General features: G+C 31.5%; 4 protein-coding genes, 1 long non-coding RNA gene and 1 other non-coding gene across 8 annotated transcripts; 4 read left to right on the forward strand and 2 right to left on the reverse strand.

The window, feature by feature from the left end:
- The first annotated feature begins 11,418 nt into the window (after nt 1–11,418).
- On the forward strand, nt 11,419–21,025 carry ALDH22A1 (aldehyde dehydrogenase 22A1). Its single transcript, XM_020346611.3, has 14 exons — nt 11,419–11,741; nt 11,832–11,875; nt 12,187–12,291; nt 14,537–14,664; nt 14,892–15,014; nt 15,409–15,562; nt 15,790–15,893; nt 15,982–16,060; nt 16,938–17,033; nt 17,137–17,274; nt 19,284–19,499; nt 19,794–19,985; nt 20,417–20,560; nt 20,659–21,025. Exons 1-14 carry the CDS (start codon nt 11,630–11,632, stop codon nt 20,812–20,814), a joined length of 1,791 nt encoding a protein of 596 aa, XP_020202200.2. The 5' UTR covers nt 11,419–11,629; the 3' UTR covers nt 20,815–21,025.
- A 5,526-nt stretch (nt 21,026–26,551) lies between these two features.
- Nucleotides 26,552–29,866, reverse strand: LOC145952298 (uncharacterized). Its single transcript, XR_014429959.1, has 3 exons — nt 28,731–29,866; nt 27,648–28,545; nt 26,552–27,481 (listed from the first exon to the last, which is right to left on the reverse strand). It is a non-coding gene; the product is annotated as an uncharacterized LOC145952298 (long non-coding RNA).
- A 6,359-nt stretch (nt 29,867–36,225) lies between these two features.
- LOC109787999 (putative N-acetyltransferase HLS1-like) lies at nt 36,226–38,603 on the forward strand. Its single transcript, XM_020346610.3, has 3 exons — nt 36,226–36,751; nt 37,090–37,220; nt 37,600–38,603. The coding sequence occupies exons 1-3, from the start codon at nt 36,521–36,523 to the stop codon at nt 38,471–38,473; spliced, it is 1,236 nt and encodes a 411-aa protein (XP_020202199.2). The 5' UTR covers nt 36,226–36,520; the 3' UTR covers nt 38,474–38,603.
- A 2,792-nt stretch (nt 38,604–41,395) lies between these two features.
- On the forward strand, nt 41,396–41,467 carry TRNAT-UGU (transfer RNA threonine (anticodon UGU)). Its single transcript has one exon. It is a non-coding gene; the product is annotated as a tRNA-Thr (tRNA).
- A 2,354-nt stretch (nt 41,468–43,821) lies between these two features.
- LOC109788007 (uncharacterized) lies at nt 43,822–50,993 on the reverse strand. Of its 3 annotated transcripts, none has more exons than XM_083063304.1 (10): nt 50,485–50,993; nt 49,962–50,194; nt 49,604–49,730; nt 49,279–49,344; nt 49,103–49,174; nt 48,648–48,746; nt 48,371–48,564; nt 46,198–47,824; nt 45,920–46,003; nt 43,822–44,587 (listed from the first exon to the last, which is right to left on the reverse strand). In XM_083063304.1, the coding sequence occupies exons 1-10, from the start codon at nt 50,812–50,814 to the stop codon at nt 44,054–44,056; spliced, it is 3,366 nt and encodes a 1,121-aa protein (XP_082919430.1). In that variant the 5' UTR covers nt 50,815–50,993; the 3' UTR covers nt 43,822–44,053. The 3 variants fall into 3 exon arrangements, with proteins under 3 accessions (XP_082919430.1, XP_082919434.1, XP_020202210.2); XM_083063308.1 differs by having other exon boundaries at nt 50,494–50,992; XM_020346621.3 differs by lacking the exon at nt 45,920–46,003 and having other exon boundaries at nt 50,485–50,991.
- Nucleotides 50,994–61,723: 10,730 nt separating this feature from the next.
- On the forward strand, nt 61,724–64,109 carry LOC109788006 (TPD1 protein homolog 1). The gene is made up of 3 exons (XM_020346620.3): nt 61,724–61,949; nt 62,037–62,147; nt 62,404–64,109. Exons 1-3 carry the CDS (start codon nt 61,862–61,864, stop codon nt 62,703–62,705), a joined length of 501 nt encoding a protein of 166 aa, XP_020202209.1. The 5' UTR covers nt 61,724–61,861; the 3' UTR covers nt 62,706–64,109.
- The last annotated feature ends 7,980 nt before the right edge of the window (nt 64,110–72,089 follow it).

The raw sequence follows: 72,089 nt of genomic DNA on the forward strand, positions 1-72,089 counted from the left end.
CTATCCAAGCACCACTCTCAAGAGACTCTATGTGAGCTCTTCCAGTTCGAAATATTTTTCCTCTCCTCAAGTCCTAGGCTAGACTCATGCCATAGGCATCACATGCAATCATGCATCATACATCATAATGGTCTGCCCACCATCATGATCAACAACCATACACATGTCATAAGACATCACATGCAATAATGCATCATACATCATAAATGGTCTACCTACCATTATGATCAATACATACCATATGAACGTATCATATTCAAACATTCATATATATCATCACAAAGCATACATATGAATCACACCTCACCATACATCATATATCATACATACATGATCTAAAACTTCAACTTTAAACATGCATAAGCATCAATTCATTCATAAATATATTCAAGCACAGTGCCGTCAACTCGCGCCTGGCCTAACACCAACCCAAGAGCTCTAAGCTCTTCCACGCCTGATACGCTCAACCTGCGCCTGGCCTAAAACTATTCAGAGAGTTCAAAATTCTCATCCAAACTAACAAATTCAGCCACATGCAAACAATCTAGCTTCCCTTACCTGAAGATTGGCTCAGATAGCCAAAGACTGAATCAAAAGTATAATTTCCCCTCGAGGCTCAACTCGAAACTTCAGTCCTCCCAAAACAAGCTTTCTAATCTGAAATTCAAGAAAAGACAGAAGGAGTTATTGATCTAGAGGAGAAAAGGAGTTAAACAGAGAAATTTGGGAGAGAAAGGAGCTCACTGACCCAGAGACCTTCTCTCTAAAACTTCTCTCTAGAACCATAACTCCTCACGGCCCCCCCCTTCACCCCTATTTATAGGCAATCCGGAGTGGCCAGAACGGCCCGTACCGATACCGGAACGGCCCGTTCTGAACTCCCAGATCACGCACAAAATCCACGCCCAGAACGGCCCGTTCTGAAAACAGAACGGCCCGTTCCGGGACTCATCCAGAACGGCCCGTTCTCCCTCAGGAACAGCCCGTTCTCCCTCCGGAACGGCCCATTCTCTCTCCGGAATGGCCCGTTCTCCTTCCTAGAACGGCCCGTTCTCCTTGCCGGAACGGCCCGTTCTCAACTACAATATGTAGTTCAATTCAGTAGTGTGGAACGGCTCGTTCCAGTTTGGGAACGGCCCGTTCTGGGCTACTGAATCAGCCTTTTTTTTTTTTTTTTTTTTTTTTTACAATGTTACAATACTCCCCAACAAATAAGAATTTTCGTCCCCGAAAATAGGCTTACCTGAAAAGAGGAATGGATACTGTTCCTTGAACCGACTCTCTTCTTCCCAGGTTGCCTCACTAGTAGCTGCATCCCAAAGAATCTTCACTAAGCTAATAGACTTGCCTCGAAGCTCTTTCAACTTGTGATCAATTACAGCTACCGGTCTCTTCTCGTAAGTCAACTTTTCTCTAACTTGCACCTCATCCATCTCTATCACGTGACTCGGGTCTCTGATGTACTTCCTCAACTGTGAAACGTGAAACACATCATGCAGGTTGGACAGAATCGGAGGTAACGCCAACTGATAAGCTACTGGACCTACACGACGAAGGATCTGATAAGGACCAATGAACTTCGGTGTGAGTTTCTTGGCCCTTACAGCCCTTCCCACTCCAGTAGTGGGTGTCACCCTGAGAAACACATGCTCTCCCTCCTCAAACTCTAGAGGTCTCCTCCTCTTATCAGCATAAGACTTTTGTCGATTCTGAGTAGCTCTCAACCTCTCCTGAATCTGTCTCACCATCTCAGTAGTCTGAAGAACTAACTCTGGACCAACCACTACTGACTCACCCTCCTGATACCAACATAATGGAGTCCTACACCTCCTGCCATATAGAGCCTCAAAAGGTGCCATGCCAATACTCGCATGATAACTATTATTATAGGTAAACTCTACCAATGGCAACACCTCCTCCCAGCTACCCAGATGGTCCAACACACAAGCTCTCAGAAGATCCTCTAGTGACTGAATTGTCCTTTCCGACTGACCATCTGTCTGTGGATGATAGGCGGAACTCAACCTCAATCTCGTTCCCAACGCCTGATGTAGAGTCTGCCAAAACCTTGAAGTAAACCTTGGATCTCTGTCAGAAATAATACTGGAAGGCACTCCATGCAGCCGTACTATCTCTCGGATATATAACTGTGCAAGCCTCTCCAAGGACCACCTCTTGTTGACAGGAAGAAAATGAGCACACTTTGTCAACCTATCAACAATCACCCAGATAGAGTCACTGTTCCTAGTTGTCCAAGGCAATCCAACCACAAAGTCCATAGTGACACTATCCCACTTCCACTCAGGAATCTCCATCAACTGTAAAACCCCTCCGGGCCTCTGATGCTCAATCTTCGCCTTCTGACAAGTCAAACAAGCGGCTACAAACTCTGCTATCTCCTTCTTCATACCAGGCCACCAAAAACTTTTCTTAATGTCTTGATACATCTTAGTCATACCAGGATGTATGCTAAGACGACTCATGTGTCCCTCCTCTAGAACAACTCTCCTCAACTCTGAATCACAAGGCAGACAAATTCGACCTCTGAATCTTAGAATCCCATCAGTACCAAGCTCAAAACCAGCTGCCCTCTCAGTACCAAGTAATCCCAAAGTCCTTAACAACTCTGGATCCTGTAACTGTTTAGTTCCCACCTGCTTCAAGAACTCATTAGTTATGGTGATCATACCACAGCTAATGTGATCCTGAACAACCTCCACCTCTAGTCTCAAATCTCGGAACTGTTCAATCAACTCCAACTCCCTAATCATCATAGCCGACATGTGAATGGATTTCCTACTCAATGCATCAGCTACCACATTCGCCTTTCCAGGATGATACATCAACTGGAAATCGAAGTCCTTTAGAAATTCCATCCACCTCCTCTGCCTCATATTCAACTCTTTCTGATCAAACAGATATTTCAAACTCTTGTGATCACTGTATACACTGAATCTCGCACCATACAGATAGTGCCTCCACGACTTCAAGGCAAATACCACAGCTGCAAGCTCCAAATCATGAGTAGGATAATTTCTCTCATGGGTCTTCAGTTGCCTCGAAGCATATGCCACTACTCTCCCTCCCTGCATCAACACACAACCTAACCCCTGGTGAGAAGCATCACAGAACACATCAAAATGCTCACCAGTGTTAGGTAACACCAAAACTGGAGAAGTGGTTAACCGTCTCTTTAGTTCCTGAAAACTCTGCTCACAAGCGTCTGTCCAAACAAAAGGTTGATCTTTTCGAGTCAGTTGAGTCAAAGGCATTACTATTCGAGAAAAACCCTCAATGAACCTCCGATAGTAACCCGCCAACCCAAGAAAACTCCTAATCTCTGTAGCAGTCATCGGACGCTCCCACTGAATCACAGCCTCCACCTTGGCTGGATCTACTGCAATCCCCTCTGCCGATATCACATGCCCCAAAAATCTCACCTCGGACAACCAAAACTCACACTTGGACAGTTTGGCATACAACTGTCTCTCTCTTAACACCTCCAAAACCGACCTCAAATGCTCACGGTGATCCTCCAATGATCTAGAATACACCAAAATATCATCAATGAAGACCACCACAAATCTGTCCAAGAACGGTCTAAAGATCCTGTTCATGTAATCCATGAACACTGCTGGAGCATTAGTGACACCAAAAGGCATCACCACATACTCATAGTGACCATACCTAGTCCTAAAGGCAGTCTTCGGTATGTCACTCTCCTTCACCCTAATCTGGTGATATCCGGATCTCAAATCAATCTTTGAAAACACTGAAGCTCCCCTCAGCTGATCCATCAAATCATCAATCCTTGGAAGGGGATATTTATTCTTTATCGTTAATTTATTCAGCTGCCGATAATCAACACACAAACGGGCCCCACCATCTTTCTTCTTCACTAACAGTACCGGAGCACCCCAAGGAGAAACACTGGGCCTCACCATCTGTTTCTCCAACAAATCCTCAATTTGTGTCTTCAGCTCTACCAACTCAGCTGGGGCCATCCTATAAGGAGCCACTGATACCGGTCCTGCACCTGGTACCAGATCAATGCTAAACTCAACATCACGCCTGGGTGGCAATCCTGGCACATCATCTGGAAACACCTCAGGAAATTCACTGACAATCTCGATCCCAGCGATAGCTCTCTCTGTCTCAATACTCAAAGTTGCAATCAACATGAAGCACTCAGCTCCATCCCTCATCAACTGCTCAGCCTGACCCGCTGATACCAACACCTCATCCTCCAACTGAGGAAACATCAACTCTCTCCGAGCACAATCTATAAGGATGTGATGGGCAGATAACCAATCCATCCCTAAGATTATGTCGATATCCACCATGGGCAACACAATCAGGTTCACTCGGAACCTCCTACCAGACACCTCTATCGGGCATCTCACACACATCTCCGACGTCACCACAGAAACTGAAGCCGGAGTAGACACAAACAAATCAACATGCAAGGAAGATACTGACAAACCCAATCTCTTCACACAATCAACAGAAATAAAAGAATGCGTGGCTCCAGATTCGAATAAAAATAAAACATCCTCACCTGCTGCCTTCCCATTTCCCTTCACTAAGTCTGATGAAGTAGAAGCCTCTGCACCTGACAATGCAAACACTCTCCCCGCAGCTGTAGGTCTGGGTGGCCTCGGGGCACTCCCAGATGAAGTCGCCGGTGTCTGACAATCTCTAGAGATGTGGCCTGGCCTACCACATCTGAAGCAAACATTCCCCGGAAGGGAACAATCTCTCACCATATGTGCTCCTCCACATCGATAACACCGCATCGACTGTGCTCCGCCCTGAGGAGTAACAGGTCGAGGTCCCCTACTAACAGCTCCTCTCTGAGACTGTACAGGTCTGTCATAAGGTCCCCTCTGCTGGCCTCCCCTCCTGGACCCAGATGATCCCTCCTGAACTCTAGCAGCCTTACCGTTGCTACCACCACTCTCCAAACTCTCAACAGTCTTTGCCTTCTCAACCAAGGCAGGAAACTCTACTATGGACATGGGGACTATAACCCTCTTCAGCTCGTGCCTCAATCCCTCCGCAAACTTTCTACATCTCCAAGCCTCAGATATGGCCTGAGAGTAGAAACGAGCTAGATGCTCAAACCTCATAGCATACTCAGAAACAGACAAGCTTCCCTGATGTAATCTCATGAACTCTGCCTCCTTAGCGTATCTAACGCTATCCGGGAAATATTTCTCCAAAAAGACCCTCCTGAAGCAATCCCAGTCAACAGGCACACCCCTGCTCTCTAACATCTGCCTGGTGCCTCTCCACCAGTACTCAGCCTCGCCCCCCAGCATGTAAACTGCATAAGCCAACTTTCTCTCATCAGAAGATCCTAAAACACTAAAAATCTTCTCCATATCCCTCAACCACTGATCCGCCACATCAGGATCTGAATCCCCTCTGAACTGAGGAGGCTGACATCCCCTGAACTCTGCTAAATCTCTTCCCTCTTGAGAGACCACCGGTCTAGCTGCATCAGCCGCAGCTCTAGCTGCCTCAGCCGCAGCTCTACCTGCCTCCATATGAGCAAAGTGAGCACTCTGCTGCTGCATCGCCATGGCTATCATCTCCATGGCCCTAACAATCTGGTCATACTGGGGTCTCACAATACTACAAGAATTCAAACATCCTATTAGTAACATAATACCCCCACAATTCACCAAAGGCTAACACATATCAGAGATATGACACAACAGAAACCTAGAAGGATCACTCCCCACATAGTATCCTAAAAGACTCGACCGGCTCTGATACCATAAAAGTGTAACGACCCGCCACGGTCTCTACACTTAGTGGAATCGCACTACAACTAGTTAACTAAGAGAATATTAAACTGAATAACACATACATACAGGCATAAATATAAAGATCGAAATAATTAAGTTTCTGTATATAAAATATAGCACCATATATGTACAGTCATCCCAAAATATTCCTTAGTGCCGGTCAAGCACTGACAAAAAAAATGTTACCCAGAATGGTAACTCAAAACACGAGACTCAGCTCCTCGTCTCACAACGATCATCTCTACTCCCAAGCTATCCCTGACCTGCTCCCATACCAAGTATGATCACCGCAGTTCCACCACATGGAAAACAGAAGGGTAAGCTAGAATTCAAAGATCAATAATACAAGTACAGAATAAAAATTCTATACTACACATGCATCCCAAATCCTGTCCCTAAGGAACCTTTCATCTCAATCAATCATTCATTCACCAAACATGAAGTCAAACACCACACTTCATCATATTAATAATCATGCAATGAATGCAACTCATGACAGATAGGCATACATATCAATCATCTAATGCGTCGTCACGCATACACCTAGGAGATCTCCATAACAATAGAGTTGTATAAGTGACATTCCATCCTACCGAAACCACCCCAACCGTTTTCACGCCCAATGCGCCCGCTCGGTCACAGCTAAACAGGATATATAATCCTCACTCGGGTTTACTCGGATGATGTCACTTACACACTTGGAAGTCCAGATCCACCGTCAGGTATAGCACAGCTGGGTACGGGCTTACCACGACCTTGGCATGCATTAACCAAGTCAATTGTGGAGTTCGCCCACCGACTATCCGCAAGGATCCACGCACCTTCCCGAGTACTTGGTTAAGGGAATAACCCTCGACCTCATACCCCGCTCCAACACTAGCTAAGGACTTAGAGGAGACTCACCCAACCCAGTGGCCTATCTGAGCACCACTCTCCCAAATCCAGTGGCCTCCCAGAGCACCACTCTCATATATTAGTGGCCTATCCAAGCACCACTCTCAAGAGACTCTATGTGAGCTCTTCCAGTTCGAAATATTTTTCCTCTCCTCAAGTCCTAGGCTAGACTCATGCCATAGGCATCACATGCAATCATGCATCATACATCATAATGGTCTGCCCACCATCATGATCAACAACCATACACATGTCATAAGACATCACATGCAATAATGCATCATACATCATAAATGGTCTACCTACCATTATGATCAATACATACCATATGAACGTATCATATTCAAACATTCATATATATCATCACAAAGCATACATATGAATCACACCTCACCATACATCATATATCATACATACATGATCTAAAACTTCAACTTTAAACATGCATAAGCATCAATTCATTCATAAATATATTCAAGCACAGTGCCGTCAACTCGCGCCTGGCCTAACACCAACCCAAGAGCTCTAAGCTCTTCCACGCCTGATACGCTCAACCTGCGCCCGGCCTAAAACTATTCAGAGAGTTCAAAATTCTCATCCAAACTAACAAATTCAGCCACATGCAAACAATCTAGCTTCCCTTACCTGAAGATTGGCTCAGATAGCCAAAGACTGAATCAAAAGTATAATTTCCCCTCGAGGCTCAACTCGAAACTTCAGTCCTCCCAAAACAAGCTTTCTAATCTGAAATTCAAGAAAAGACAGAAGGAGTTATTGATCTAGAGGAGAAAAGGAGTTAAACAGAGAAATTTGGGAGAGAAAGGAGCTCACTGACCCAGAGACCTTCTCTCTAAAACTTCTCTCTAGAACCATAACTCCTCACGGCCCCCCCTTCACCCCTATTTATAGGCAATCCGGAGTGGCCAGAACGGCCCGTACCGATACCGGAACGGCCCGTTCTGAACTCCCAGATCACGCACAAAATCCACGCCCAGAACGGCCCGTTCTGAAAACAGAACGGCCCGTTCCGGGACTCATCCAGAACGGCCCGTTCTCCCTCAGGAACAGCCCGTTCTCCCTCCGGAACGGCCCATTCTCCCTCCGGAACGGCCCGTTCTCCTTCCTAGAACGGCCCGTTCTCCTTGCCGGAACGGCCCGTTCTCAACTACAATATGTAGTTCAATTCAGTAGTGTGGAACGGCCCGTTCCAGTTTGGGAACGGCCCGTTCTGGGCTACTGAATCAGCCTTTTTTTTTTTTTTTTTTTTTTTTTTTTTACAATGTTACAAAATGTTCCATGTGAAAGAAGGATAGAAAAATGGAAACTTCTCATTCATCGGAAAAACAACATAAGTATTACTTAGAATGCAACAAACATTTAGGAGATAATGGAGTTCAATGCAATGTAGAAAAAAACTACCAACAAGGAGATGCCATGTTCGACAAGATGTAACTTTGTATTTTAGCAAACATAAATTAAATGAATTCAATTTACTAGTTAAACTCGAAAAATGTCTTTAATAAAAGTTTTTTTTAAAGAAAAAGTAATGCATGAGATAATTCAATTTGAAAATTTGGGTCTTACAATAAGGACTAAAAATAGTATCTTAATCCAAAAATAAAATATTTAATTTTTTAAAAAAATACTTATTATAAACTAATTATTGATAATTTTGTAATAAAAATATTAAAAGAATAAAATATTCAAATAATTTTGAGGACATCATTTTTTTTGGCTTCTTTTGAAACATCAAAAAATCTCATATTCAAGCTTAGACTTCTGCCTAAAGGTAAGTTAATAAGTCAAGGTGTAGCAAGACAAACACTAATTATTGTTAGTTGCTGTGTTATGAAAATGTGTTTCCTCATCACTACTAGAAAAATGTCATTTTTCTGTGAATTTTCTTGCAAAAAAATATTCGCAGAATTTTTTTGTGAATTTTCCTACAAAAAAAATATTCCAGAAATTTTTTACAAATTTATTTGCAAAAAATAATTTACAGATATTTCTTACAAATTTTGCTACAATTTTAATGATCATAGAAATTTTTTCCATGATAAAAATTTGCAGAAAATATTGTAAGAATTTTATTTTGTTTCTTGCAGATTTTCTTGCAAAAATAAATTCGCAAGTAAATGGTAGAAAAAATTTGCAAGTAACTTTTTTTTGCAAATTTTCCTGCAAATTTTAATCCGCAGGAAAAATAAAAAAAAATTTAAAATTTATAAGTTTAATATTTTAAAAAAAATTCAAGTCCCACATCGATTGAAAATAAAATAATTAAAAAGTATATAAGTTGGGGCAACACTTACCTTACAAGTTGATTTGTATGATTGAGTATTAAACTTATAATCTATAATCTTAGAATTTAAAAGATTATGTGTCACATGTTAAAGACATGGAAACAAATGCTTCGGATGAATTCATTATGTGAGCATTTGAAAGTTGAAGAATTATTGATAGAATTTATAGTAATTTTTTTAATTTTTTTGGTAAAAAATATTCTTGCAGAAATTTTTTTGCGAAAAATTCGCATTTCCTATTATTTTTTTTTTGCAAGAAACTTTTCTATGAATTTTTTTCGCAAGAAATTTAAAATTCGCAAAAATATATTATCCATGAAGGTATTACCTGCAAATAAAATTTCATAGAAAAATTTGTAGCAACAACATTTTCTGCGATTTTTTCTTAAAAATTCGTAAGAAAAGTCGCATGTAATAAAAGAAATTCTAGTAATGCGTAAACCAGGCAAAATCTAAAATCACAACTTACTTTCATAGAAAGTTTCCCAGTCAACAATCATCATGTATACACTTGATAATGTCGGTATATTTTCAAATGATTACTTTATACAATGATTCAGTTATAAAAGAATTAATCATATCCAAGCCATATATTAAGAATCTCAATATTTTAATTCTTCATACCATAACATATTATGCATTTATATAATGACAAAACATATTGTGTATTTGGTTTCTTTTATATATAAAGAGGATGAATATACTTACTTTAACAGTAAATTTATGTAAAATGATTTTTCTCAATAATTTATGTTTTATATTAAATTTAACGATTTAACTATTAAATTAAAAGTTCTTAATACATAAATAAAGTCTGCAAAATATTAAAGAATCTAAAAATTATTAAATATTTTATTTTATTAATTTAAATTAATAAATAATTATAAAAATATTTTAATGTTGATTTGAATTGATGAAATCGAGTATCAAATAATTTTTAGATTCTTTAAAATTATACAAACTTGATCCATGTATTAAGAACTTTTAATTCAATAATTGAATCGTTAAAATTTAATGTAAAACATAAATTATTAAGACAAGTAACTCTAAGTAGACTTACTTTTGGAGTAAATGAATCCTCTCATAGATCCACTTACTTCAAGAGTAAGTCTACCTAAACTTACTCCTAAAATAATAAGTTTAAGTAGACTTACTTTACTTAATAACTTATGTTCTATATCAAATTTTAACGATCCAACCATTGAATTGAGAGTTTTTAATGCATAGATCAAGTCTACAAATTTGCAAAAAAAAAATGAAAGTTATTTGATACTCTATCTCATTAATTTAAATCATTGTATAAAATATTTTTATAATTATTTACCAATTTAAATTAATAAACAAAATATCAAAATTTTCAAATTTTTTAAATTAATGCCAATGGTGGTGGTGTACTATGAATGATGTCGATGTTGGTAGCTAGTAGAGGAAGTGACAACAAAAATACAATATGGAAGATGCATTGTAATAAGATGGATCTTGATTAATCTAAAGAACAAAGTTAATGGTTCATGATAGACTACCTATAATGGTGGTTCATCTTATAATGCGTTAAATATATAGTAATTTTATTTAATTGAAGAAAAGTTGAAGGTTCAAATATATAATAATTTCTTAACCCACTAGTTTTAATTTTAATAAATAATAATAAATTTATCAGGTTCCTTTTTATTTGGCTCATCTATAATTACTTATAAAAGGAATTTTTTTTATGCCAAGAAAATTTTCCTTTTATAATCACTTTTGTCTCCATTTTTTTTCTAACCTTTTCACCCACTCAATTATACAAGAATTATCTTCTAATTAACAATATATTTAAGTAGATAATATATATATATATATATAACTGTTACACATGTTGTGCATGGTTGTCATTAGCTTGTGTTGTAAGGTGTTAAGTTAAATTGTGCCTTGATTCCACTATTTCTAATAAATAACAATGAATTAATCAGTTTTTTTTATTCAGAGTATCAATTATAATTTGATGAAAGGAGTTTATTTATGATTTATTTAAAATTATCTTATGATATACATTATTTTTGTTTTATTGAAGGTTTGCATTTAAGTAAGTACATAAGAAAATTTATAAAAATATCTTATAATATATTCATAATTTATTTCTAACTTAGTTCAATAAAACTTGTAAAATAACTTATAAAACAATTACAATTCGTGTAAAAACGAGTTTCTCCGTTCATTATATATAAAAAAAAACTTAGAAATGAATGTTAACGTAACGATATTTATTCAATGTATGAATCCTTAATTAGACTCTCAATAAATATTAATATACTTATATATTCTTACCATGCGAAATTTATTAAAAGTTACATAATTCTGCAAGTTATTTTGATTCATATTTATTCGTAATTTATAAGTTAATAAATTTTAATTATGGGTAGAAGTGTTAAAAGAGGAGCACTCCCTGAGTCTCACTCCCACTCACTCCTCTTAAACTCTTCAAACAGCCGAAGTAATCATCACCCGGAAGCTTCTGCAGATTCTTCCACCGTCTTCCACCACTGCTCCTGAGAAGAAGAATCGAAACTCCGCGGAAACTTCTCGAAACCCTAGCGAGGTGGTTTTCTTCGAAGGGCGAAACTCTCTCTGAATCCGCTAATGGCGTTTTGGTGGCCCTTGCTCGTCCTAGCGCTCGCTTTCGCCATCGGCAAGTTCCTTCTCATTCTCATTCCTCCCAAGGTTCCTTCCATCGACGTCGACGCTTCCGACGGTACTCTCCCTCCCTCACTCTCTAATCTCTATCGCACACGTTAATTTGTTGTGACGCAGAAAATGCAACGTCGATTTTTGATAATCACAGTGTTGGACGATGGGAGCCTGGCGCAGGAGAACAGCTACATATACGTGAGTGCTATGCATCGGCAATTTATATTTCGCAAATCTTTGTTGTGTAGTGACGTGTTTCTATCGGTTTTCTAATTTGAGGCTTTTGCGTGATCGGCGAGATTTGCTTTTATGTTTGGAATTTAAGATTCGAAGTCTGATTAATTAATTGCAAATGTATGTGGTGCCGAATCGATGTTGTTTCGCGATTGACTTCTTCATGGCATGGCACTTTGAATGCTATGATTTGGAGGCTTCTGATTTTGTTCTTCCTTTTTTGGAGAATATGGCTGATTCGGTCTCATTGATGATGATTATTTATTGCCAATCAGGTGCCTCCGAGGGGAACGGCGCAGCAATCGAGAAGGGAAGTTAAGTGCTATGAACCTGCTACTATGAAATATTTGGGATATGTTCCTGCATTGACGCCGGATGAGGTCTGTGAGCCTACACTTCTAAGGAAACAGATTGTTGTGATGCATGCTTTTAGTATCTAGTTTGAGCAACAATTGTTTTAAGATGCACGTTGTTTTTCATTTTATTTTTTCTTGGGTAATTAGTGTTTAGAAACTTTGATATTTAAGAATAAGATAAGAAACTTAGAAATTTCTTTGGCTAAAGAAAAACACCAGACAAAAAAAAGACTGAGTAGTTTGTAAGGGTAGCATTGGTGATAAACTAATTGTTGGGTACCAAGGGTTCCCATACACACGTTTCCATATTGATATGATATTATTCACTTTAGGTTTAAGGCCTCATAAAATTGCTTTTGGTCTTCTTCCAAAAGGATTCATAACAATAGAGATTATGTGTGTTTTATAAATCCTTGTTTCTCCTCATGGTCTAGCAGGGTGAGACTTTGTTTGTGCCCTAACAATCCTCCCTTCAAATAAAAGACCATGGTTTAACCTCTCCTTCAATGGAAATATTTTTTCCATCCACGAGTATTTAATGGTGCCCCTTAGAGTTTAGCCACATCTGCTAGCTCTAGATACTTGTACCACCATTAGCTCACACATCAACGGGACACGTCGCTCGACCATTGTTAGGAAAACTTTCGTCACAAGAGATCCCACACTTGGATCTACCACCTTTCATTGCCAAATACTCATCTAAGCCAGTCACTTGGTCGATCATTGACTCTGATACCATTGTTAGTCACTGGGGATTTACACACGTCTCTATATTAGTATGATATTGTTTACTTTAAATTTAAACTCTTATGGTTTTGCTTTTGGTCATCTTCCAAAAAGTCTCATATCAATGGGAACCATGTGTGTTTTATAAATCCTTGTTTCTCCTCATGGTTCAACAATGTGGGACTTGTTTGTATCCCAATATTATTCACGTTACGCTATGCTAGTTGTGTTGATGAAAAGTTGACTGTCAGTTGTCATTAGCTTCTAGCTAAACTTGTATGTTATAAGTTTCCTTTTTGGCATTTTGGATGCTTAGTCATGTTGAAATGCAAATTCGGTAGAATTCCATTTAAGCTGATATTTTTTTAACTTAATTCTTAAATATGAAAATTCCTTTTCCCCAACGTTGACAACCTTTTGGTTTTCATCCGTGTATTATTTTTCTTGTATACGAATGCATATTATGCCAGTGCCTAGTTTTAAGGATTCACTGAAGTCCTGGTGGTGGCACTCTAAATGATATAATGTGAGGATAGGAATGACGGTTACAGTTAGAAGTAAGCCAAGCCGAGCTAAACCTAGAACAAGGTCAGTGCAATGACAAAGGGCTTGACTCATGCTCTGCTCGGGCTTAACTTGTTAAGAAGCTGAAGTTCTTTTCTTGGGTCAATCCTAGTGCTTAAGCTGCATCGGCTTGATCCTATACTCAATAAGCTTTTTCTTTCATTTTTATATATTTTAATTGAAAAAAGTGTTTAACAATATAAAGAGTGAAATTGCTAGGTGTTCTCTCTGTCTCCCTCTCTCTCTCTCTCTCACACACACACACACACATGCACAAGTTAGTCAGAGTTGCACCAGACAATCCCATGATTTATGAATTTAAAGCTACCTTCTGATCCCTTGATCCCTTGCACATTGAAGATTGTTTTTCTGGAGGGATTGTGTGGGATCTCTGGGAAAACTAGTAAAAGTACTGGAATTGGCAATGTTCCATGAGTTACGAACCTGCAGTGCTGACAGGTTAGCAATCTGTGACGTAAGTTAGTTATTTTACCTATTCCATGTTCATTGTCCTCTTGCACTCAATTGAATTCTCTCAATCTCAATCCTCTCTCTGTCTATCAATTTCTGTTCTTCATTGTCTCCTAACAGCTGCAGTCTAAGCCTTTGTTCTTCATCGTTCTTTGTTTTGCTCTTCACTTTTACTTCTCTGTTCCTGTTTTTCTTTTTCTGTTTTAGTTTCCTATGTGTTCTCTAGAACCTACATATTTTATATTGTAGTTATTAGCTTGTAACTTTAGCTTAAGTTCTGACTTGTTGGTTGCGTGTGACTGTTGAATGAATAATAAGATGAAATATCTTGAGTGAAAAAGCCACTCAGTGGATCTCATCACTAATGGCACTTACAAAGCTACAAAGGGGATTATTTGATTCACAAGAGCAAGTTGTTCCAAAGTGTTTATAAAATATTGGTTGCCAGTTTGTCTAGATTCACAAGTATGGCAAAAATTAACTAGAACTATGTTGCATGTATGAATAGGTCAGGGAGCGTGTGGAAAAAGTTCGGAAGGCACAAAAATTGTGGGCAAAGACAAGCTTCAAGCAAAGGCGTCAGTTTTTGCGTATACTTTTAAAATATATAATTAAACATCAAGCACTTATATGCGAGTAAGAGCACTTCTCCATGGTAACTGAAGGAAGATTTAAGTATTACTATTTTTTTTAACTTGCATAATGTTGCTCTTGTGGTATTCTGGGAAGCATACAAGCATCTTTTTTGTTTTTAGTTATCATATTGTTTCATTCATCAGTCTAAAATATGTATGAATTATACATTTTGCATAAGAATATTGTAACTTTCTTGAGTATATTCTAATCCATGTGCTTTTTACCAGAATATCTTCACGTGATACTGGAAAGACAATGGTAGATGCCTCTTTAGGTGAAATAATGACAACATGTGAGAAGATAAATTGGCTACTATCAGAGGGTGAGAAGTGGCTAAAGCCTGAGTATAGGTGCCTTACTCAATCTTCTTCTTCTTCTTCTTATTTTTCCCTTTGAATTTAGATCTAAAATGCAGTAGATCTATACAGATATTTTTTCTTGTATGTGGGTAAACCATAACCTCTTCCCCCCCAACCTAGTAATTGATACTTTCTCTATGCAAGTCTGCATAAAGGGACTGGTAGATTATCTGTTGCAGTTTATTTTATTTTTTTAATGTGTTCTTTTTTGGGTTCTAGCACTGAAATTGTAAAATTTTATAATTTTATCATACATTCTGCTGATTATTTTAGAAAAGAGAGGCATTTCATTTTTTATACACTGACTTTTTATGGTAAAATTACAAATTTTCTAAATGCACTTTCATGATTACTTTGTTTTTTTGATAAATAAAAAAACTTACAGATCTTCTGGAAGAGCAATGCTTCATAAAAGAGCCAGAGTAGAATTTCACCCTCTGGGTGTTATCGGTGCCATTGTGTCATGGAACTATCCTTTCCACAATATTTTTAACCCTATGTTGGCAGCAGTTTTTTCTGGAAATGGCATTGTGATTAAGGTATAAAATGACATATATCTGCTGTCTGCCTATCTAGAATTGTTCATTCCATGAATGCACCACATTTTTTAAAGAATAGACATTGTTGACTGATATGCTCTCATGGTATATTAACATTCATTGACAAACTTGTATCCAAACTGAGACACTGCAAGGGTTAATACTGCTCTTACTATTTACTATAAATTTATGTTTGCAATTTGACAGAAATGTGATTCTAAATGTAGATTTCAGAAAATGCAAGTTGGTCTGGGTGCTTTTACTTCCGTATCATCCAATCAGCTCTTGCTGCCATAGGAGCTCCAGAAGACCTTGTCGAGGTTATAACAGGGTATAGCCTTATTTTGCACCCATCCTTCTTCCCTTTGGTTTCATAGTTACATCTGTTCCTATAGCCTTAATTGGACTTTTCTTACCAGGTTTGCTGAAACAGGAGAAGCACTGGTAACTTCTGCTGACAAAGTCATTTTTGTAGGATCCCCTGGGGTGGGTAAGATGGTATGATCCTTTGGCCTACCAAATTGGTATATCCTTTCCTCTCATCTCTAACTTCTGGTCTATATAATAATAATATAGTAATTTTGTTTCCAACAAAATAATTTTTTGAATTTCACAGTAAATGTTAAATAAATAAATTATACAGAACTCATTAAATGCTTAACTGAGTTGTATCTGGATCTGCTTAAGCCCATTTGTAGCTAGGAGAAAAAGGAAGGCTTAATTGCACCTTTACAAAAGTTGCAGAATCTCACAAATTTTTCCCTCAGAGTTTTTTTTGAGAATTTTGCTTCCCAGTTTACAAAATGTCACCAATTTTGCTCCCACATACTTAAAATGCCACAATTAAGACAATTTTGTGGTGGTTGTTCCTTTATAAACCGCCACAATTATGGGAATTTTGTGGCAGTTGTTCCTTTAAACTGCCACAATTAAGATGTTTTTGTGACTTTTGTTCTTTTAAATTGCCACAATTAAGATAATTTTGTGGCATTTATTCCTTTAAATTGTCACAATTAAGGCAATTTTGTGGCAGTTTAAAGGAATAACCATAAAAAAATTGTCTTAATTGTGACAATTCAATTATGTTGAGGCAGATTGGTGACATTTTGTAAATTGGGGAGGGAAGAAAAGAGGAGGGGGGGGGGGGGTAAAATTTGTGAAAAAAATCTCTGGGGAAAAAGTTTGTGAGATTCTGTAAATTTGGAGGCAAAAAGTAAAGTCAACAGGGAAATAAAAAAATAGTAACCTCAAGTTTCTGTATACCTCTTGTTTAGAGTGATGTCTTGGAAGCAAAAGGAATGCAGGGTATATATCCACCTTTTAATACAATAAGAAGTCTTTGTGCTCTGATGATATGATTTATTCTTTTATACAGATAATGAGAAATGCTGCTGAGACGCTCATACCAGTTACACTCGAGCTCGGTGGAAAAGATGCATTTGTTGTTTGTGATGATGTAGATGTGGACCATGTATGAATGCCTTCCAACATTTGGCTGCCAAATGTTAACCTTGCAACTTAATGAAATATTCATTCTTGAATGCATGGTTTTAACACTGATCTGCTGAATATAGGTTGCTCAAATTGCTGTGAGGGCTGTTCTTCAGTCAAGTGGGCAAAACTGTGCTGGGGCAGAGCGGTTTTATGTGCACAGGAACATTTATGCATCCTTTGTCAGTAAAATTACCAAAATTATAAAATCCGTTACAGCTGTAAGTGTCTCTTTTTAGAACATTTCATTCGTGAAATGTCTTACTCCTGCATCTTTCTTTAAATCAACATGAGAAATTTAATCACATGTGCTTGCACTTAATTGTTACAGGATTGCTGTTTTAGCAATCTATCAGCTTGTCTTCACATCTGTTTGTCTTGTACGAAATTCTCAGACCTTGATAGGAACTAAGTATTTGTTTCAGAAAAAAAATATATGGATAATATAAAACCCAATTGTAGAGATGAGAATGACTCTATCAGAAACAAATGATAGAACCTTGCAGACCTTGAGGGTCTGCAGTGCACCTCCCTGCCTTGAGGCCCCAAAACTTAATCACTGTATGTGGATGCCTCCCCACCTATCCCCTCCTTAGATTTTATATTTGTTTCTTATTGAGTCCATATTCTGCATACCCTCCGTACCATGTAGGCAACAGATGGTGAGTACCCAACAGATGTTCATTTGATTCATGATATGTTACCTTGTCCTTTTTTCTGTTGATGAATTTTCGCTTTCCTCTTTTCATTCTCCTCCCTTTTAGCAGCCCTGAGGACATAGTTGTCAATATAGGATAGCAGAGTGGAGTGGCCGAACCCAAAAGTGGGATGGCGGGATAGTGAGATGACCTCTATTTTAATATTATATTTATATTTATATATTAAATAATTAATATATATATATAAAAGCTAAAAAACAGAAAAATAACTCTAAATTAATTCAGTAATCATTTTTAATAACCCTGGGACCAGTTCCAGCAGCACCAGCCCCTAAGCTCTGATTTTTTGGTTGGGCCATGGTTCTGCTAATAACCAAAGAACAAAACTGCCCAAATTAAAAAAAAATGAACAGAAAAAAAGAGAAAGAAATGGAACAGAACAAAGAAGTGAAAAGAAAAAAAAAAAAAAAAAGGAAAGAAAAAGGAAGAAAAAAATCACGAGAATGAGGAGAGAAAAAAAGAGAAGAGAAGAAAGAAAAAAATAGAAGAAAAAAGATCAGGAAAAAAAAAGGAGAAAGAATACTGTAGGAGAAGTGGACTGGAGAGAGAATGCCAGAAGAGAAAGTCCTAGAAGAGGAAGAAGACAACGCACGAACAGAGACAAACTGAAACAAGGTTAGAAAATCTATCTGAGAAGACGCACAAAGAGGACGCATGGAGAGAGCCTGAGATGGCGCATGAAGACAACGCACAAAGACGAGAGTGTCGGAGGCTAGGATTGTGTTGTTCACATAGAAGAGAAGGGACAAGGGTTGTGTTGTTGGTACTCCAAATGGCAAAAATACTCTTAATAAGGTATTTTCAAACTTTTTAAATTCTCAGATCCCCGACTGCTATTCGAAAATGCTTTGCTCCAAGGTCAGCATAATGGCACGAAGTCGCTCCACTCCATTGCGCCGTGATAGCGGCTGCTAGGACCCCGCTATTGACAACTATGCCTGAGGAAGCATTAGCTATATAGTTAAATTATTTGCATCAACTAAAATACTGGCTCTACATCTGATCTATCTTGACACACAGATACTCGATTGTTTCTATATCTTTAAAATTCACTAAATTGGTATGTAAGTAACTTGTGGGTCAACTAGAAAATTGATAGAACTTAGTGAGTTTATACTTTTAGGTGTGAACAAATTACCTTTTTTGCTTGTGTACAATATCAGTAACAAGGTTTAAACTTAAAATCTTTTGCAAGCTATGGCAACCCAATCATTAGGTTGGCCCTAGTGGGTTCATTACACGTGGTATCCTCCAATTTTATTCTGAAATAATAGTTCTTGGAAATAAAGCACAGGGAATCTGGATTCGTGACTCAGTCATAGGGAGGAGGTAAAGGGTCAGGAACTTGAACAAATCCCACACATTGTAATTGTATTAACATTGAGGATTTGGAACTGCTATACTAGCGAGAACCCTTTTTCATTGATTATTGGAGAATAGGCATCTGTCTCAGAACTATTTAGTATTAAGAACACCATTTTTAAAGCCTTTCAGTTAATTATTTTTTGCAGGGCCCACCACTTGCTGGAAAGTATGATATGGGAGCTTTATGTATGCATGAGCATTCTGAAAAACTTGAAGGCCTTATAAATGATGCTTTAGACAAAGGAGCTGAAATTATTGCTCGTGGAAGTTTTGGACATATAGGTGAAGGTGCAGTTGATCAATATTTCCCTCCTACAGTGATTGTGAATGTGAATCACTCAATGAGATTGATGCAAGAAGAGGTAGAAAAACTTGCTGTTTACTCTGCCATGGGCATCGCTATTTTTTTCTCTCATCTATTGTTGTTATTAATGTTACACTTATCAGCCATATTGTCCGTATCTATGACAAAAACAAAAATTGTTCATATGGTGATTAGAAGCATTGGAGTTTTGAAATATGTATAATGGTGTCTCGTGTTATATATGTACTGCAACCATTCATTTATATATTCAGTTCAAGAATATCTTTCTATATATCTTCTATGCTTCAAAAACCGCTTACTAGATTCATTGGTATATTTTAATAACTTCTAGGCATTTGGACCAATCATGCCAATAATGAAATTTAGCTCTGATGAAGAAGCTGTCAGGCTTGCAAATGATTCAAAATATGGACTTGGCTGTGCTGTTTTCTCAGGCAATCAGAGCCGGGCTAGAGAGATAGCTTCCCAGATACATTGTGGGGTTGCTGCAGTTAATGATTTTGCAGCAACATACATGTGTCAGGTAAATTTTATTTACTATTTTATCTTCATCTGTCTCTCTCAACAGGGGGTTCACCTCAAAGGGATCTAGTAGCAGTGATATGATCTATACTTTGTTGATCAAATTCAGCTGCTAGAGACTTTTGAAATATGGTGCACCTGAGTAATGACTTTCTGATTTGAAAGTTAGTCTATTATAAGTTTGAAATGTTTTTTTTTTTTTTTTTGCCAATTTGGCTATAGAACTTTTTGGAAATAACTTCTGATTTCAGTGACAATGTATGAATGTTATACCATAGAGTTTGATTTTTTTATATGCCTTTTTGGCTTATTAAAATTAAGCAGTTCTTTTAGCCAAATTACCAGGATATGATCCCAATTCAGCCTACGTTACATCGTTAATTTTAATTTCGATTGAATTAAAGTTGCACTTTGATTTTTCCACTATTCCAGTCCCTGCCATTTGGGGGTGTGAAACACAGTGGATTTGGAAGATTCGGTGGTGTTGAAGGTTTGCGAGCATGCTGCCTTGTAAAATCTGTTGTTGAAGACAGATGGTGGCCGTTCATCAAAACCAAGATACCGAAGCCTATTCAGGTAATTGTGGAGAACTTTTCATAATTATATACAGTATTATTTTACTTCACTGCGAGTTGGAAAGATTTATACTGAGATGGGATTTTTCTCTGCCCCAGTATCCTGTAGCAGAAAATGGATTTGAGTTTCAGGAGTCTCTTGTTGAAGCACTATACGGGCTCAGCGTATGGGACCGTTTGCAAGCATTGGTTAACGTGTTGAAAATGCTTACGGAGCAGAACTCTACAAGTGACAGCAGAAAGAAAAAAACATGACTTGTCGTGTCAGGACGGGTAACATTCCAAATGGTTCATATTCATATCATCATGTTCAAATAATTGAGGACTTTCGGTTTTGTCGTTTATTTCCAACTGTAATTTTCTGTAGCCATTATTAATTCCTGCTATTTTTCTTGTGCTTATTCGATGACATAATCCTGGGCTACTTGTCTGATGAAAATTCATCTGTGTTGCGAGTTTTCAAAAATCTGGGTACGGTTACGGTAATGTAATTTAAAAGAATTATATTTTTAATAATATAAGCCTAAAGTAAATTGTATAAATTTTTAAAAAAACTCACATAAACAGCACACATGGTTATAATGTGACTCTTAAACTATGATGTCACACTTTAATTATGATATATTACACTTTAATAGTTTCAATTTCTTCGTTTCCTTGTTCATTGTCTGTGAAAAGAAAAATTGTTTGACTCTGGTTCATCAAGAGAAAAAGTAGCAACTTCAAGAATGTCAGTCAAATAGATCTTTATCAATATTTCACATTTTGCTCTCACTCTATAACTTGCTCTTTCTTGACAGGAGACAAAGATTTGTATGTATAAAAACAAATCTTGAGCTCTCTTAGGATTGATTTTTTTCTTCTTCATAAAATGGATAAAAGAATATGTACTTTGGTTTCTCTTACAACAACAAGATGATGATGGTTGTGAGAGATGTTTCAATGTAATATATTAAAGTTTGGAGATTGTTGAACCATACTAAAATATAGAAGTTGTATTGTGAAAACATCAACAATTAGTTAAATAGATTAATGTGAAAACATCAAATAATTGAATAGAGATTAATTTGGACATTAGAGATTAATTAGAAGAATATATAGTGAATGAAACCGTTGAAGGATGAGAATCCAAATTTGAGAGCAATTAGAAATAATAGAAAACCTAATTTTTATTGAAATATTTAGATTTTATATTTTGGTGCGAGTCTGAGACGTATCCAAAAAGCACTGATATGTATGCAATGTGTATGACATGAATTCGAGTATCTATGCTTTAGATATGTTCATATGGATTTTATATCGTATGTTAATGTAATTCAAGCAAGAAAATTCTCAACATGAACTACTGCTGTCAAGCCAATATCTTTTTTCTTATTAAAAATAAAAACAATATAATTTTTATGGTTAACTTCCACTTCCAACCAGTACCGGTACGAGTAAGTACCCGGTATGTGTATGACATGAATTTGAGTATTTATGCTTCATATACGTTCATATGAATTTTATATCATATTGATAGAATTTAGGCAAGAAAATTTTCAACATAGACTACTATTATAAAGCCAATATCTTTTTTCTTATTAAAATGAAAAACAATATAATCTTTACGGTTAACTTCCACTTCATCCTGTGGTGTAGCTCAGAAACACTGCCGCCTTCCGTGTTATGAAATTTGGCATTTTACTCCCTTATGATTTGACCATTTGATTAAAAAAAAGTTGGACTTGTTTGATTACTGTTTTTAAAAAACTATTCCAACACATACATTTTAAGAACTGTTTTTTTTTTTAATGTAAAAAGCAAAAATAAAAAAGATGTTGAGAACATGATTCTGTAAACGTTTTAATATCTCATCCAAACACTAAGCTGCAATGGTGATAAAATGGAAGAAAGAAAAAGAGAGGATTTTATATGGTGGAGACCGAAATGGATAAGAGCAAGGGGTGGGGTATGACTCTATTGGACTTGCTGGAAAAGGAATGAAATGGTTATCGCTTGGGGCGCCACTCTCGATATTGTTGGATGAAAACCAGCTCTTCGTTGAGGAACGTCACCACATGTGGAATGTGGTGGTTCTTAGGTTCAATTACATTGAGGAAAATGAATGAATGGGGTACAATTATGTTGTGGAAGAATATAGTTGGAGATGGTGAGTGTATGGGATTTAGAATTAGAATTTTATTTTTAAATTTTCATTAATGAAATGAGTCATTTACAGCATTGTCACCCTGAAAAATAAAAGAGTTTGAGAACATCTCAATTACAGGCTTGTTCTTGTTTCTAAAATTTCAAATAAAAAGCCTTTTTTACCAAGCATTTTTTTTTATTTATAATTTTCTTCTAAAACTTAAGAACTGTTTTGAAAAAGGAATTTAGCTCTTTTATACTGAAGATGTGTGTATAGTGAAAAGTCAGGTTTTATTTATCGATCATTTTTTTTCCAATGAAGAAATACTATTTATGCACAACGGCTTGTATAATTTACCATCCATGAATGATTAACACAATATTTAACTTTCCGCGTATCACAATAAAATTTAGATTTAACTTCAACTATTAATTAAATCCTTATTAATATTGGACTTCTACTGTAGACTAAAGTCTTACATTAGTTAAAATTGAGCATGTTAAGTAATATATAAGTGAGAAAAATTTATTTAACTAATATCTTAAGATTTTAGGTTATATTATGGTGTCAAACTCACTTGTGTTACTTACTTACTATCCATTGAATTGATACTCTCAATGTTAGAAACTCCCCAACAATTAACAAACGGTCCCTTTGAGTTTTGATTTTGTTTTCTATAAAAAAAAATTCTTTATTTTTCATTCTTCTAAAATTTACAAATATTATTTTTTGTTCTTGTGAAATTTTAATTTTTACGTGTATAAAATATTTTTTTTTTACTTTTATCCTTCTAAGATCTAAATTCATTACATTTGTTTCCTAATGATCATTTTAAGATACATAAATAATTTATACTTCATGGATGTATTAAAGTTTATAGAGAAGTCAAATATTGACATAATATCACTAACAATCATAAGTAACACTTAGGATGACCACTTAACCTTTTAATAAATAATAAGTAGTTAAAAATGAATCACATAAAAAAAATATAGACTAAAAATAATAGCTTCAATTTTAGGAAATGAAAAAAAGAAAAAATTTTAGAGGGACCAAAATCAAAATTTGTTTATTTTGTAGGGATTAAAAATATATTTAAATATTTTTTATTATGTATATTCAACCATGTAAAAGTTGAACCCTAATCATTATACTTAAAAGAATCAGGTTACCTATCAATCATGTTAAAACTTTGTAAGTTTATATGAGATATATCTCAACATTATTTAAATATTTTCAATCTTGCATTTATTTTTCACAATTTATCTCTTTATTTTTGAGGTTGAGTCTTGACATATTAACAAGGTTGTTGTTGTCTCTTGATTCAATAATTATAAGGTTTGTCTTAAGATATAAGGGTTGATTTGACGATCTCAAAATCGATTCATGTTGTGTTAAAGTGACGTTTGGTTGGTGGAAGTTAGGTCTTGTGAAGTGCAAATTAGTTATTGATTGTCAACTTTAAAATATTATATGAATTATATTCATGGACCAAAAAAAATGATTGTTGACATCCAAGTTAAAAGTCATGAGTTCAAGTTCTATAAATAGTATAATATCTCAACAATGGATGTAAGGCTTCATTTGGATAACCAATGATCAATGGAGCATAGCATAATAAAGTAAAGTGAAATGAGTTGGATTAATATGAAATTGAATAAAATTATTGTTGTCTTGTTTAGATATTTTACGATAAAATGGATTAAGATTGATTTAATATTATATTCATGTAATTTATATGGTTGTACATATTTTATCTTAGTACTTACACTTAAAAATAATGTTTTACTTTCTATAAGAATATTTTCAATTTTATTTTAGTCTCTACCCTTAGAAACAAGTTAATGCCATCAACATATGCTTACATGACATTGATGTGTGTTGCACTTTATATATTAGTTCTTATAGTTACATTATTTTTACATTTAGTCCTTATACTTGCCCAACTTTTACATTTTAGTATTTACACTTAAAAATTACTTGTTTTTATTTTTTTGCGTAAAATTGTTAGATATGTTAGATATATGATGCATCAAACTTTTGTTACATCGTTTTAATCTTATTACAAAAAATACTTGGATATTCATACCACTATTATATCAACAACTTTTTTTAATGCTTTCGTTTTGTCATTGGTTGCCATCTAACTCAATTTGCTCTAGTTCTCTAACATTGTCACAAAACCGAACCTGGAGGTATAAAATTGCAAAAAACAAAGAAGAAAAAAATCTAATGTTCGTTAAACTACCATAAATTTGAAAATAGAAATGCTTTTATCACATATCACTACTAGAGACAATTTTTGGCGATTGTATGTGATAAAAATATTATGCAACTTAAAAAAATGAATTAAATGATAACTTTTTATGTTTTCAAGCATCTAATATTGCAACAAATTAAAATAATGAAACAAGTCTCTTCATTATAAAAAGTACGTCAACACAAAATGCTATCGATTATCTCATCTTATCTAAGAAAATACAAGCTCTACAACTTTAAAACTCAATGAATTAGGATAAATGATAATTAGTTAATGTTAGAGAATTTAAAAAGAAACATATCTTTATTATAATAAAAGGAAGGAAGTCTGTGATTCTTTTTTCCCGCTCAAAATAAGGGTACATATGTAATTTTATCTTATCATAATTATTCTGAATTTTATTTTTTTATTTTAATAAATTCTGAACATAAGAAAAATTCTTCCTCTTCTTCTCTGCTTTATACGTTTACCATCAAATTGCTTGTATTTTGTCTTTCACTTAGAGAAGTAATTATGGATATCTATTTCCTATGTATTAGTTGCAACTTTTCAATGCCAATTAATCTCAACTATCCTCTAATTTTTAAAGCATTTTTCTTTTCAAAACTTCATTATAATTGTCCAGTTCCATCATACTCCCTATTTCTAAAAATACTTTCTCCATATATACATTGTTCACTTTCTGATTTGGGTACTGTTGTACTTCTAATATGAGGATTCACACTTTCTCTATCAATCATAGGAAAACCATTTTTAGGTAAGTTTGTATGAAGTTTTAATTTTAAAAGTTAGTTGTTTCAATGTTGATGTATAGTGAACATATTATTAAAAGTTTTATCCTTTTTTACTTTCATCTTCTTTTTAAAGGACATGACTCAGAGGTTTACATTACTAAAGGACATTGCAACGAAGAGAATTGACTAAAAAATAAGAATTCGTATAATAAAATTATGGAGGCTGACAGAGTATAAAAATCCATTGCAAACAAATTCCTTGGAGATGATTTTGGTGGATGAAAAGGTTATTTTTCCATAAATTATAACAATTATAAATTTTATTGTTGGATAGTGTAGTTTTTGTTTTTGCTTCTATTTAAAATTTTCATCTTCACCAAAAAAAAAATATAATTAGTAAATATATTGTTTTCAAAATCAATTACAATAAGTCAATGATTTTAGTAAGGACATTGATAAATTTTTCTGCACGTATGTTATTTTTTAGAAGCTAATGTATTTTTTCTCTTTATTCTTTTAATTATTTTTACCTATTATAATTCAAATAATAACCTTATTTTAAAACAAATAAAATTAGTCTGATTCAAATCTTTCAATTTTTTCTTTTTAACCAAATCCTACAACTCAATATCTTTTTAAAAAAAACTTACCGTCACTTTTGTATATACAAATCATTTTGTTTAAGGCTAATTACTACGGTAGTCATGTTGTATTTTTGTTGCATTTTTAATTGATGAATTTCTATGTAGTGTTACTGGATTTTTTGAATTTGACCTTTCTATTTTGTTGCCAACTCATTACATGTCCTTCACTTCAATTTTTTCTTATTCAATTCAATTTTGCCAGAGTTTAAGAATCCATTGCAAACAAATTCTTTGGAGATGATTTTGGTTGCTGAAGAGGTTTTTTTTCATAAACTATAACAGTTATAAATTTCATTGTTGGATAGTGTAGTTTTTGTTTTTGCTTCTGTTTAAAATTTTCATCTTCACAAAAAAAAATATGATTAGTAAAGATATTATTTTCAGAATCAATTACAATGAGTCAATAATCTTAATAAGAATATTGATAAATTTTTCTGCACGTATGTTATTTTTTAGAAGTTAATGTATTTTTTCCTTTTATTCTTTTAATTATTTTTACCTATTATAATTCAAATAATAACCTTATTTTAAAATAAATGAAATTAGTTTGATTTAAATCTTTTAATTTTTTCTTTTTAACCAAATTATACAACTCAATATCCTTTTTTAAAAAAACTTACCGTCACAATATACGGTGTTTAAGAATGAAACACCAATGTGAACCCGAGAAGAAAAAACAAGGGTTTGAAAAATGGGGCAAATTGTCAAGTAATAACTATAATAATAATATTCTGTAAAAAAAAATAACTATAATAACACTGATGACAATGTTTTTTAATTCAATCCCATATATTTCCTAAATTTGGGAAATAAAAATTGAAAAATTGAAAAGTTGAATGAAATGAAATGAGATCATATTCCATTCCATTGTAGTTTTATTGTGACAATAGAATATGATAAAATGAGAATGACTCGTCCACTTATAAAAAAAATATTCATTCACTTATCAAAATAAAGTAATAAAATAATGAAATGACTAATTTCTTCTTATATCCCAATGATCCAAACAAAGGCTGTTACTACATCTATCCTTTTTCCAAACCCCACTTTGTAGGAGAGCCATGTGGTCGGTCTGTCTTCTTTGTTTTTCATTTCTTTTTCTAATTACCACTTTCTCCTTTTTATTTCCAAGAAATTTTATTTTTGAACGGTGGTTCTGAAAAGCACGAGAGTTTTGTCACAATCTTTAATAATACAGGAAATTGCAGACAAATGTGATTAATAAAAATAGAACTACAGTGCCAGCAATGAGTAAAAAATAATAAAAAAAAATATGATGTTGCGTCCAAAATATAATGGCATACCGATTTTCAAAACCTTACTCGTATCTATTTTCTTCAAGATCTGGTTTTTTGTTACAACAACAGCTAAGGGCCAAAGATTACTTATTGCCACGCTGAAACATGCCATACATTATAAAGCAGCTGTCTCAGAACACAGAATTTTCTACAAGATCCAATCAATAATTAAACTTCTTGTCAGAAATGATAAGTTCTTTTTCCTTGCCATAACAGAAATTTGAGAGACATACATTGCTTACTTAAAAAACAAAACAGAAATCTGACAAATTAATGACATTGCCATAAGTCTATGTTTTACGGTATTTGAACTTTATATATAGGTGTATGTGATGACAATGTCTGTAGCAGATGTTGAAGGACACAGCAATTATTAGTTTAGTGACTAAGCAAAAAGAACAGCCAAGAAAAAGATCGAATATTATTCACAGTGCTGTTATTGAACTGTATTCCTCCATTCATATACCGGCAGCCCCCTCACCTGATCACGTGGCCTCCTCATTCTAATTTCAGCATTTGCCATCTCTATATTCATGTGTCATGATTGACAAATAACTATGTTTCTTAAATGTTGTTCGGATGGTTGAATGTAGGTGAACCAAAAGATGAGAACTCCAAAGGTGAGACTTAGATTAATGGAGGAAGATGATATTGATCACTTGCAAACACACTTAACCCCTAAGTCGTTAAGTATTTTAGTAGAGTCACGAATGAATTGAAATGCACCATGCCCCTTGACCAATTTTATCTTAGGAATTATTTTTTCTCTCATTAAAACGAGTCCTTTAAGCACCTTGCTTTTGTAGCCAACTCTTCCTACATGTGTCATCACGTTTATAAAATCAAGATAAGTAACTCTTCAAAAGCCAAAGTTAAAGCTGCTCTTGTATGCGCCATGTAAGAAATAAAATTAATGTGAATCCTACAAATTTTAAATCAGATGATAGAATTAATATTCTGAAAAAAGCGTATGTTACTGCAGACATAATAAAATATTACAAGCTATCTAATCATTACGATAATTTTATATGTATTTGTACGGAACTTTAAAAAGATAAAAATAGAAATAGAAAATTTATAAAATATAGTTAAGAATAGTCAAAGTACCCAAGAAGTGTTTGTTATCGTAAATGCTACATGACACGATTACTATTTAAAGATGTCTGTACTTCAACGTTGAATAATCATAGTCTTCGTTTGTTATTGAATGAAGAAAATGGACAAACGGTCCATAACATGAAACCAAGGAGTAGGGATTCTGCCTCAGGGTGTGGGAGCTAGGAGGAACGGTCGGTTGGTGCTACATAGCAATTTCTCTTTTTCAACAATCGAAAGATTATTCTGTTAAAATAAAATTATTATGTCAGGCAAGTAAGTTAAAAACAAATTCTGCATAATATATTATTATCTGCACTATCATTTTCTTTCACAACGTAGATGAGAGTGAGACTATTTGTTTCAAAAGATATAAAGTACAAGCATGTTTTTGGTTCATGAGCACGTGAAAATAAAAAAAGTTCTTGAACAGGTGATGATGCCCATCAGGCATCTCACATATATAATCTCCATTATGATCATTATATATGACAAAAGACATGCACCAGTTCATGTAGGTATTTGGGATACACTGATATATGAAAAAAATTAATTGTACTTGATATAGCTAGGTTGTTGCTACCGTATAATATTAGAAAAAATATATATTTTTAACTGAACGGCATGCCCTATTTGTTAAGAGCCAAAATGATTCCCTTCTCTTACTTGGTGGTTTGGCGGAAAGGGTGGTCGTTTGGGGAAAAACCTTGCGAGAAATCGTGATTTTTAATTCTTTCCAATTACCGATGACCTAGTTATAGGAATGACAAAATGGGCTGTGACCCGTGGGCCAGCCCGTTGGCCCGTTAAAAATAGGCAGGTCGGGCCTAATATTTTAACTCGCCAAACCTGTCAGCCTGCCGGGCTAAATAGCGGGTTAGCCCGTCACAACCCACCAACCTGCATACTTTAATTTTTTTATATTTAATTTTTTTTTATGTAAAAGATGAGGATGAAGATGATCAACACAAAAAAGTAGAGAAAACTTCTTCCAAAATGTTCTTGAAATAGAAAGTTAAAGTTGATTAATTGTGTTTGGACTTGTTTTGTGGACTATCAAAAATTTAGTTTATTAATAATTTGTAAGTTTATAATTTGGTAATTTGATTTTGGTGTAAGTGGACTAATTTCTATTTTATTTTGTTATAAGTTTTTAATTTGCTTTTGTTGAACATATATTATGTATAATATGTATGCATTTTTAATTTCATATGGTTATATTTATTTATTTGTAGTAATTTTTTTCTTTGAATATAAAATATTTTTTTGTGGTATGTGGGCTGGCCCGTTGACTTGCTAGCCCGTCCTTAGGCGAGGCGGGCAGCTATCTCAATCTATTTTCTATTGGCGTCTGACCCGGCCGGCCTATTTTTGGCGGGCCATTGGCGGGCGCGGGCCAAAACAGGTCAGGCTAGCCCGTTTTGCCACCTCTACCTAGTCATTACTTTTAAATGTTGATCTCGTTAGGTTGAGAGAATTAAGTGGATTGATTAAAGTGAGTTTTAATGAATGACGAACCAACCTTATCAAAGTTTAATGAGTTAGAATGAGTTAAATTTGTGAAATTTATTTTTTAAATTCAATCTAATGCAATTATGTTTAGGTTGGATTAATCATATTAGTATAATTAAATTTATTTATTTTTATAAAAATTAAATATTTCATAATAAATATAATCATTTGATATATTATTACAAATACAATTATTTATAAAACAAATAGTGATACAAATTAAATTACAAAATAAATGTATTGATTTGTTATATTGTTATTAACTTAAATCATCAATATTAATAAAAAAAAATTTAAAATAAATATATTATATTATTACAATGCTATCAATCAAAAGATACAAAACCTATTATTAAGTAAAAGTGACCCCTTAAAAAAAAAGTAAAAGTAACAAAAAGTATTATGTTAAGCAACTGATCATCCAAATACTGATTTATTATTATTATTATTATTATTATTATTATTATTATTATTATTATTATTATTATTATAGTTGTTGTTGTTGTTATTGGTGTTGTTGTTATATATGATCGGATCGAGTTTGGTCACGGGTCAAAGCATGCAAAACTTATTACTTATTATATAGTGACGAGTTTTGGTCGAATTGAGTCGAGTCTGATTTGAACTTTAAAAAAAGATTTAAACTTATTGGATTAGTTTGTGTTTGCTTGAGTTCGCGAGTAATTTGTACTTGCTTACACCCCTTATAATTAAATGACTTAAATATATTGTTAGTCTCAAATTTAGGGTAATTTTGTTTTCAATCCCTCAAATTTAAAATTATTGTTCTTAATCTTGTAATTTTTAAAAATCTTATTTTAGTCTCTCAGGTTACTAATAATATATTTAAAAATAATAGATTGAGACATTTATGCAATATCATATAAGTTTAATGTGATATTTTTACTAAAAAAATATTAATAAGTAAATTTTATGCAACAATATTTAATAAATTTTTTAACAAAATTTAAATACAAAAATTAAAATAATATTTTTTAAATTTAAAAGATTAAAAATAAACTTATCATAAATATGAGAGAGAAAAACACATTTAATCCTAATCAAATTTGCAACAACTTTACACATAATGGTCATGTTTTTGTATAATTAGTCGATGATATAAGCGGCATTTGTGACAACTTTTTAACCATTAGAAACGACTTTTAGTTGTTGCTTATCTACGAAGAATATTGTTTCAATCTGGACTCGAATTTCGATGTTTTTTTTTTTGCTTTTTATAGAAGATACAATGAAGATAATGTAGTTTAAACTTATAACTCTTTACACACTATTTTAGTCTTTTATTATTAAGTTAATCCTAATGATTTAGTTCATTAGTTTAATATGTATAGATGGAAAAAAAAGTGTGTGAGAACATTGATGCCCAAGAGAATCAAATTCATTCTAGGCTCCTATATATTACAACAACCAACATCGTAAGTAGGGATGGCAACGGGGCGGGGCGGGTACGGGTTTCATGATACTCGTCCCCGTCCCCGCAAGTAAAACTCATCCCCATCCCCGTCCCCATACCCGTCGGGTATGGATTTTCATCCCCATCCCCATCCCCGTCGGGTATCGGGTATACCCGTACCCGTACCCGTACCCGTCAATTTTTTTATTTTTTATTTTTTTTAAAAAAATAATATTTTTAAATTATTTTTTTTATTATATTATAATTATAATTAGGTTATTTTTTTATCTCACATTATAATAAATAATCATACATAAAAAAATATTAAATTTTTTTAATATAATTAAATTAAAAGTGAATATTAAATTAAAAATGAGAACGGGGACGGGTACAGGTACGGGTACGGGGCGGGTAAGTACATACCCGTACCCGTACCCGTACCCGATTCAATATATCGGGTTTTACCCGTACCCGTACCCGTACCCGGTCAAACCGGGTATTCCCCGTCAAAGTCGGGACGGGTTCGGGTATTACCCACGGGTACGGGTATATTTGCCATCCCTAATCGTAAGAGATACACATTTCAAGCGAGAGATATTTTTTAGCCAAGAAATCAACTTGATTAGACCATTTCGAATAGATAATTTTGGACAAATTAAATCATTTTGGCCTGGACATCAGCTTAGACAATTTCAAATAGACTAGACATATCATCTCAGTTCATTTCAGATAAAAAATACATCATCCCAATCCAATTCAAACAAAATAGATATATAAATCAAACAATTTTAAAATTAAGAATACCATAATAGGCATTTTCAACTTTTTATTATTATTGCAATTCAACGTTTAATCTGGTTTTAGAACTTGAGTTAAGATCATTAAATAAAATGACAAATGCATACATATATTGTGTTAATAATATCTCTATTATTTAATCAACATAAATAACTGGTTTCATTAACTCAAATTTTTCTCGAGTTATATTTTTTTTATAAGTGAATTTCTTGATTTCTAACTATTTTAGTTTGGGTTTCAAAAAAACCAAAACTATTTTAGTTTGCTACTGTCAAAAAAAAAAGTTTTTCTAGTTTCCTTAATTAATTTATGCCTTTACTAATGTGCATAAGATCAGAGTCAATTATGTCATTTTATAAGTTTGAAGTAAAACAATAAATTAAGGTTTCTTAAGTATAAAATAATATATATACATATATAATAATAAAAAAATAGACACATAATTTTATGAAGAGATCTTATTATATTAAGTACATAATATAGTTTTAAAGAGAATAAATATATATAATTATATATAATATATAGTATAATTTTTAAAAAAAAATTAAAACAGTTGCTTCAAGTATCAATTGCAAACTTCATTAATGGCAATTTTCATTTTTTGGACATATCAAACTTAGAGAGTAGTTATAATATGTTATTAAGTGTAAATTTTTTATTTTAAAATTTTTTTATATTTTTTTCAAAGTCGTTATTTAGTATGAAATTGAAAGACAGTTTTAATAATAAAAACTGAAAAATATTTTTTTTCATAAATACAAAAAAAATAAATTGAGTGACTGTTAAAGCATGAATGTGGTCTCCTATTTTTTAAAAATATTTAAAAATATAAAATGACTTCAGTTTAAAAAATTTAAAACATATATGAAATATAAAATTGAATGAACTATACCCATCCCCACATCCCTTTCATTACGCTTCCTCTTCACCCATGTCACCACCTTTTCGACCAACTACCTTCTCCAAACTTGGAAAAGGATAAAAAAAGGAAAATTTTTGAATTGTATTTCAAAGAAATAAGAGAGGGTAATTAACGGAAGTGGTGTTAAGTGTGAAAATGAAGGAAGAAGAGGGGAATGGTGAGAGGGTCATGAGGTACTGGAATAAAGGGTGGCAGAGGAGGAAGGGGAGGCATGGCGGAGAGGTTCCCCGTCAAGAAAAAGAAAAAATCCGTTAGTTATGCTCTACCTATAAAGGTGATCCATTGTAAGACGTCTTTAAAATAATAAGAAGAAATACAACATTTTCAATAATTAGGGACAAAATATAAAAATTAAAATACTTATAAAGCAAGTTCATCTATATATTTGATTTTGTACTATTCACATTCACATTGGACACCGAGGCCCACCTCTGTACTTGTTCGCCAGCGACATCAGCCAAACAGGCAAGCCCCACAACCTTATTAAGCCGCAACTAACCCATTTCTCACCCAAGGGAGAAAAATCTTAATTTACATCAAGATACGCTCATTCTATATACGAGACCCGCACATCTATAAAGACTAACTTAAGTTTCGGAATCTCTTTTGCAGATACTTCCCCATCTCGGAGCGATCGACGTGCCAAGCAAGAGAGACCCACCAATCTCGTCAAGAGACTGCCCCTACGCCGATCTCAGGTGAGAACAGATTTTTTTTAGTATATATGATAGATAAAGGATGACATCTTCAAGAACTAAAATACCAATAACATGTTAGAGATCTTTAAACCAAATAACATAGTCCAATTAGTAATTAACTGAAGTTCAATAGTTTCAGTTTGATCTAAGACTTTGAGGATTGACAAAGACTTGAAGATAAATTTTACCTCTAACACCAAGATCTCTTTAAGTAGATACATCTATTGAAGTAAGATTCTATATATGGTTTGATAATAAAATTAGGAGTAGTAATCCATGGTTTAACTTCATATATACAAACTAAAATTAATGTTTAATTTGATTTTTTTTTTTGTAAATAATTAATGATAAATCAAGACTAATTAGACCATTAAGATATTTAAACAAGATTTACAAATTAAATCTAATGTATAATTAAATCATAAAATATTAAGTTAGAAACTAAAATTAAGTGGTAATATTTTACATTGTGTATTGCAAAACGATTTATATCAATACTAAAATATTTTCATCCGATGCAAAAGGCATCAATATAAATTAAAAAGTCTAATAATCTTTCATTATTTCTTTTTAAATGTTATGTAGTAGTGCACCTAGTTAGATAGCTAGCATATATTCTAACATAATAAAATCTATATTTAGTTAAATTTTAAGACCCCAAACGTACGACTCAAAGTGTCATAACATGTTACTAGAACAAACAAACCATATTTTGAGCACATGTTGAAAACTTGAGTCCTCCAAAAGTAAAGAGATGCACTCACAAATATTAATCAAAATATCAATAATTTTTTTGACCACACAAAAAAAAAAATCAATAATTAAGAATGGTGAGAAAATTATAAATACATATATGACAAAATCAATAATTAAGAATGTTGATAAACTTAATTGTTAATTTTAATTAATATGATTACTATTACATTTATTTAGGAGTTGCTATGGGTTGATTTATTTTGAATTTAGAGTAAAAAAAAAATTTGATAAGCCAAGAATTTATTAATCACAAGAAAATTATGCACAAGAAGTGCAAGTCATAATTAAAAACAAGATGTCTCAAAAATAATAAATAAATAAAAATAAACTTAAAGGATACTTGCACAAGACAAGGGGTTCATCAACCATTCTGAAAAAGAAGACGTCATTCTAACAGCCGTACAATAAAGTCTTAATTAATTAATTTAGATTTTGGATCAAATTTATAAATTAAAAACAGAGAGAGAGAGAAAAATCTAAACAAAACCAATTTCGTTAATATGTTTAATTCGGTTCAGATCAATTAGATTTTCTTAAAAAATAATACAGATTTATATTTTTTTTAAAACATAAAATTACATGATTTCGTTTCAAAATTTAAATATATAAACATGATATTAAATGATTGTAAAGAACATATTCGAGTGTAAATAAAATAGTATTGTAGAAATTTGAAACAAATATATATAAACAATATAAAACAGTATTCATAAACAAATATTAGTCCACAACTCTAAGTGTCCTACAAAAATCAAATGATTTAATATAAATCAAATTGTTGCATGTAAACCAAATTATTCAACTTAAGCTAAATTATCCAAAATAAAGCAAAGGACTAACATAAACTAAATTTTTCATATATATGAAATTAATGTTGTCCAGTATTTGAAATTAAGATAATCTCTCGACGTAGTACATCCAACTTTTATTTTACACTTTAAAATTTGTAATTACTAATTAGTAATAAATTAAAACATAAAATAATAAAAATATAAACTTATTATAGATATTTAGTTCGACTTTTCGATTAACGAATTTGTAAGGTGCAAATATGTTATCAGCTGGATAAATGAAGGTTTTAGATTTCTTTGGTTTAAATTTTGATCCAATCAAAGAAACTAATTAATTCAGAATATCTGATCTATCAAATTATCTTAACCAATGAACATCCTAAGTTTTTTAATTTAACATAATTTTGAAAATTTCATATTTAATATAAAATTATTAAATAATATAATAATAAAGAACTTTCAATTTATCGGTTAAATTTACAAAATTCATATTTAATATAAAGTTATTGAACAGTATAATACTTGATAAAAATTACACCGATGTTATTATAACTTATATATATATATATATATATATATATATATATATATATATATTTGGATTTGAACCATGTATATATCTAAAAACTATATATTTAGCTTATGCCTCGGTGCATTTTACTTCACAAAACATGACTCATCTTCTAATTCTTTCAACGTGTTGAAAAAAAAAATAACATGACAATGCTAATTTCAACGCACGCATCAATTCATGTGTTGGAAAATAGTAGTGTTGAAGTCACGACAACAGAACAAAAAAAAGCAAGAAAGAAGAAAGCAATTCTTCGCCATATATTGAATATTGGACTTTATATGTGTTGGATACAATGTTGAATATTGGTTGAGAGAGCCAAATCAAGAAAGATCCCATAATGATTTCCATTCCCACAGCCTCACTTGCTTCATTTAGCCAAAGAGAAGAAATGGTTGACCGTGCAGACAAGGTTCTTATAAGAGAATATAATGAAAAGCAAGATGCTAAAATGGTGAGAAAGCTAGAGAGGAACTGTGACATAGGGACTAAGAAGGTGGTCTCCATTTTATCCAGCATCACGGATGACCCTTTATTTAGGATTAGGTTTTTCCCCCTTCATGTTATGCTGGTGGGTGACTAACATATATCCATTTTTTTTTTCCAACTTACATATATATCATTGTCTTTCAAATACTAGTAACTTGTGTTATTCCATCAGATAACAATCTTCACATTCTCCTTATATTGATGTATATTGATATCTTTGTATTGTACTTCTCTGACATGAAACATATATCTATTTCCAGAACATATATTGATGTATATCATTAAGAACCTATTTTGATACAAATTTAGAAGAGCTTCTCTATTGAAGTAGAGAGTTTTTTTAGTACAAAAATACTTTTAAATTTGTATTCAAACATACTCTAATTACTATCTTAGCCACTGATTACATATTTGCTTCAGGTAGCTGAGCTTCTTGAGAGCAGGGAGCTTGTTGGAGTGATTCGGGGAATCATTAAGAATGTGGGGACTCTTTCTGGGTCATTCTTGAAGATGGGTTGCATCTTAGGCCTCAGAGTCTCTCCTACTTATAGGTAATACTAACTTTGCTTCCATTTAATTGGACTTAAAATGATCAATGTTCTTTTTTTATTGGTGTATTGATTATGTTGTTTGTCTCTTCTTATTCTTGTGAATTGGTTTTGTAACCTTTTAGTATATGGAACATAGAGTAGATCCTATACTTTGTTATAAAGAAAAAATAAAGCTAAATTTCGAACTTGACTTGAAAGCAAGGGATTGATTAACATTGTTTTAAATTGTGGTCGGTGATTGCAACATTGCAGACATGTTATTATGGTTTTATAAGGCTTTGGAGACTTTAATTACATGTTTATCAACAATTTTGTTAATTGTTTTAAAACCTTAATTAGTAGTCAATGTTATTTAGATGACATTTTGATATATTTGTAGGAGAAAGGGGGTTGCACTAAGACTTGTCACTGCAATTGAAGAATGGATGGTGAGAAATGGAGCTGAGTATGCATTCCTCGCAACAGAAAAGAGCAACGATGCATCTAAAAACCTATTTACTATCAAATGCAACTATGTGAATCTAAGTTCACTTGTCATATTTGTCCAACCAACTAGTTCCCTCACAAAGCAAATTTCCAAGGATATAAAAATAGAGAAAGTGAACATAGATCTAGCAATTTCGTTATATAGAAGAACCTTGAGGACCAAAGATTTGTATCCATTAGACATGGATGTTATTCTAAAAGAAAAGCTAAGCCTTGGCACATGGGTGAGCTATTACAAAGAAGAGGGATTGCTCAACTTGTTGAGCAAAGTAAACAATGAAGATCTTATTATTAGCAATGAAACCTCAAGCTCATGGGTTATTTTTAGCATATGGAACACTTGTGAAGCTTATAAGCCTCATCAAGTTAGAAAGTCTCAACTACTAAAGTTTCTTCTTGCAACCTTGAATCATGCAAAAGAGAAAGTTTTCCCTTGTCTCAAAATGTCGGTGAGTGACTCACTTTGTAGGTCTTTTGGGTTTCTCTTCCTCTATGGAATCCATGGAGAGGGAGAGAATCTTGGACAACTCATTGAATCAATGTGGAGGTTCACATCAAGAGTGGGAGAAGGTATGAGGGATTGTAGAGTGGTTATAGCTGAGTTAGGGTTTGGTGATCCACTTGCCAACCATGTTCCTCAAACAACTTCTATGTCATGCATCGATGATCTGTGGTACACAAAGAAGCTTTCAAGCCATGGTGATGAAAATGTTGGTTTGATAAAAGAACAAATGGGAAATGTGTTTGTTGACCCTAGAGATTTTTAAGTTGACCTAAATTGGCATCTATGTGATCTTTGTCTGATGTAAAATATGTTATTTTAATCAACAAACAATTAGTTACATTTAGTTAGTAATGCAAAATAATACATATATATGTTAGTAAGTTTTCTGTTATTAATTATATAAATTTTTATTTTTTCCTCTTTCAGCAGATTGTATTGAAATATACCTACATATTTTAAATGTTGCAAGGTTCTCATGTTTCAACCCCAAATGTCCATTCTTTTGTGGTCATTTTTCTGTTCTACAAAGTTTACAACATTATTCTCCTAAAAAAATTATATAACAAAAAATTAATTGATAATCAAATTCATGTATAACAAAATAATCCCTCTTTTATCCAATAATGACTGTAGTTTAAAATTTTTAAATATATATTAAAGACAACAATAAATATATTATCTTTTGATATAGTTTTTGTTGATATAATTCACTCTCGCAATAAAATGTAATAGTTTCAATTATAATGATTGACTAATTTATAAAGAGTAAATTAGAAAAAAAATAATTAATACATTTTTTAAATGTTAAAGCTACCGTTATCGTAAGATGGAAGGAGTAATTATTTATTGACTAAAATTAATAGATCTTTTATTTTGATAAATAGGCAAAATTTCTTCTCACTAAGTCAATTTTTATAAAGATATAGCGATTACTCTAATCACAACTCTATATCTAAAGAAAAAATTGAACAAAAATTCTTATTAAGCAAAACACAAGTGTACAATCATTTAAATTAAAAAATTTTAGTAAAATCTTTGCATCTCATAATATCAACATAAATTAAGGCTTTTGTTATATATCATTGACATGGAGTTATGTATTTAGCTAGTTTATAACACAATTGAGTTAATGGTTAATGCGCTCATTAATTGTCTTTCTATTAGTTTTATCAACCATTTCCTCCGTGTGTAAGGCCTAATTTAATTAACAATTAAATCAAGTTCCTAATATTCGTGTTATCGAATTCTCAAATCAAATAATATGTGTAGACATTTTTTTAAAATCTAAAACGTTCTTAATGGAAGTTTCTTAACGTGTAAAAAAGTATATCTAATAAGAGAACTTCATATTTAAGATATAAAGAACATGGCTTAAGTTTTAAACTAGGTAATATTATAGGGATATAAAGAACATTGCTCCTCAATATAAAACATATATATAGAGAAGATGATTTGAAGTTTTATCCTTTGTAGTATTTTATGGCTGGATTATATATGTGGCAACAATGTGTGAATACTGTAAAGTACATATAAATGGGCATGCCTTATCTTTGGGTACGGAAATGAAATCGACCGACCCATTGTAGACACGTTAAGTCGTAACTATAGCTGCTGTAGTCATGCCAGGGTTTCGTCTCAGGTCATCATAACTTTAAGGACACATTCTATATATATATATATTCCTAATTTAATCATCACAAACCATATAAACAGCCACTTTAATCATTAAATTTTGTCATTAACTGTATAACTGTTATTTAAAGAACTCCTTCTCAACCCTTTTTATTATAAAAAATAATCAAGTTAAAAAAATATATATATATTTACTTAATGAACCTTTTAATTATCATTTTCCAAGATAAATACGATAAACTTTTCCATCCACTTACATATAGTGACATACAGATAATGATGAGTGTGTGTGTGTATTTTATACTTTCAAACTTTGAACTAACACGTCAAATTATACTTTCATTCCTTGAATGCAATATACCACGCTATACTCTATATGAAAAAAATTAATTTAAATCATGAGTCAGATTTAGCTTTTACACAGACATTTGCTTAAAGCGAGTAATTTAAAATCGCAAGGAAGAGGTGCCTCAAACGTCGTACAAATTAAAGAATGTGAAACATGACCGAAGAGCATAATCTTAGTTTGCACAAAAGCTAGCTCGAAAATATGAACAACACGGTATATTTATCTAACAAAGCTAAAAAGAAGAAAAGAAAATCCTAATTAACCCTGGTAAAAAAAGTAGCCTCGCGGTAAAATTTGTCTGCTTTTGAGCAGAGAAAAATATTTGATGAAATCCTAGAAATAAAAATCAGCAGTGTAGAAAAATAAGTACATTATTCCAAATAATTAATGTTAGGAAGGAAAATATGTTGTTGACGTGAAAGAATCACGTACTTTTTTTTAGAAAACAATCATGTCGGATTCATGTGAAATTTTCAAATTTAAATGGTTCTTGTACGGATGCCACCAATGATTTGATTTTGAGGTGGATAAGCATACCATACCAATCTTCTTTACGGGTCTTATTGATGGGAAAACTAGCAAATTGGATTTCTGAAACTATTGATGAAATTTGGTGATAAAAATTTATAATAATCATTATTATGCTGGATCTCTTTTAAGTGAATAAATGAATTGATTTGCAAACTCGTGAATTTCTGTGACATAGGTTCGCAATTGATTTTTTTTTTTTAATCATGCGAGCCATAGATTAAATGGATTAATTATCCGGAGAACAAGACTCATAAATTAATTGAACTCTACTGATTGTAAGGATATTTGTAATAAGAAACATTTATGGCGAGATTCCAAGTCTATACACAATTGATATTTGAATTTACAGGATTGATAAATCGTTCAGCGTAAACTCAATTTTTTGGTATATATAAGTAGAAGTAAGAAAAAGATAAAGGAAAAAGAGAGAGACATGAGAAAGAAGCAGATTACCGATAGATATAATATAATAATGATGTTATGGAAAATAAAGAAATTAAAAAAAAAAACAAAAAATATAGTAGAAATGGAAATAATAAAAAAAATCTGGGTATATAGATATAAATATAATTACTATGTTGATATAAATATAATTACTCATAAAGTCGTATAAATGTGTGAATTATTGTATCTTTACAGAGAAGAAAAATTATTTGATCCAGACCCACAGATGCCCCTATAGCTCAGTGGTAGAGCGTCAGTCTTGTAAACTGAAGGTCTGTAGTTCGATCCTGCATGGGGGCATTTAATATTTCATTTTGTTTTTACCTTTTTAATCTTTTCGTACTTCAAGCATGGTGCATCAATCTATTTCGTAATTTTGAAACGGTTAAATAATCAATAAATAAAAAAATTATTAATCAATACTCAATTTAGGAATTAAGGTGACCCATATTCATTATTTAAAATTATTAAAGTGGTTTTATTACATTAAAAAGAGAGGATAATAGTTTGGGATGAATATTTAGTAGTTTATTTGATTAAATATTTTTTCTTTGTAAATATATTGTTTTTGTTTTTAATTCTTATCATAAAATGTTTATAATTCAGGTATTTTAAATTTAGAGTTGAAATATGATTCGAACTTAATTAAACTCGATTAAGCTTATTCATCTTGATAATATTTTGTTCAACTTATAATGTGATTCAAATTTGATATAAACCTTTTTTTTTTAACTCGATTAAAACTCATTAGTAGTTTAATTTAACTTGTTAACTCGAATCACATGAAATAAGACTCATTTTATTTTAATCTTATATATTTTAAAATTTTAATTTAATAATAGATTTTAAATAAAATAATTATTTATTTTCTTTAAAAAAAACAAAACAAAACTTAGTATATTAGCTTTACAAGATTACATGGTACGATTCTTGAGAAGCATGATTACAATTGACGTATGTATAAATTAAAATAACTTCATATTACATAAAATAATAGAGAATTCATAATTATTAAGTTTTAAAATTTTCACTTCTTTTATTAATATTAACATATAACTAAATTTTGAAAGTTTTTTCAAATTTTAATAAATTGAAAGTAAATATAAAATTAATTATATAATTATATATTTATATGTCAAGTCATGAACTAAACGAGTCGAATTATATATAGTTCAAATTTGACTCATTTATTTATTAAATTCAATCATTAACTCAAATTTAATTTATTTAGTTCAAGAATCAAATTTAATAAATTAATTGTCAAATTAAGTTTCGTATTATTATTTTGGAGTTGATTTGATTTATTGTCACCTTTATAAACTTTATGTTTTTGTCTAATCTCTTGCTAGTCTTCGTTACAAAAATGGATTATATTGTTCTACTTGGCATTACCTTGTAAGCATTTTTAATAAGGTAGTGTTGTCATGTGCCAATACTTGATAAACAACAGAAAGCGTTTTTAATAATGGAAGGGAAAAAACTATAAGGTTTAACAATATTATAAGGATCATATTATATTATATATTTATATATGTATATATATAACAATTTATTAATTTATAGCCACTTATTTTTTTCATTTAGAATAAATTATTGTTATAAAAAATTATATTAAAACACAGTGTAATTGTTAATATATTCTAAATAAAAAATAAGTGGGTATAAGTAAAGAAATGTTTATGATATTACCTAACATACATTTACTTTTAGAAGTATATGACTACAATTATTAAATTCAAGCGACTATATTACGCGAACGCATTAGAAGAATAATCTGTTAAAGTGATTTAAATAATATTTTAATATTAAAACAATACTAATAATATAATTATAAAATGTGATTCTTCGAATGAATGATTAAAAAAAATATTTTATACAATATATATATATATATATATCTTTATTATTTCACATTTTTTTTTCACAACTTTTTATTATCATATAATTTTCTTGTATTCCTCTTTCATGTATGTATAATTTATTATAAAAAATTTATAATAAAAAAAATTGGTATGTAAAGAGAATAAAATTTAGAAGCAATATTTGTTACTACAGCTACTATTTTTCAATCATAACTAAAATTTTATGTCAATAATACACATTTTCATTAAATAAAAAAATTAATTACTTAGATTATTTGATGAAACTTTAATTATAATTAAACACTCACATAATTTTTTTATGAGTCAAATGGTAAATATTTGGGGATGATATAATTAAGACAATAGGATAGAGCAAATGAAGTGTTAAAAATGTTCAAATCAAATATCATTATTCACTTAATAGTTAATATTTCATTTGACATAGAACTTTTCTTATTAATGATTAGAAATTTAGAAGAGACTGAAAAGAGAAAAAAAATGAGGTTAGATTTATTTTTATTTTTGTTTTTTAGATATTTTTAATTATTTTCCGCTTTACATTTTATTATATAGCCATTATATTTTACATAAATGACTCTCAACCCCTTTGAACTTTCGTGAGTTTTGAGCAGTATTTTTTTAAAATGCATATTTTAATAGCAATTTTAAATCTACCATCAGAAATATATTTCTGTACCTTACGAGTTCTAAAGAATTGCAAGCCAACTATACTATGATTTGATGGAGTCATGGAGCCTCAGGCTCAGCTAGAATATGTGTGGGGATAACAGGGGCATCCAAAAATCCACTTGATTATATCATGAATGTCACTTATTTACAGTCCTCACAATATAAAAACTTTCAAATAAAAATCCGCCAAAACTGTTTGCCCAATCAGGCTTTATTCAAAATTTAAAAAAAAATTCTATAATCTCAATTTTGCTTTCCAGCTGGGTGGATTAACCAAGTTCCACCATGGTAATTGTCCTTTATCGAATCAGGTTCTCAAAAAAAAAACACAAAACTAGTTACCAACCCAACGTCTCTTTCGGGCTGGCCTATGTTGCTTCATTTCACCTGTATCTACAATGGAATCATTGTTGACCTTCAAACTCTCTTCTGTTTCTCTTTTAACTGTGATGGGTTGCTTAAAGCGCTCCCTGCGTTTCTCCATCTTGGCTAATGAATCAAGAATCCTTTGACTGTCATAGCCACCTATAAATTGGTCATTTTGTGACATTTTCTTCTTCACACTATCAGTCAATGATGAACCTTCAGAAGCATCTCTCCTGGATACCGAAGAATCCATGGATGGTTCTTCTGTTACAATCTGGCCTTCCTCTATATCCGAGCTTTCTTTCTGTCCTTGATCTGAAAGGTTCTGAATCTGAAGCCATTTCTTACTCTCCTGATTGCTTTGATGTTTTGAGGTGTCAAATTTGCTGGCCTTTTTATGAGATTCATCAAAAACCACTGAAGCTCTCCGCTTCTTAGCAATCCGTTGGTTGACATTTTCAAGCCTACCATTGCATAAGACTCTGGACCTTCTCACTCGAGACTGTCACAAATTTATAATCAAACCAAAAACCAGGAAAATATCAATACATCTGACAAATAATAACACTGATGCTGACGTATGCAGAATATTGCATCAAATAAATGAGATGTGACAAATACGAGCCGCAGGGGTGTCATCTAAATATACAAACTAACAGAATGCTCATTAGTAGTAACAAAACATGGTAAAGGTATTAGACACCTTTCAAGCTTTATTATGAAGTCAACACAAAGAAAATGTAATGATAGTCATTGAAGTTCCGTGTCTGCTAACTCATCCGTTAAATACAAATCGAATTTGGATCTACACTGATTATTTCTGGACAAATCTAATTATGAGAAATACAAGAACTAAAAGTATGAATGAAGCTTAATGTCTTGCCATCACAAAATTAGCAAACGATAAATACACCTTCAAACTGCCAATCATCTGCTTTGGAAATCATTTTAAACTAATTCATTTGAGAAAAAGCCCACACTAGAAAAGCCAGAATCTAGCCATAACAGTATACACTTATTAAAAACATATAATAGGCAGACAAGTGCATTTAGTAGAGAAAAGTATATACCTGAAAAGACACATCCTTATTGCCCAAAACACAACATTTCTACATTAAAAACCAATGCAGGCTTTTGAAAGTGATAAAGTCTTATAACTATTTAGCATTAGCAGATCCATGCATTAATAGAATTGAGTATAAAATGCAAACTTTGACATGTAAGGAAGAAAAACAGATATCTTGCCCAATTATCTCCCCAGCCTGCGTATAAAGGTAATCAAAGGCTAAAAACCATACTGTGCCCATCAAAATCTGAGGATAAATTATAGTCTACCAATAATAGATACAAATATGTGACAAATATCATATGTAATAGAATGAAAAACTCAAAATATCAATAAAATGTGACCAGAAAATGTGATATCCAATGTTCAATCAATTAAAATCTAAACATAATATATATATATACCATAAGCACATCAATTATCTCAGGCCAGGAGATCTATGGATGTGACCCTGATCAGGAATGATCATCAGCCATGGTTGACGTAAGCTTAATCACCACAACCCATTAGGCCATTACTATATTATGTCAAGTTCCCAGAACAGCACATGAACTAATTTCGAAGAACGATTTAGAAGCAAAATGGAAAAGTTAGGGGAATTTTATTCTATTATGAACAATAACCAAAGCCTTAGCCTATCCTACTAGAGGAAAAGTTGGCAGATATGGACCACATGACTATATTACTCTATAATAAAATATTACTAAAGAATATGAGATTAATGTTACAACATCAAGGGACTACACAGATTTGCTTCATATGCTTGACCTGAGATTCTCTATAATTTAGCATTTTAGCTTGGTATTGATGCTGAAACTCAAGAACATCACTCGATCTGGAGTTGGTCCAAACCTTAAAATCATTTTTAAAACAAATAGAAGTTGAGAACAAAATGATAAAACATAGTTAATATTTGGTAGTGAAGTAGTACAGCAGACTTTATATAAGTAAAAGCTACCAAAAAGAAATAAAGTGCAACAGATGTTGAATAACTCATTGATAAAGACAAAAGTACAGGCTCTCAACCATATTTTCCCCATTTTTACCTTTCCTTCCCCATTAATCAAGTCAACTGATTTCCTGAATCTCAGCACTGCTTGCCCACCCTTACTTCTGCACATAATCTTAGAGCTATCTTTAAAATATCTCTCACTATCTCGCTTTGACATACATAGCTGATGCCACTGCAATGGCATATCATCACTCTGCACCTTAGCAGACAAAGATGATGCATGGGTTTCATGATGCCTACAAATAATTTCATCCTCAGTCCAATTCAGGAACTTAGATGGTGACCTGTAAAACCGATACTCTTCTTCAGGGTAAATTGGGAGATCTTCATCTTCAGCAGTGTCAGTATAATCACACAACTGATTACAGCCTCTGTTGTCTCTAGCATGCTTATCTCTCCCACAACCCCCAAAAATTACATTTACCCTTGCATCATATGCATAATTCTTCACTGAATCTGTATAAGATTGTCTACGATGCTTAAAATTTGAAGTCTGGTATCGTGTATATTTCTGACAATTATCTTCTACTATCCCAGAAGCCAAGTGTCTTCCCCTACGGACAGATCTTCTCCAATCTCTATCAATATGTGCAAACTGCTCTTCACCATTATTATCAAACAATTCCATTTCTCTCTCAGCAGCAGAAGTGGACATGCGATATCTCTTGTGTAGGAACTCAAACTCACACTCATCAAAATCATCAATGATGTTTCTGTCCATAAAATGGAATTTTTCATCCATTCTTTTCCTTTGAGTATCCATCTCCTTATCAGGAAAAGATGAATGTTTTGGAAGAGACCATCTTGACTCCCTATAAGAGTGATTACTCAGGTCATCAGCAGAGTACCCACAACCAGGATGATACCAATCTTTCTCTCTGTCCTCACTATCTGCAAATTGAGGACCTTGTTCAAAAAAATAATTCCCCACATCCCCATTTCTTCTGTTACATCGGTTTGTATTCTCCCTGAAGCTTTCTCGATCTTCATGATAATATCTAGAATGTCGTGTAACGACATCAACAACCTTTTCACCACCATAATAATAGGATTGTTTTTCCCTATTATATGAAACATCTCTTTTATGACTGCCAAAATCTTCCAGTTGGTCTTCATGTCTGTCATAATCAACAAATTGACGAGCCAACAGAGACAGATCCCTTGAACTGGACTTGAGGAGCAGGGAGACATCATTATTATTTTCTGTGTGCTTATTCCGATTATAACCAGGCTCATATCCACTACTTTGGTGCCTCTGTTCCTTTCTGAATTGACCTCTAGTTCTTGAATTATAAGCTACATTTACTGCTTTTTTATTGACACTGTTCTTCATGTTCTTGCAATAAAGTGGCAATGATTCCTTCATCTCAGTGACAAAATTCAAGGATTTCCTTCTTAAAGGGCTAAGATTTTTATCATTATCAACATGTACACTGTTTTCCGTTCCCTCGGAATCACTATCAGTATAGGAAGTCAGGCTATGTTCTTGATCTCCAAGTGACAGTTCTGATTCAATCCAACATGAATTAGAATTAAATGCATCTATGCCACCACCTTCCTCCGCATTTATTTCTCCCTCTGGCACTTGTGCAGTATCTTCAGAATGTTGGTCTACTTGATCCCGATGTTCATCTCCATTTGCACCAGGAATTGGGCCACTTCTGTGAAATGCAGAGTCCAGATAAGAGTTATGAAGATGATAAATGATTCAATTTACTAAACCACTAAGTGACTTCAAGAAAACATTAAGAATTTCAACAATAAACTTATGTGTCAATAGGGGAAAAGAAGGAAGTCAGTAACAACAAATAATCAATTTGTAACAAGGAATGCTGATAACTATACATAAGAAATGATTATTCACAGACGGAAACCTAGTTTTAGGACAAAAATTAGCTGCAGTTAAAGTACTGCTATTATTATGTACAATGCTTTTCATCCAATAAGATTTTACAGACAATCAACACAAAAAGTTGAGGAAAGGAGTTCTCTATATTTGTCGAATGAAAAACCGTTCACATATCTATATTACTTTATATTTTCATATTGAATGTGAATTTGACAAATTTATCCTTACTTCCAACATGGATTATACAGAAAAGCGAACGAGCATCAATGAAGTTCAAACAGATATATATCCCAAGAATCAACACAAGAAAGAAAATATATTATATAGAAAGGGATCAATCAGATTTAGCATATCTAACCTTTTCTGAACAGATGCATCCTCTGCTTTTTTCACATCTTCCAACTGATCTTCAGACAGCAGTTCATCTTGTTCACCAGAAGAATTATGAATACTTTGCTTATTGCCTGACATAGATTCCCCTTCTAATAATGCATCCATTACAATGCTATGGCCGGAACCAGAATAATCATCTGAGGATTCAAGCAGCTTGATCTGCCCAAAACCAGTGATAATTACTACAAAGACATAGGCAGCTACAACACAAAAATTGTTGTAAACATAGAGTGAGTGCAGACCTCTATAACATTAAAATCCCTATTGCGTGGACGCCTTACATCTATGGATGGTTGCCGTTCAACCATGCTGTTCTCAACCTGAATTGCTCTGCCTTTTGGCTGAATTATCAAAAATCAGTCATCAGTCAGTATCCACATCCAAGTATATATTTGCAAGCAACAGTTAAGGAGATAACTTGAAGAAACTCTCAAAATATCAAAAACTGTAAAATAATAATAGGTGCTGAAATTATAAGGAAAAGGGGGAGAAGAATCTCTTAATGGGAAAGTGTGAGATGTGTTACAAAACAATAACCTAATGTTCCTATTTATGCCAATACCTAGGTCAACCACAAATTTACTACAATTAATACAAGTCCATACTCCATCCCAATAATACTGTTCACATAACATGAGTCCCAAGCATGAATGACCCTAATATTTTAACAAGAGCCAACAGGTGAATATCTACGTACCAATCCAAAATCTGATGAAGGAAAAAGTACATTCCCTGAGACTACTTGATCAGTTTGCTCTCTCATGGCTTCCTGAAATACTTATCCGAGTCAGCAACATCAGACAAGAGAATTCACCACAAAAATACAACTTATTACTTAGTTAATTGTTCTTTTACAAATATTATATTACACACCTGATTCCATTTTGCAGAGTCATCAACAGAAATACCAGTTTGCAAGGATGTTTTCCAAAGTTGCTCCTGCATACAGTTTAAGTGTAACACTCTCATCAGATAAATTTCATGAGTCGCTAATAAAAAGCAAATGTCAATTATCTCACCATTAAAACATTAAACAGATAACCTAGTGGGTAATGCCAAAAAAGTAGCAGAAATTCCAGTACTGCTAGCTAGAGATATGGATAACTAAATTATGCCAGAACCTAACCAGAGAAACCAAGAGACAAGCTTCACATAAAAGCTATAAAGTGATATCTCTCGGGCATAATAATATACCCACCAATGAAGCACAGTATAACTTCCAAGTGCTCTCATTAAAACCAAAGTTAAAGTAATCCGTCATGTCAACTCCAGGAATCTTCCATGGCTTCTCCGTTAATGTATCAATGTTTACATCAAATATACCCCTGCAATAAGAGGGGAAATCACAATACATGTTAAGATATACAAATGTCAGCTAGAATAACATAACATATCAAAAATGCCATGATCATCGCCAATTTCAGTATGAGAGATATGTGATCACACTGAACTCCGCAATGATATACCACTTAGGCACTTGCATCACATTTAGTTTATCAAAGAAACAAAATTAACCGAGCTCTGCATGAACTGCTAAACAAAATGCATAGACTGACCAGGACCACGGAAGAACCGATGCATATCCACATTGAACAAACATAGGATTTGCTGCAAGACACACTCGAGAGGAGTTCAATCCAAGGTTCTGAACAACGGTATCACCATTCCTCCTCCTTCTATTCAAGGATGAAATGTAGGAAGCCATACCCATTGCTGCATTGACCTTCATATTATTCTCAAAAGCCGCTTCCATATTTTTTTCAAATGCCAATCTTCGACCCCTCCCACACTACAAAAACGAATCACATTCAAGCACTAGACAACACTCTCAGTTGTATAATTAAAAACTAAACAGAAAAACACATATGCAACAAACTAAAAAAATAATGAAAATATAACACCATTAATGAACTGAATCTAACTCTTACTTATTTATTTTACTTTTTTTCAAGACACTACTTATTCAACTACCATGTCCACAAATAATTGAAACAGCAACCCAATTCCAAATTATCCAATAACTAAAAAAAAAAAAAAAAAAAAAAAAAAACCAAAAAAGAGAGGAAGAAGCAGCAGCACCTTACTGACCTTAGGATGAAAATATCTGGAACCATTATCATCGCCCTCATCAGCATCGCCGTCGTCGTCGCATCCAACAACTCCGGCAGGAACATCCTCGTCATTCAACACGATTTTCAGAGCATCGTCGTCGTCGTCGTCATCGCTGTCACTTGCAGCAGCACAGTCATCACAATCATTCACCGCATCGTTGTTCTTGTCCTGGTGAAGATTGGCAATGTTAGTGTTCACATCAGGTTTTACTTCTTCTTCTTCTTCCTGGATGGTATTGGGAAGTTCAATGTCGACGGCGTAGAGTTCGCCGAAATCATCATCGTCGAAGCCTTCCATTTTCAGTGGCTCACATCACAGCCACCTGAAGCTGAGAAGTGTAGTGAAAACCCAAAACCCAAAACCCCTAACTAAACCTATTAATATCACTGCCTCTCTCTCTCTCTCACATGCATATAATATAAATATCTCACTCTTTCTCCACTTGTCAAAACAAAAACCGTATCTTTTGCCAAAACCCTTCCACAATCTTAAACCCTAGCACAAGCATGTTCATTTTAGAGCTTTATAAATATAAATGAATAATGAGGCTAAAATTCTTAAAAACACTTCTTATTTTTTTTTTATTAAAAAAATCTATTTTTTAATTAAAAAAAATACAATTCATTTTCATGGATTTTATCTACAGACTAAAGTAGTACTTTTGTATGCTACTTTATATCTAAGTTAAGAATTGAAAAGAAAGTTAGAAACATTATGATTTAACATAATTATTTTAATTTATATAAATAAAAATTATTATTTTTCAATTAAATTTGCATTTTAGTTTTCTACTAAAAGTATAAATATGTTCAATTAATTTGAACTTGTCTATTGAGAAATTATAATTTTATTCATGATTGTACAATTTTTTAAAATAAGAAAGTGAAGAAAAAAAATGTAATATAGTAGTTGATATAATGAAAAGTGAAAGAGAAAAATCTTTTTTTTAATTTTTTATACGACCACTTAAGAAGATAATATAGGTTTAAAATGTAATTAATATTTATGTTTATGATAAAATTAAAGTTTAATTTATATGTTTGATATATTCTTTTGAGAAAATATTTTGTTTTTTTTTTATGAACAACTAACTTTTTTATAAAAGCACCAAAATTCATTATGTTGTTATATCATTCTAGAAGGGTTGGTCTAAGGGTCAAGCAAACAAAGTTTTTGTTTTAAATTTCTTTAAAAAAACATATTAATATTTATATAATTTTGTCAAGGTTTTATATTTAAATAGTTACTTTTTACATTCTTAAAAATTCACTTTAAAAGGTTCATCCCTTAAAAAAATATACAAATATAGTTATTTTTTAAGACATTTTTCTAAAATGTTTTTATTTTTTATCAAAAGATATTATTATTAATTTTAAAAGTTTCACTTTAAGATTTGTTTTAAACTTAATAATATGTTAGATCAATCTTGGATACTAGGATGACATAACGATAAAGTGAGTTCTTATTAGACGTTTGCAAAAAAAATACATTAACAAATAACAATGCACATATATATATATATATATATATATATATATATATATATAATATGACTATTTTTTTATTAGCCTTATACTCAAACTCAACGTATCTGAATCAAAAAAGAATTTAAAAAAATGAGTTATCATTAAAAAAATTATGTTCTAAAAGAAGACTAGCACACCCATGCTGAATAATGAGCATAGCCATGCCCAGGGAGCACACCCATGTTAAATAAAGAGCATGATCATGCTATGGGAGCACATTCATGCTAAATAAAAAGCATAAGCATGCTAAAATGTAGCACAATCATGATGAAGGAGCACAACCTAGAAATTTAGCACAAACATGCTTGAATTTTTAGGTCTCCATATTCTTGAAAAGTGAGCACAACCATGTTGAAGGAGCACAATCGTGTTAAGGCTTACAAGTTTCCAAACTTTATAAATAGAAACAATGTGTATTAAGTGTTTGGTATTTTGTTTTTACTTTTTTATAATACAAATATTTTATGAGAGAGAGAATTCTAGGAGAAAGGACAGAGACTTAATGATAGAGGAACTATTTGTATCAAGTTTTTTCCTTTGTTATTTTGAATGTCTTCCCTTGTAATTTGTGCTTTATCTTTTCTCATTTCTAGCTAAATTACAAGTTAGGGTTACATTGTAGGTTGAACTTTTGATCCCCAAATTTTATTCTACTTTGAACTCTTTGTGTAATTGATTGAATTATCTTGTTATTTTAATTTTGCACAAGGAATTGATCAACCTGAGTATTGCGATAGTTGATTGATAACACGACCAATATTTTTTAATTAACGGAACCATGAGATGGTCAGATTTAGAAACTTGTATGACCAAATTGATTTTGTTCTAATATGCGTAAAAGTCTCACATCACTTAAAAATTGAGACTAAGGGTAGTTTATAAATATTTTTCCTCCTTAACTCACCAAAGCGTCTTTTTAATGACAAAACCATGACGACATAATGAGTGCTAAAATAAACAATATCTCGAATGTGGTAATCCTAACGATGACGATGGACTTACGATTGGAACGTTGGCGTTAGAAGGAGGACTTATGCTACTCTTACCCCTTAGCCTCAACTGTGAAACTTGTTTCGGTAAGCCTAAAAGTTTCACATCACTTAGAAATTGAGAGTAAAAGTAATTTATAAATACTCTCCTTCCTTAAAGCACTGAGGTGTCTTTTCATGGACAAAATCGTGATGGTTCAACAAATGTCGAAGTAGACAATACCTCAAATACAATGATCCTGTAAAATCACGATCGGAACAATTTTATAAACTTAAAATTAGGATAATTATTTTAATCAACCTTCGTATTCTTCATGTTTTGCACTGTATAAATTACTATATGGCCAATTTAAGAATTATATAAGGTGAAAAATGTTAATTTTCATGACCAAAAATGATTAGCAACTTGAGAGAAAAAATTGACAATCAAGATTAAAGTTTAATTAAATTAGAATTGGAAGAATAGGGACAACTGATGTCGTAACCCTAAGTTTTCTTAATTCTTGAATTACTATCAAATATTGACTATTTGCTTAAATTAAGATTTTTATTAATTAAAGCAATACTTTTTCCATTGAAAAATGGGTTGCCCAAATAATTAAAAATTTATGTTAGACTAGTAATTGTCATTTAGTCTTTTGAATATGATATTTGGACTCTTTTTTCTGACCAACACACTTATTATCTATTTATTAACTTTATGTTCCCCACACTTACCAACTAACTAGGAAAAATAACAAACAAAAAATAAGATAAATATCAAAGAAGTTCATGACACTATTGGGCATGTCTCAGCTATGAAGGCCAAAGCTTTGGATGAGAATGTTAAGTCCCAAAGCTCATAAAGAAATGAGAGTTGAATTGGTGTTTAAAAAACTTTAAGGAATTTAATCTTGCAAAATGAAGTTTACTTGACCCATTTAGGAAAAAAAAAGTTCTTGAAATCAAGTTTCTTGATTATTAGAAAACCTTATTAACAATCAAATACAAAGATCATATACTCTATTTTTAGTCAAGTAAGAACATGCAATTCAAATTTCAAAAGCTTATGGAAGAATTGATACAAACAAAATAATGACCAAATAAAGAAAGATTTACACAAAAAATTTATACTGGCTCACTTTTAACATAAAGTTACATCTAGCCTTTTATGATCAACCTTTGATCATAGGACATCCACTATAGGCAAAATGTGATTACAACTAAGATAGTTGATTAAACCTAGATCTTAAGACACTCCAATTGTGACACCCTCTACCCCATTATTAATATACAACAAATGTAACAATGAAATATTTCTTTTCTTCTTATTGGGTAAATAAAATTTTTCATAGTTGACAAATATTTCAGATATCACAAGGTAGAAGATTTACATTCGTAACTCATAAATTATAACTCCAGTGTAAAAAATTATAAAAGAAAAGAAGTTAAGATTTTCAATACAATTTAGTGAAAAACAAGAAATCATATATATACAAATAATAATAAAGGAAATATAAATTAACTCCAGTAAAGGTGGCAGTGCCTCCTAGTTAGGAATCAATTTATATTTTCCAAATCATGTAATAAAATATAACAAAGATATTCATTCTGGTCTTTTATCAAGAACGTTCAAATTACAATTCTTAACATACAATTTCCTTGAATTATAAACTTTATCTACGTTATCTCTTCGTTAGAAATTACAAAGAAGAGAAACTAAAGTTATTAAAACAATAACATATTAAACTAAAAATAACTATGCCCCGATGTCACATCCTATCAGAGCATGCCCAATTGAAGCCTTTAAGCCTTATCACCAACATCCTCATGATGCTGATCACCTGCAACATAATTTAAACATATACAAAAACAACAAGGGAGTGAGAAACATCTCACTCAGTTTCAGGTGCAGAAATAAAGGCTAGATAGCACCCACACACACAACAAATATAAGTCACTTATAAACAATACACATACATCATCAATATCACATATATATTCATTTATCATGCAATGATGTCATGATCTTGACTTATAAATGCATGCATGTGGCGCCATAAGGAAGTTTCACATATCATCACTGGTGACCCTAAGGCACACCTGGTTACATCACTGGTGACCCAAAGGTACACCTGGTTACATCACTGGTGACCCTAAGGTACACCTTGTTAGCAAGTTACATCGCTAGTATGCGGCCTCAGCGGCACACCTGGAATAAGATATGCATATGATGCATGTCATACATTCATTATTTCATTAACTCAACATTTAACTTGTTACAGAATTTCATTTAGTACATCATGTCCTCATTTGTCATAGTCTCATAATCATATTTGTCTCAATAGTTCATTCTTAGGTTTCATGTCATTTGTCCATATTTCACATGGTCATGTCATCAATACTCCTCATAAGATCCGCATAGGTATTCACAGAGAGCATTCTTATTCATATTAAAACTTATTTATTATTAACATTAATTTCATACTCATTTATTACTTTCAACAAAGAACAAAGTAGAATAAATAGAAAATCGAACAGAACAACGACACCTTCAACAAAAACAAAGTAGAGTAAATAGAAAATCAAACAGAACAACGGCACCTTCACACACAGAACAAAGTAAAATAAATAAAAATCGGACAGAACAACCACACCTTCAACAAAGAATAAAGTAGAATAAATAGAAAATCAGACAGAACAACAGCACCTTCAACAAAAACAAAGTAGAGTAAATAGAAAATTAAACAGAACAACGGCAAAGGATTGGGGGCCAATCCGACAAACAACTATCCAACAATTATCCCCACACCCCTGAGCGAGGTTCTCACTCCCCCCCTTACCTGGATAAGCAGGAGCTAGAACTTGGGCAGGGCCTCCTCCTCTGGATTCCCTCTTCCTTTCTCTTTCTCTTTCTTTCTCTCTCTCTCTCTCTCTCTCTCTCTCTCTCTCTCTCTTTCTCTCTCTAAAATTTCACTTTCTTCCTCTGTATAAAAATTTTCACCCCCTGCCCCTATTTATAGGCAAACTGATGTACCCGGAACGGCCCGTATTGAATTCGGAACGGCCCGTTCCGGATCCTTCAAACATGGGCAAATTTTTCATCTGGAACGGCCCGTTCCAAAATCGAAACGGCCCATTTCCTAAGAGGCAGAACGGCCCGTTCTCAAATCTCAGCAGAACGGCCCGTTCTCCCTCTGGAACGGCCCGTTCTCCATACCAGAACGGCCCGTTCTGGGACTACAAAAATTCCACATTTTCAACATTTGGAACGGCCCGTTCCGGAACCCAAAATACCCCTATAACTTTATTAAAATTACGAAAATGCCATTAAAATAATAATAATAAAAATTTGGGTGTTACACCAATAACCGCTACATGAATTATTAGTTGATCCCTTGACTAGATTGTAGAGAACCCTTCTCTAGTTTGTAAGTTCAATAAACCTTATCTTAAGATACACTTTCCTGTTGAAAAATTACAAGAAAATAATACAAAAAAAGAATGGAATGAAGAGTATTAGGTTAACTAGTAACTCTGCTTCTAGGTTAACTAATAACTCTGCTTCTAGTGGCATCGAGAGCATTCTAAGAGACAACATAAATAAGAGTATTAGGTTAACTAATAACTCTGCTTCTAGGTTAACAAGATTGTTGGACCACGAGGACAAAACCCAATAGCTTAAAACATTTTATTTTTCAAAAGCCCCTTTCATCTTATTCTATTTTATAATTCTTTCACTACAAGAAATGTTACATATAATAATACAAAAAGCATTACTATAGATACGATATATGTAGATATAAATTTATTTGACATATACACTAGTGGAAAACGAGGCTTTTATGTCACCTCTTTCTCATCGAACTTAAAAAAAATCGACGTAAAAAAGATGCGGTGACATTTTTGTAATTTTTGTGAACTTTTTTACGTCAGACCTGGTAGGGTCTGACGTAAAATGTAAAATATACGTCGAACACAACATACAATCAACGTAGATTTTACATTTTACGTCAAACCCTATCAGGTCTGACGTAAAAAAAGTAGCGAAAGTGAATAAAAAGAGTGCATGGGAGGCACACGCACGCACACACTCACTCGGATCTCATCACTTTTCTAGATTCTTTTCTGTATAAACCTTCTCCCTCTCCTTTATTGCTAAATCATTTTTTCTATCTTCTGTAGAGTGGGATAAACTCTTCGTTACTCGTTCGCACATTGTTGCAGCTCAGGTATGAATCGCTAACACCTTTTTGCTTCGCATTGCTATTGTGACTATTTGTTCTATTCGATCTTTATGTTGTTCTATTTGTTTGGGTTGTTGGCCTTTTCTTTTAGATTGTTCTATCAAGCAAAACGGCCGTTATGTTTTTTTTTGTTTACAACTTTTTTACGTCGGATCTTGGCAATTTCCGACGTAAATTTATGTTGGATTTCACAACCGACGTAAATTTACGTCTCCCGCTTTAACGTCGAACTTTTTTCTGACGTAAAAAGCTTAAAATAATCGATGTAAATTATCTCTTTTGTACTAGTGATAGTTACCCACAAATTTAGTGTTGATTTTGAATAAAATTCAAAGCATATATTGTGTGTTATTATAGTCTATACTAATTTTTTTTTTTTAAAATATATCAACATATATTGTATCTATAGTGTAAGTAAAAGTAATTTTTAGTTACAAATATTATGTCTTTATAGGATGTGTGACATAATAATTATTTTGTAGTGTTTTTATTTAATTAAAACCCAACAACTATTGAAAAAAAAATTTTCAATCAATTAATTAATATTTAATTAAAACTCAAATAAATTATTTTAAATTTTCAAAATCACTTTTCACTCTATAATAAATAAATATTCAACGTAATTCAAATTAATTAATCAATTAATTTCTGAAAACATATAACCAATTTTTTCAATTTATTTTATTTTCTGAAAAGTGTTACATTATTTCCCCTGCTTTGCCAAAAAAAGTTGTTGGAATTAGCAACAAAGGTAGTAAACTCAGTTGAAGATGTATGTGGTTGTATTCCATGTTACATGGATAAGGATGGTAAAACAAGTCACGATGGTCCACCAAACTTTGATGGATTGGGTTAGGCATCCTAACTTATTTGGTTCGCCTCACCTAACCTGAAAGTCCACTAAGCCAAATGGTGGGTCGAGACGTTGGCCTCCGAGTCTGCCCTAACCTTTATTTATTATTTTTATTGTTAAGTTTAACTAAGTCACGTGTTATTGTGATTTACTTTACGGTAAATTTGTTGTACATTTGATATATCTTATTACATGTAATTTGATATTTATTGTATAACAAATTTGTTGGTAGAGTTATTATAATTATATATTTATTTTAATATGTAGAAAATTTAAGTTTTGTAGTGCAACAGATCAAACTAAATTTGTTGTAATTTGAAATATATTTTATTATTGAACTATATTAATTTATATGGATCCTTTAGATACAGAGATAAATATACTACATGAGGTATTTAAAATAAATATGCAAACTTCTTTTATTTTTTTTTTCTTTTTTAAAAAAAAAAAATTTCCCATCAATTCACCAACTCGCCCTAAGGCAAGATAGATCAAAGTGTCTAACTCATTTTAATTTGTTTGGTAGCTTGACCCAGTTTATTTTTTTACGGATTGACAGCAAGTTAGATTTAAATGAACCAAATTGACCCAATTTGTTATCCCTATTCATAGACATAGAAAATGCCTAGTTGGTGGATAATAAGGAGTCATTAATAGAAAGAATTTAAGTTCTCCCATGATTATAATTTTCATCAAGTCTTTTAAGAAAGAGAATGACCTATTCAATTTGCTTTAATGTTTTGGCATATTATATTTGCTTAGATAACAAGTGCAAAAATCTAATTAGCATGTGCAAGAGGTGGTGTAGTTCTTAGATGTTCTAGTTCATCCCATAAGATTTCCAGATCTGTAAATTAGGTGGATAAAGAATTGTCACCTTGTTTCATTGAATGAAGTTCTTGAAGGAGATTTTACATCCAAAAGTGATTTCCCTTGGTGAATCTCTCTTGTAAATCTAACCAAATCTCACAAGCATTATAAATACATATGGTGTTTGAGAAATGTAAGAGAAAAAAGTCAAGGCAATTCAAGATACAACCAAATTGTTGAATCTTTCCCATAGTTCAAAGTTAGGATCAAATTTTGTAGGTTGAGGAAGATCACCAATGGTAATCTTGTGTTCATTTTTGGAAAAGAGGGCTCTTTTCATGAACATGATTACTCTAATTGTAAACCATTAAGAAAGAATGGGGCAACAAGAATATACCCTGGTTTTTCTCCATGATAAAGATAATAGGGAATGTTAGGATTTTAAGAAGCATCTTGATGTTGTGTAGAACCAGTTCCATTCGAGGTCACAATTTCAGTTTAACAATCTTAACTACTTACTAACAATCTAATATTATATATAAAGTATATATGGCCTTTTAAAATTATGAATATCTAACATAATCCAACGTAATATTAAAGAATTTATAATATTCACATATTCGATCAACTAACTGAAATCTAGAGATCTCGTTAGAAAAGAATATACTCTAAATTAAGTAAAAAAATAACATTAATTAAAAAATTAATGGTTAACATCATAAATAACTTGAAATTTATTATTATTATTAATATTATTATTATTATTATTATTACTACTATATTTTTCTTACAATATTCAACGTTAATTATATTTTTATTCAATGATTGACTCATGAATAAATACTTTATTTTCTGTTCCTCGTTTAAAGGATTCAAATCTAAATAACTTTAGCCATCTTGATTTATATTTGACCCTACATTCAGATACCACACTAATTAAAATGGGGTCAAATACAAATTAGGAAAGTTTATTCAATAATATATGTTTGGTACGCAACACCTTTGTAGAAAATAAGGCTACGAGCATAACGGATTGATCCGTGTAATTTTATAATAAAAAAGATGATAGGGAGAGACCAAAGGAGCAAATTTCCCATAGATTTGTGTAATAACTAATAATAATTGAGTTTATTATTCAATATAATATACTTGTACGTCAAATTATTTTTCTAATTATGTATAAATAAACGAGGGCTACCTAGTAAGCTGTGAAATTTTAAAGTGGCTGCAGCTATTAAATTCCAGCACATGGTTGGTCATACATGCACGAACAGTATGGGCTGGCTCTCCTCCAAAACCTTAGGTTACTATATTCTGCACACTAATAAATTCACATTCATAGTGATTCTTCTATGATATCTATCAGAACAAGAAAGTGGTAGCTGAATCCAAAGGGTATACGAACCCGCAACATGTGCCTCTGAGAACCGTAGAAAGAAACATGTTACCTGTTCTTTGCAAATATCGGTAAAAACGCGGCTTTGTCTTTTGGCAACGTAACAGTGACTTACAACTGTTGCATGAATGTTGAATAAATTGAGGTTTCACTTTAGAGGCAGCATTCAATCACATTTTGTTACCAGAGTTGCTGAGTTATATAGACCTTCTTTCTTCCACTATCAAATGTACCTGCAAAGTGGTTTTGTATCTTCTTTTCACGTGCGTCTTCTGAGTAATAAATATTTAATTATGGCATAGTTTGTCCAGGGTCGATACGCACATATGCATACATAAAATAAAAAAATAAAAAATAAAAAAAACACACACACACAATGCTAGCCAAAAGGGTTTCATAACTTACAATAGAAGAGAAGTGAAAACCAACCAAACCGAATCTAAGTTGAGTTCTTAAACATGTTAAGAGAAGTTCGATTCCTGAACTAAAAAATAATTAATTTCACTATATAAGACTTATAAAATCAATTTTATATACATTATTTTCTTGTTATATCATAAATCGATATAAATTCTCTAATACATACTAGAAAAGAAGAGAAGGGAAATGAGATGTGCATGATGTATGCAACCTTGTATATGCATGCATGCCATTAATGAATGGTACGTTACCTGAGGTCTATAATAATACGTAGGTGAAACAAAAGTGGAAATTGATCATTCAATTGGAAGAATAGAAGAAATTTTACAAGTTCCTGCTTTCCTCTGACTTGCTTCCCTGTAACTTTCTTCTTACAGCTTAGAAGTCATGGTGCTTTGTCCCCTCCCTTCTCTAGATTCCATACCCATCTCAAAGTAAAATCTGAAGGGTAAGAAAAGGTAAAAACTGAATATTGGAATTTGAACAAACCATGAACCTTAGGCTGTGAATGTGGAAACAGAGAAAAGGAATTTACTTTCTGACCAACAAAGTCGTTTCTTTATTTCCCTTCAACCTTTTGATACCAACATAAATAACCACTTAGGAAGAATAATCAATAAAATATATACCCCAAGCAATAATCTCTTGACTGCTTAGGATAAAGGGAAAATAAATTTTCACGTGGCCTACTGTCAATTTTAGTATGACGTACAGTTTTTTTCTCAGAATCCTTCAGGTGTAGTTAATTTCTGTCTCCATAATCCATTTACTGCAGGTAAGAAAATATAAATCTCTCATTATCAATTTTTAATTTCATTATAAAATTTGTAGTGTCATAATCAAATTTGACACATAATAGATAACTCTATGTCGAATGTGATCTTATTAGATTAGATGTCAGCATAAAACGGGGACCTCAACCCCTGAGTGTACTTAAAATTTGCACGCCAATCTTAGCATTCTTGTACATGTAGCACTAGGTAAGGGTCACCAACCCTACAAATCCCCCTCCCCTCTCGCACCTTCAAAATTCATTCCTAAAATCTTTTGATTTTGAGATTGAGTACTTGTTTGTGACGCAGAAAAACAGAGAAAGATAGTCATAGCAGCATTCTGCAATTAACATGACCATCACAAACTCTTTTCTTCATATCATCTTCGTGTGCTTCATGATGCCCCTTTTTGTATTTAGTGATGAGGGAATGCATTCAGGTACAAAAACAGAACCTCTTGCCTTTGGCTTTTTCTCTAATGATCGTTATTCTTCCCGTCACCCTTAAGCTAGTATAATGTTGGCAGGATCTTCAGCACATATTTTGAATTCTTTCCGTGAAGACAGAAACGGGTCCATAACAGTGTCAGTGAAAGCAGAACATGCATATTCTGCCTCTAGAAAAATTTGGTTGCATGGTATGTATATGTGTGAAATTTCTCTATTTGTAGTCTTAGTGCGTGTTTGGAACCAAATCTACAACACGGATTATCGCTATCTTTCCACGTTCAACAGAAACAATAAGTTGCTTCAGAATCAATTGAACCTATTGATGTGATTTTGTGATGTTGATCCAAACATGCTTTTACTTCTCCAACTGAGATGAAAAAAATATTTTCCTTTATTTTTTTTTTGGCTCCATTTTGACCGTGGCTTTGATCATGATCACATTAGGTTCTTGCACAAGCAAAGACATAAGCATCTCACAAAGCAAAAGTTCTACATCAGGAATACCACAGTTCATTGTGCAAATTGTTAACACCTGTGTTTCTGGATGTGCTCCTTTTGACATCCACCTCCACTGTGGCTGGTTTGCTTCTGCAAGAATAGTGAACCCCAGATTGTTCAAGAGGCTCTCATATGATGATTGCTTGGTGAATAGAGGGAACCCTTTAGCCTCTACTCAGATCATCAGATTCACATATTCCAATTCCTTCATGTACCCTCTTGCTTTTAAGAGTGCCAAATTTTGCTGAGTCCAAAATATATGTTTAAAAGTAGAATGAGAAAGCATAGACTTCCAAAAATGATAACACCACCTTGTTGATATTAACCATTGCACTCTTGCTTTAGCTCCGACTCTCATTTTTTCTATGTAAATGTACATTTGTTAAGCTACTATTCAATGATACAATGACTAGAGACTCCAATCCCTCAAAAGAGAATTTCCATTTCATTGGGAATGTTGGAATGTTAAAGTTAAGAAAATGTTTCTGTGGTTATAGCTGCATATGACATGGAATACACTTTAAAATAATAGTGGTATTGTTAGTGTGCCCTGTGTGTTAAAGACAAGCATTCTTCTTGATACTTTATGAACCTTTCTGAAATTAGTCTAAAAAAAGGATTTATTTACTCTTTAAAGTTATAAAAAAAAAATCTTATTTTAATTTTTAAATTTATTAAATATCTGTCACCTTAGTTTTCTTTTATTATTTTTTATTTTAGTAATAAAAGAATTATCAATTGATAAATTTAAGAATTAAAAGATTGGTTTTATAATTTTGAGTATTGTTGTATTATTTTTTACACTTACATTTTATTTTTATAGTTTTTTTACTTTTCATTTTTAATTTTATATTAATAAAATAAAATATCTTAATAATTAAATAAATTATAGTTTTTCATTTACTTATAACGACCAATGTTTATGTTAAAAATATTAATTTTATCTTTCGCATAAAATTCATGTCATATTAATTTTATGAATAAATTTTCAATTTCTTCTAGGAACTATTAATCTCTCTTTTAAGTGGTTCCTATAATAATAAAAGCGTTTCAGTAATCGCTGAAATATTAATACCTAAATTTTCAGTAAAACTATGGAATCAATTTGAAGAATATTTTAATATTTAGAAACTACTTTGCATAAAATTTCTAAAAATTTGAAAATTACTTAAGTATCTTTTTTACTTTAGAAATCATTTAAAAGAAAGAAAAAAAAAATCAAAGATAAATTTAGTATATTACTTTATTTAAGAGAAGCGAAAAAAAATCATACATAAAAATTACGATCTTAATAATAGGAATCCTGAAAATCATGATTATAAATGACTAAAATTTGTAAATTCTTTTACTTATTTACCGCATAAAAAATCTAATATTGCTAACTTTGGATTCTAAAATATTAATGTTGAATTAATCTAATTCATTAATTCATGTTGCTAACTTTGGATTCTAAATTATTAATGTTGAATTAATCTAATTCTGCATCATTGACATTAATTCATGGTGCAGTGTGCCTAGGCATAGGGAAGAATAGAGAGTAGAGAGTAGAGACGGTTGTGTTGTGTTGATTATGTGAATTGTTCTTCAAGTTTAGTACATACACAGTGTTGGATGGGAGAGTTAGTGCCTGTTTGGATACGCCTTGAATTGATTCAATGTGCGTATTTTCGTGCAAAAACGTGATTCCTCGTGTAGAAAGGATGTTTGGATTTTTTTTCATCACATAATTTTAAAGGTGAAATGATTTTAGTTGAAGCTGAAAAATATAGCTTCTGTCCAGAAAATTGATTTTGATAAATCAAATCTTCAAACGCAAATCCAAACACACACTTAGTGCATGTTTGGATTTCATTTTGAAACGCGGATTATGCATTCTCTTTCTACGTCCAATGTTATATTTACGTACAAGCAAGATTTTTTTAATTCAAGTAAACGTGAATTTTCACGTTATAAATGGAATGCAAATATGTACTTAGTAAATGAATATACTATATAAATGAATTTGATATTATATTATAATTAGCATTAAATAATTAATGTGAAATTCAAATTCACGTTGACTTGTGCATAAGATGAGAAAAGAAACACACAGATGAGAAAATGACTAAACCCTGCAATCACAAAAAGAGGTGTCTCCCTCATTTATCTTAATTTCCAAAGGTGGTTGTGTGTCAGCGTTCAGCAATAAGTTTAGGATTCAAACTATTAGTACTTCTGGTTAACTTTTTTAGCCTTTTCCATGCAATGCTATTGCTAGTTTAATGACTTAACTTTGTCTTTTATTATTATTAAATGACAACATTCAACAAAAAACAAAAGTAATTAGACACTGCTACTTACACGTACATTTTGATCGCATCTCTAGCTCTTACTTATCCACCCATTGTAGGTAGCACGCAATTACTCATCAAATTTAGCAATTACTAAATCTGTTAGGTGAAACAAAAATAAATAAATGTTAATATTTGACACCCTTTTCTCTCACTTCCTTTCAAACTTTACATGTACGAGAAATAGGGGAGGAAAGTAACTACAAATTCGTGAAAGAGAGAAACAAGTATCATGTTGTAATATGAGTATCAGCCAATAATATGATACATTGCTCCCTTGATTCAAGGTAAGAACAGAAAATGTATATAAAAAAATGTTATCCTAACTAAAATTGATATTAAAAAATGGACTTACGGTACTACAAAATTTAATAAAAATATATATAATATAAATAAGAAAGAAAAGTAAAACTAACATAATTTTTTTATTTTTTTTATAAATAATTATCTTTATCTTTTGATAATTGGCTTTAATATCTTTCTACCTAACATTTCTTTACATATCTAAAGTTATACTAGTCAATGCATTAACATATTATCTTTTATGCACTCGAGCCTGAATAATATGTTTAAAATTATAGTATTCATTAACTTATAATATTGAAAATGAAGATTCATCAACTAATTCAATTGAAAATTTATTAGAATGATAATTTTTTTGAAAAAAATTATGTAATGTTACATGTTAATACAATTTTGGTTAGTGTCTTAAATAGAAATAGAGGCTCTTACTTAAAAATCATGAAGCTTGATTCAAAAATATTAAAAAAAAATTAATCACATTTTTTAAAGATACATGACATAAATTAAAAACTTCATTTTCATTTTGGAGGTCATTACCATGATTTACAAAGTCTTTTAATATAGGTTTCAAAATTTTATATTTTAATATTAAATTTTATAAAAATAAACAGTTAAATTTTAATAATTTAAAAATTTTAACAATAGATAATATTTAATAATATAAAAAATATTTTAAATATTTAATAATTAAAAATAAATATTAATAAATTATAGATAAAAAATATGAGAATAATAAGAAGAGATAAATAAAAGAGATGAATAAAAAAGAGAAAAAAGATAGAGAAATTGATGCGAAAGACTAGAGAGAATGAGAGAGAGAAAAAATATGAAAAAAAAAAAAGAAGAAAAAGAAGAGGAGGAGGAGATATATAAGAGAGAAGAAAAGAAAGAAAAAGAGAAAATGAGATAATAAAGAGAGAGAGAGAAAAAAAAAAAAAAACAGGGATGGCGAGAAAGAAGAGAAAAAAAATAGGCTTAAATATATTTTTAGTCCCTCAAATTTATGATAAATCTATTTTTGATCCGTTAAATTTAAAATTATTATTTTTAGTTCCTATAATTTCAAAAAATCTTATTTTAGTCTTTAGATTCAAATTTTGTTAAGAAATTTATCAAACATTATTACATAAAATCTACCTATTGGTATTTTTATTAGTGAAAATATCACATTAAATTTGATTGATATTGTATAATTGTCTTAATTAGTCACTTTCAAATATGTTATTGGTGACCTAAGAGATTAAAACAATATTTTTAAAAATTACAGGAACTAAAAGCAACAATTTTAAATTTGAAGGACAAAAAAAAAGTCTTAAATTTGAGGGACTAAAAACATATTTAAACAAAAAAAATAATATGAGAGAAAAGCATGAAAGGTGAGAGAAAATATTTAAACAAAGAAAAAATAAATAAATATTAAAAATAAAAGAAAAAATTATGTGAAATTTTAAAATTTTTAATAAGATTGTTTGATGAGTGAATTACATATAAATTATATTAAAAAATTTCACAAAATTCAATATTCAAAATAATTCATTAAAATTTTTATATTATTTTAATACCAATCAACTTATTTAAGTAAGAAAAATTTTTAATTAAATATTACAATATTTTAATATATTCTTAATTTTTTTTAATTATTTTAATAGAATATCACATCACTTTTTTATATTAAAATAAAACTTTTAATAATTAAATACTATTAAGACTTTTTTATAATAAAAAATTCTTTTAAGATCTATCGAAATCCTAATCCATTGTACCCATAAAAAGTTAAAAAGTTAGAATCCGTTTCTAAAATTAAACTCTAATTTGCCAAAAAAGCACCTAAAGTGATAGTCAATCACACAGTTATGGCCTGGACTGTTTCATAGTTAAAAATTAAAATTAAAAAATCTGGACATGGTACTTTTTCCTATTTAAGGCTAGCATCTATGATATTTTCCAAACCTAGGAAATATAAACACTCCAAAATAGAATTTATGTTTCATGCATGTTTGTACCAAACTTGTCTGGTTATTTCAAATGGAACAGCATCCGAGTACATGTTGAATATTCTTAATTGTATTTTTACTATCTTTTATTTTTAACATTTTACATCGGTAACTAAAAACATTATATGAATTGAATAAATCATAACATTTCATTATATATATAATATCATAGGTACCTAGCTAATGCCTATACAGTCCCATTATTTGATGAATCTGCTAAGCCAACTAGTTATTGTGTCAAAGCAGCATTAAGTGCTGGGGTTGCCCCAAAAGAGTGTACAACAAATATTTCGGCTAAGTTATTGCCTTCATTATAGATATCTAAATAACCAAGGGCTACCCTTCATCACTAGCTGTGTTCACGTGAGTTGGGTCCAGAATCAAACAAGTTTTTGATAACCCAAAATCAGAAATTTCCTACCCAATTCTATTAATTGGATCAATATTATAATACTGATAGTTTTCTAAAGATGGTCCATGCTAGTGTATGTACTACGTATATAGCTCCATTGTGAAGCTGTAGCGCAGGGTTCATCGCATTTTGCTTAATAATAAAATATTATTTTTTTTATCTCACTTATGAGTTTAAGTTGTTTGAAATTAAATGAGTTGCTTATCATTTATGTATGTACATGTAAAAGAGAGAATATGAGATCTTGAATAAAGAAAAAATATAGTTGTAAGTTAAGCAATTTTTTTGTAAGAACTTATATCGGAGTGAAAATTAAATAAATTGTTCAGATGTAATGTGATGATGAAAGATCTAATATAATAAAATAAGATATATAATTATACATTTTGCATCGTGATGCTCTTGTTATAATTTTAAGATTAAGTTGACTTATTATTCTTTTAAATGAAATGAAAGAATTAGGACATATGTGGAATGTTATTGTCTTAACAAATGTACTAATGTGCAAGTAATAAAGTAATTAAGGGGATGTTTGGTATGCAAAATTATTTTTACTTTTCTGATAATTTTAAATTAAGAATCTTAGTTTTTCAAGTTTGGTAACTATTTAAAAAAAATTCAGGAAATATAATTTTTTGTAAATCATTTTTATCTTACTTTCTCACAAAAAATTCTCATAGAGTGGGAATTCAACTTTCCTGAATTAAGAGAAAAGTTTTATGTATATAAAAATATTATAGTATTCCATTTTTGAACAAAAACCCTATTACAAAAAGATTACAATATTCCATGGTGGATGCCTAAATGTTCTAGTTTAGGAAACACACTAAAGGTAACCTAATTGTTGTTGAGAAGGCATGACCAAGAGGTTTTGATAGAGTACCTCATCAATCATACCTTTAATAGATCGAGTAACTTGATTTTTATAGGATGTTGGCACAAATCTGACTTAAAACTCATATTTGACACAAAATTTAGTTATTAATAATTGTGATTAAATATCAAAATACGATACCTAATATTGAATAAATCTTCACAAAATCTTGAGATTCTTCAAGCCCATGAAAACATAATAGCCGTTAGATATAAAATCTATATCCAAGGACAAAGATAGGTTAAAAATATCTTGAATGTTCTAACTTTGAAATGTGACTAAACTATCTCTAGTGCATTTTCAAGACCGAAATATTTATGTTCATTATTTAATGTATTTAAATTCCATTAAATAGAAAAGATGTTCCCATATTTTGTGTACAAGCTAGGCCATTCGGCCATACCCCTTGGACATTCGACACCACTAAAAGACCCAATCGAATTAGCATTGTCGGTAACCGAATGGGTTACACCATTCAACACTACTGGTAGCCAACCGAGGCACACCATTCGACACTTTCAACAATCAAATGGGGTACACCATTCGGAATTGTTGTCAGCCAAAGGGGTCTCTTCCAACCAATCTCGGCACTTTTGGTGGCCGACGATCGATCGACATACCCGATGGCCAAAAGGAGTTGGCCAAGGTGATTTGTTGACTTGTTCATCATCTCTAAGTAGTGATTAAAGGTTAATCATATGCGTAAGCTGATTAATGGAGTATTACTTAATTTGGTAACCTTATTAGTTTAGGGCTCATTCATGTTAGGGTCCATTAATGTTAGTATAAATAATTTACATCTAGAGGTAAAGTCACTACTTATTTATTATTATCGATATTCGCACTTGTCCTGACTTGAACGTCGGAATTCCTTTTACAGGTACCTCCCTCCACCGAATTTAAAACTCTTGTTCGACCTTCAAATTACGAGAAAATTATTAGTATACCTTTCAAATAGGTACATTTTATAATTACAATGTTATTTATTTCAAATTGTCATATATGCTCTTGTATAGTTAATAGGAGTGTCTATTCATTATAATTTACATTTCAAATTTTTAAAGACTTAATACTAATATATCATTCAAATAGGTACATTTTATAATTACAATGTTATTTATTTCAAATTGTCATATATACTCTTGTATAGTTAATAGGAGTGTCTATTCATTATAATTTACATTTCAAATTTTTAAAGACTTAATACTAATATATCATTTAACGTATTCTTCAAATTATTAGTATTTATGTTTTTGTATATAGGAGTTGAAGAACCCAATAAAAGATAAAATCAGTATTGAAGAAAAAATAATTTAAGTATAAATTAATTGTGTGTAAAAAATAATTTCCATATTTTAATATATATATATATATATATATATATATAATTAATGCAACATTAATCAAAATGAAACACTAATTAATTATTATATGATATATAAATAAATAAATAAATTTTACAGTAGTATTATTTAATTTTACATGCATGCAATTATTGTATAGAGAACTTATGTGAAAATTATACACATAATGATTATTATTTAAAGAAATAATATTGTATGGAGAAGTTATCTGTTTTATTATACGATAAGATATGTTTATCAAAATATGAGGAGTATTAAAAACAACATCTAAAAATGAGTTTGACAAAATCTAAATGAGTTAAAAAAATTATATATTTTTAAATTATAAATTGTTTATTAAATATTTATTAAATATAAAATAAAATATAAAATATTCACAAATTATATACAAAAATGTTTTTTTTCTCTTATAATAATAATAATCATGAAGTATTTCTTATTTTTTTAAAACTGATTTTTAATCAAATTCAATCTCTTGATCTTGATTAATATAATAATTAACATATGTGTATATACATAATTAATAATTAATTAGAATTTCAAATTATTGGTTACTTAATACTGATTAATATTAATTATAATGATATTATATAATTTTTCATAATTATTAATACTAAAAAAAAGAGATTGCAATTAATTATTGCAATTACAATTTTATAAAAAAATTATTATATTTTAGTTACTATATAATATTTATTTGATTCTGTCAAAAGTTATTAATTTAAGAATAAAAATTCAAAAAATGTGATTTATAAAAATAGAAGAAAAAAAATTAAAGCAATTGAAAATATCTCAACTCTTCTAGTCATATATAATTCTTCTATAAATAAATAAATAAATCATTTTAATACCAATGATATTCATATTGTCTAATATATGTAGTAAAATATGTGTAAGAAAATAATGAGAAGAATGAGAATGAAAGAAAAAAAATATATTTGACACCGAACAAAGTGTATAAGATGATAATTGTATAATAGAGAAAGAAAAATTAAATATTTATTAATAACACAATTAAGTCAATATGGTGAATATATTAACTCATGAAAGTAATAAAATGGTTTTTTGTGGTAAACTTTATATGAAGGAGAAAATATGAAAATAAAATAATATTTAAATCTTGTCTCAGCCATGCTAATGCATGTACTTTTAAGTCATTGCAAAGCTTCCTCAAATCATCCTATTGAATCCACCATTTATAAAGAACACACAAAAAATGAACAAAAAAAATTGATATTACAAATGCAAAAGTAAAAGGTAATAAAAAAACTAACAAAGTAGAGTAGTAGGTGAAACAAAAATAAGAAAAAAAAAAACAAAAAAAGTACATAGAAAATTATCAAATATTGACAAAAGGCTCATAAAATTCATTAAAAAAATCAAAATAAAAACTATAATAAACACATAATTGACATTAAAAATTATTAAAAACATGATGTCGTCTTTAGTTGATATCATTAAATTCATTAAAGGCCAATAATTTAGTTTATAATTTATATAAAATATTTAAATTCTAAAAGGTAAAAGAGTTTTAGAAGATAAGTGAATCTAGATTATGTAATTTTGAGCGAAAAAAATTTCAAAAAAAAAACTATTTTACTAATATATAGATATAGATATAAATCTTAACAAAGATCACTAGTCTAATATTTTAACATTTGGTATCTCATACCTTTTAACTGAAATTTATAATATTAAATGTGAATTAAATAGTAAGAAATGAATATTAGAATAAGAAAAAATATTTTTATCTAAAGGATGCATAACCTCACATGCAATCATTTGAGAACAAAAAATAATCATTTGCATGAAAAAAATAACGGATCAGAAAATATAATCGCACTAGTACACAATATACATTTTACAGCGGTTATTTTAGGGGTTTTTACGTCAGAAAAATGTCCGACGTAGAAGCGGGAGATGTAAATTTACGTCGGGGCACGAAAACTGACGTAAATTTACGTCGGACATGCCAAGGTCCGATGTAAAAAGTCATCAAAAAAAAAAAAGAAAGAAAACAAGTGCAGCAGAACGACCCGTTCTTCTTGGAGAACGGCCCGTTCTCCAAGCAGAATGACCTGTTCTGCTTGAAGAACGGCCTGTTCTGCTTGAAGTACGACCCGTTCTCCATGGAGTACGGGCCGTTCTGCCAGCAGAACGGGCCGTTCTCCGAGCAGAACAACCCGTTCTACTTGAAATACCCAGAAACGCATTCTCCGAACCCAGACTTCACTTCCTTCTCCTTCTCCATCTTCAAAAACTCGAAACAAACAGAAGAAAAAACATCATTTACGTCATAGAACCTCATAGAAAAACCCAGAAACAAAAAAACACAAACTTGATGGAAGATGCTAC

This window comes from Cajanus cajan, chromosome 1, assembly GCF_000230855.2.
Source record: "Cajanus cajan strain Asha chromosome 1, NIPB_CcT2T_4, whole genome shotgun sequence".
Lineage (NCBI taxonomy): Eukaryota > Viridiplantae > Streptophyta > Magnoliopsida > Fabales > Fabaceae > Cajanus > Cajanus cajan.

What these genes read in the sequence shown, in the direction of transcription:
- ALDH22A1 (XM_020346611.3), top strand. Translation starts at nt 11,630, where the DNA reads ATGGCGTTTTGGTGGCCCTTGCTCGTCCTAGCGCTCGCTTTCGCCATC. An exon ending in CTTGTCGAGGTTATAACAGG is followed by an intron (nt 15,894 to 15,981) that starts GTATAGCCTTAT and finishes TTTTCTTACCAG; the next exon opens with GTTTGCTGAAACAGGAGAAG. An exon ending in TTATAAAATCCGTTACAGCT is followed by an intron (nt 17,275 to 19,283) that starts GTAAGTGTCTCT and finishes TATTTTTTGCAG; the next exon opens with GGCCCACCACTTGCTGGAAA.
- LOC109787999 (XM_020346610.3), top strand. Translation starts at nt 36,521, where the DNA reads ATGATTTCCATTCCCACAGCCTCACTTGCTTCATTTAGCCAAAGAGAA. An exon ending in TCCCCCTTCATGTTATGCTG is followed by an intron (nt 36,752 to 37,089) that starts GTGGGTGACTAA and finishes TATTTGCTTCAG; the next exon opens with GTAGCTGAGCTTCTTGAGAG. An exon ending in AGAGTCTCTCCTACTTATAG is followed by an intron (nt 37,221 to 37,599) that starts GTAATACTAACT and finishes ATATATTTGTAG; the next exon opens with GAGAAAGGGGGTTGCACTAA.
- LOC109788007 (XM_083063304.1), bottom strand. Translation starts at nt 50,814, where the DNA reads ATGGAAGGCTTCGACGATGATGATTTCGGCGAACTCTACGCCGTCGAC. An exon ending in AGTTATACTGTGCTTCATTG is followed by an intron (nt 49,345 to 49,603) that starts GTGGGTATATTA and finishes AACTGTATGCAG; the next exon opens with GAGCAACTTTGGAAAACATC. An exon ending in GGGATTTTAATGTTATAGAG is followed by an intron (nt 48,565 to 48,647) that starts GTCTGCACTCAC and finishes GGTTTTGGGCAG; the next exon opens with ATCAAGCTGCTTGAATCCTC.
- LOC109788006 (XM_020346620.3), top strand. Translation starts at nt 61,862, where the DNA reads ATGACCATCACAAACTCTTTTCTTCATATCATCTTCGTGTGCTTCATG. An exon ending in TGATGAGGGAATGCATTCAG is followed by an intron (nt 61,950 to 62,036) that starts GTACAAAAACAG and finishes TAATGTTGGCAG; the next exon opens with GATCTTCAGCACATATTTTG. An exon ending in TAGAAAAATTTGGTTGCATG is followed by an intron (nt 62,148 to 62,403) that starts GTATGTATATGT and finishes TGATCACATTAG; the next exon opens with GTTCTTGCACAAGCAAAGAC.